Here is a 72,089-nt window from a genome sequence, read left to right as displayed (position 1 = left end):
AGAGAGGCGGCCAAATGAAGAATTGGCTTTGGGGGTGACCAGTGAAATATACCTGCTGAAGTGCGTGCTGCTATGGTAACCAGTAAGCTGAGATAAGGCGGGGCTTTACCTAACAAAGACTTATAGATGACCTGGAGCCAGTGGGTTTGGCAACGAATATGAAGCGAGGGTCAGCCAACGAGAGCATACAGGTCGCAGTGGTGGGTAGTATATGGGGCTTTGGTGACAACGGATGGTACTGTGATAGACTGCATCCAATTTGCTGAGTAGAGTGTTGGAGGCTATTTTGTAAATGACATTGCCGAAGTCAAGGACCGGTAGGTGACAGAGGAATTCTAAATTCCTATGTATTTTGCAGCCAAAACCAAATTCGCACTCGTTTCAAGTTCATTAATGAGGTGTAAGTTCATTATTTATGCATGAAGTAGATCGAGACCAGTCTTAAAAGCCAGGTAAACAGCGTTTAATTCAAGTGAGTACTGACCCAAAATACAAAGAACATTACATTTTAAAGAGAGAACATAAAACGACATCATCAGTTTCACACACTCTCTCCCATCCCCACAATATATCAGTGTCTACAGGTCTGGAAATCTTTTTCTACTCCCCTCATAAAACTACATTCCAAACTGTCTAAAAGATATACTTTTCTCCACTAATGGAACACAACCCAAACATTCTTATCTGTCTGAAAAGCTTATATCATCTCTCCCCCTTAAACCCGCAAGGTACAGACAATTAATTTGTTTTTACTTACATTTTCAGTACCAGCTTAACCAAGAGCCCATACATTTCATATCATAACATAATAGTATCAGAATAAATGGTTTTAATCAAAAATGTATACATAATTAATAATTTCAACTATAATTTCCTCTAACAATCCTCCCTTTGATCAAATATTATACATTCAAATCTACAAAATAAAAATATTAACCTGCTCATACTAACCTTATTATAAAGGTTTATCAGATTATCATATGAATAGACACATAACCAACATTATTATAAATGTTTATCCGACTCTTCACCCATCATTAATCAAATCTAACCTTAACTCCAACTGTTTTTTTTAAACCTACATCAGAATCATAACTCTTCTTCTTTGGATTTTCGTCATAATCTTTATTAAAAAACAGTCTAATATTGAAACAAATGACAATCTAATTCCCCTTTATCTCAACACTAGTCTCATCAAACATAAATTCCCCACAAATGACAGATCCAGATTCGTCCACTTCCTCTGTAGACATGCCTTCAGTCCTCCACGGGTCAGAACCTGGAATCGGCCCATAACGCACCATCTGTAGTGTCATTGATCTCTCCAGAGTCCTGGAAACAAGGCCTCGCACACAGGGAATTAGATAACAACCGCATAAAATTAAAACAGCCATACAGGTGAATGTTGCCCATAACACAGTGATTATAACATTTTTCCATTTTCCAAACGTACTATCAAACCAATTAGTCAGGGATGTATCCACCCCAGAGTTTCTGCCAACCCGTGAGCCAGGGTGGTCAAACCAGCTGAGGCTTCGGGCACTGATTCGTCCGGAGCTGAGTCACTTGGGATGTAAGACATGGTACTAATTATCACGCCTACTTCCCCCTTTTATCTAATGCAATTCTATTCTGTCAGGTCTTCCAGCTGGTTGCTTCAGTCTGTTCTACAAAACCTTTAATAACACCTCTGGTATACCTGCTAAAGCGCTGTTGATTATCATAAATATACTTAATCCCGTCCGCATTCTTGTGAGAGTAGAGCCCCGGAAATGCTTAACTCTAATCCTGCTAGGATCTGATTTCTTGCTTTGACTCATCTGGCACCTCCCCTGGAATCCCAATGTTATCAATGTATACCTTGTCATCAATTGACCCAGATGGAGTGCTTCTCTTTTCCCGTTTCGATAACTTCATGTCCTTTTGTCTGAATGAGTGTAAAAGACATCCAATGCACATGACCCCACACAACCACTAGATGTCAGCACTGGCCCATCTTCCTCTCAAATCCAACAGGGTCTTTTTAGTTGAAACATTCTCTGTTCTATTACAAGTACTAACTTTTCCCACATATTTTCATGAGTACTATACCGGGCCAAACCGTAATAATCTCCTCTGGATACTGTAAAGGGAGGAAGTCTTGATTTAAAGGGAACCTGGGGATATAAATAGTGCAAATCAATACAACTGTCATTATCTGGCATTCCTGCTTTCATGAACAGCTTTACCATACATGCAATTCCCTTTGGGGAATTAAATCCGTATAGTGGGAAAGGGATAGTTTTTAACTGGGGTTTTGCATTTGTACAGGCATAACATTCTTCTTTTGCCACTGATCTGGCCGTATATTGAATCCATTCCAACCATAAGTTGGACTCCCCAAACCCAGTCTCTACCTCTATAACTTCTTTAAGGTCTTTGGTCTGAATTATTCGTACTGGTCCTTTACCCTGGATGATTACACTAGGAATAGCCGTTGTGTTAGAGGGATTGGTTGAACTTCAGCCAATCATATTTTCCTTATCGACTCTAACTTCTGCCACCTGGAACGGTACCATAGTATCAGTTGAAAACTGGTCGAAGCCCACATACCATAACCCGAGGTCCTGAGTATTGACCGCCTTAATGTTAATTCGCACCTCTATACAATACTTCCTCTGCTCGGGAACACAGTCCAAAACACCAAGCCTTACTACACTCCACCTGGTCCCAAATTGGGTGTATGGGTTTACGTAGCCATCCCTTTCAGTGTGAGCTATGACCTGGCTCCACGAATTACACTGTGATTTACACAAACACTTCCCATAGAGTCCCATGGTTCTAGACTGCCAAGGAGTGAATGACCCCAATTGGTCTACACAAAATTCTACTGAGAGATCCTTGCCCAATTCCACCCTCACTTCCTTACTGTTTTGTTTCAGTGACCTTTTGAGAAGCTTTGGTAACATCCCATTTCCCTCATCTAGCACATGAGTCAAGTTATCCTCTTTGGCATTCTCCGGGGGATCATGGTGAATCAGGAATATGGCCCCCACAATAAAACAGCTCTGGATGGTCAGCGCACACGTGAAGCCACACCCTCTCCCCGAGAACATATCAACAGCCAGAGGCCAAGCCATCACTTCACTTCTATGAACGCTCACAGCAGGGGAAAGGTCGGGTATAGGGAATCTTCAGAAGGAGTTTGACCCCCGTTCCATATGGGTCACGGTTCCTCTCCTACTCCTGTGATTGTTCGACAGTGTTATTGAGCCTTACCCTCTTACAATGTGTGATATGCACCCAGGTAGCACTTTCGGCTAATCTCACAGCGAAGGCAGTCACCAGTAGTACTTGGAATGGTCCCTCTCACCGAGGCTGCTTCCAGTTATTTTCTTTAGTGATTGGACCCAGACCCAGTCTCCTGGTTGAATCTCGTGTGCCACCTCCTTCTGTAGTTCTCCTGCTAGGCATAAAACTTTTGACATACGGTTTGGTTAATAAACAATTTCTCATTTGTTCTGTTTATTAGCTAAAAAAAATGTTTTATTAGTTAATTATCCCGTAGGTCACATCCTATCCGAGAACACTATTTACCCATCCCCCCTTTGTTACCTGGCTCTGCCCAGGTAACAACCTTACCTACTCTAAATAATGACTTAGGTAAGATTAGTATATTATCCTTCTCTTCTGACATTATCATGTATGAGCGCCCCTTTCATTTTCCACATGTCCAATCTATCTTAATCCTAACAATAATCCTAAATCATCACAGATGTCCTATATTCCTGTTAAATGTAATACTATTGAAAACTTATAATAATCAATCAAGGTCTAGTAAATGCTAACCATATTAAAAATCCTTCCTACACTACCTTGGGGACCTTCAGTATTCTATCTGACAATAACATGGATTTAATATGTGTTGCAAAGTGTGGAATAAAACTTTGGTCATGGAAAACAGAGTAAAGCAGAACAAAGCATTATTATAACCCATCTGGTCCTCTCAGCTACTCCTATCCTGCACCAGGTGGGCACCATGCCACCCTTCACGACAGGGAGAACAAACATACATGGGTCATCCTCAGTCAGTCTCATCCTCCCCTGAAAGCATGCTTCAGTATCAGCATCTCCAACTGGAGCATCAAGCAAAGGCATCATGCCTGAAGCCTTCACCACATCTGTAACAGACTTCTTAAAACACGGTATGATGCAAGCAGCACAACACATCAATAACAAAAATACAATAATTAGGGTCAGAAATCCAGTAACCACCATACCAGTGTACTTACCTAACCAGGCTCCCAACCAAGAGAACAGTCCAGACTCCTCCACCCCCACCATGGTCCTCATCTCAGCAGATAGTGCATCAAGCCCATTAAGGGCCTTAGATATACTACCATCTGGACTGGTGTTATTAGGAATATACATGCAACATTGTTCACCGAACATCTTGCAGACGCCCCCCTGACTGGCAAGAAGCATATCCAAAGCAAGTCTATTCTGTATAAGACAGCCACAAATTGTCCCTACCATCAAAACCAGTCTCGGTGCCTAATTGATCAATAGCTGAATAGTCTAACATTAATTACCTGAATGGGATTTTTAACACAGTGGTGGCAGGTTCGGTCCAGGGGTGGTAGAGGAGTGTGTCTGGCCCTGGTTCGTCTGGGACCTCTGGTTTTGGCAGTACCTTAATAGAAAACACACCCATCAGGTCGATGAATACAGCTGCACAGTATTGTCTCTTATCGATGGCGGTTATTATGGTATCGTTTAGGACATTGAGCGTGGCTGAGGTGCACCCATATGACCCGTTCAGAAACCAGATTGCATAGCGGAGAATGTACGGTGGGATTCGAAATGGTCGGTGATCTGTTTAACTTGGCTTTCGAAGACCTTAGAAAGACAGGGTAGGATAGATATAGGTCTGTAGCAGTTTGGGTCTAGAGTGTCACCCCCTTTGAAGAGGGGGATGACCGCGGCAGCTTTCCAATCTTTGGGGATCTCAGACGATACGAAAGAGAGGTTGAACAGGCTAGTAATAGGGGTTGCAACAATTTCTGCTGATAATTTTAGATTGAGGGTCCAGATTGTCTATCCCTGCTGATTTGTAGGGGTCCAAATTTTTCCGCTCTTTAAGAACATCAGCTATCTGGATTTGGGTGAAGGAGAAATGGGGGAGGCTTGGGCAAGTTGCTGCAGGGGGTAAAGGGCTGTTGACCAGGGTAGGGGTGGCCAGGTAGAAAGCATGGCCAGCCGTAGAAAAATGCTTATTGAATGAAATTCTCAATTATTGTGGATGTATCTGTGGTGACTGTGTTTCCTAGCCTCAGTGCAGTGGGCAGCTGGGAGGAGGTGCTCTTGTTCTCCATGGACTTTAGTGTCCCAGAGCTGTTTGGAGTTTGCAAATTTCTGTTAGGAAAGCGAATGCTAGATATTTCAAACTGCCTGTGTATATTGGTTCCTAACTCAAACTCAAAAGTTGCATATCGCGGGGGCTATTCGATGCTAATGCTGTACGCCACAGGATGTTTTTTGTGTTGGTCAAGGGCAGTCAGGTCTGGAGTGAACCAAGGACTATGGTTCTACATTTTTTGAATGGGGCATGCTTTTTTAAGATTGTGAGGAAAGCACTTTTAAAGAATAACCAGGCATCTTCTACTGACGGAATGAGGTCAATATCCTTGTAAATGACTATTGTAGCTGGAAATGGCAGATTTTGTTAATGGAATATCTATGTAGGCGTACAGAGGCCCATTATCAGCAACCATCACTTCTGTCTTCCAATGGCAAGTTGTGTTAGCTAATCCAAGTTTATAATTTTAAAAGGCTAAACTGTGGTGCTGATTTAAGGGGTACGGGACTATAAAAAGTTTGGGAACAACTGCTCTAATGCAGTCTTATTAGAGGGCAATGAGAATACGACTTGTCACAATCCCATGCCAGCGTATGTTTTGTATCAGTTATCCGAGATACATTTTAAACTCTACAGAAAATGCCTTTGCTGACCTTGATAGATAATCAACATATGTCTCTGTATTATATATTTTTCAATCTTGTCTCTGTTATTGGTTTTGGAAACGTGTTTAATAGGACTGCTAACAGCGATAGGAAAGCAACACATAGAGGCCTGTAACTTGTGAATAATGTTCTCCATTGTTCTTCTGAAAGCTGGTATGTGTACTGTTAGCCTTGTAGCCTTGTTGTCTCATGTGGTACATGTTAAACTCTACAAAAAGTGCCTTTGCTGACCTTGATAATCATGACAATATACGTTGTAAATAATCTTGTCTTTGTTGTTTCTTATTTTTAATTAGGTAGTAGGCCTTTACTGTGTACTGCAACCCTTGATAGATAAGAAACACATATCGGCCTCCAACTTGTAAATCATTTTCTCAATTTCTGTTCAGAATGTATGATTATACTGTGTCCTAATAGCCTGGTTAATATTCGTTACATTTACATTTTGTTTCGATTTTTTTTTCTTTAAATAGCTTTTGTGTTTCGTTGTTGTTGCTTGTGTATTGATTTCAGGACCATGGATAGTAGGCTACCAGGTCATTTAGGGCTGTGATGCTGGATATGTGTGAAACTACACACATTTGTTTGGTAGAGACCCTTCCAACTACAAAACAATATGTATCCCATGTAAAGTTGATTACAGTGTATTGCAATGGGGACTATGGAAGGGGTGGAGAATGAGGTGTTGTGTGTGTATATACGACGCAGTCCCCCTCCAAAACTAACCATATTTGGTTAGTATTGACCCTACTCAGTATTTCCCATCCATCTTTAGCTGAGACAGGTAAAAAGTTCTCTAAAATCCATTAAGTATGCCATGTATTGCATTGTAGTGTATGGAGTGGGTGTAGTAAGGAGTCACCGGTACTCTGTATTAAACCCATTGCCCAGCACAAGAGACCCATTTAAGTTTCGCAGACTATTGAGTAATTCCAATAATATATATTTGTATTTTATTAAAATGGTGGGATTGGTAGAGACGAGGCAACAAAGAGTCATCTCCAAGTCCTGATTGGCTCAGTCTGACTGGCTGTTAAAAATTGGCTCAATCCGACTGGGGATAAAAACCAGAGGAGGAACAGGGAGTGATTGGAGGCCAGCCAAAGCTTGCGGCGGAATCTTGCACACACACAGTGCAGGTGGCAATGAACACAGAGACTTCAGGAACCATGGTGAGCCACCAAATCATTGTCTGATGAAAGCCAAGGTCTGACGGGAGCCAGGATGACCGGTGAGTCTCGAAGAAGGTGCCCATTCCCAGGACAAACATCCGCTTAGCCGCCCCCCCCCGGAAACGAGTGAATAACAGGGCCCATCTTGCCTGCCTGGAGTTGAGGAGCTTGGCGGTACGGCGATATTTCAGGTTCTTATGGTCTGTCCACACCAATAATGGATGTTCCGCCATTCTAACCAGTGCCTCCACTCCTCCATTACCATCTTAATAACTGCGAGTAATTCTCGATTTCCCACATCATAGTTCCTCTCAGTGGGGTTAAGACGATGGGAAAGGAAGGCACAGGGATGCAGCTTCTGGTCCTGGGCATAACTCTAGGACAGGACAACCCCCACTCTGATGTTCCAGACGTCCGATCTCCACCACGAACTGACGGGACTGGAGGGGATGGCTTAAGATGGGAGCTGTAGTGAATCGCTGCTTGAGGTCGAACACCCGGTCACCTGCTGAATACTATATGAATGGAACCTTGGGAGAGGTGTGTGTGCAGAGAGGGGGAAGCAAGGGTGCTGTAACCCCGGATGAAATGAGCAAACCCCAGGATACGTTGCAGCTGCACTCTGGATGTGAGTTGAAGCCAATCCACCACCGCTCTCACCTTCTCAGGGTCCTTCTGAATATTCCCTGCAATGATGACATATCCTAGGAAGGAGATGGTGGAGCGATGGAACTCACATTTCTGCCTTCATGAAAATCTGGTTCTCCAGGGGACGCTGGAGGACACTGTAATAAATGAGGACATTGTCGAGATAGACAAACACAAATCGGTTCAACATGTCATGGAGCACATCATTGACCAGGGCCTGGAACACTGCGGAATGTTGGTCAGTCCGAACGGCATCACCAGGTACTCGTAGTGCCCGCTAGCTGTGTTAAAGGCTGTCTTCCACTAATCTCCTTCCCGTATCCAAAACAGATGGTAGGCTTTCCGAAGTACCGCCCCCTGGAGAGGCTTGAAAGCCAAGGAGGGGAGTGGTTGTGGGTAACGTTTTTTATTTTTTATTTTTTAAATATTTTTTTTTGCAATTAAGAACATTCAAAACAAAAGTGAAAAGATATTAGACAACGATAGGATAAAGTGACAGTAACAGACGAACGTAACAAAAATAAATTAGAGTTTTATAAACAAACAAAAATATATATATTTAAAAAATATATAATAATAACGAGACATTGGATCACCTGCCGTAGGCTACATAATATACATTACGTGTGAAACATTATGTGAGGATTATATATAGATTCAATCAATGAGATGTGGGGGGAGATTCTCCATATAGTCAATAAAAGGTTGCCAAATTCTGAAAAATGTCTTTAACTTATTCCTCAAGCAGTAAGTGATTTTCTCCAAAGGGATACAACTATTAACTTCCGAAAGCCACATTGCAACTGCCAGGGAGGAATCCAATTTCCATTTCAAGGCAATACATTTCTTGGCAATCGCTAGCAATATTTCTGTTAGCTTTATAGTATAGCTTTGCCTAAGATTGGTGTTAGTAAAGTTACCCAATAGACAGACCTCCGCGTCTTAAGGGAATGCAACCCTGTGAATTGAGGATATGGTATCGCATACCCCCTGCCAGAAACCGTGTAGTTTTGAACACTGCCAAGTGGAATGGAGGAATGTTCCTTCATCTGAGCCACATCTAAAACATAGGGAGGAGATATCTGGGTTGAACCCGTGCAGTCTAGATGGGGTGATATAGAGCTGATGGAGGACATTAAACTGGATCAGTCTGTACCTGGTTCAATGTGGATGTAACCCCATCCCTGCATAGATCCTCATCAAGATAAATACCCAGATCTCTCTCCCATCTAAGTCGGGGTTTATCTAGCCCAGGCAGTGTTAGTCCTGACATAATAAGAGCATTGTAAACACGGGAAATGGTCTTGAACAGTGGTTGGTCTGCGTGGCAGAGTTGTTCAATAGGTGACATCTTAGGTAGGTTCCATTGTCCTTGAGAGTCACCCTAAGTTTCGTAGTTGTAGGTAGCTAAAGAAGTTCCTGTTAGGCAAGTGGTATTTCTGCTTCAGCTGATCAAAAGACATAAGAACTCCCTCCTCGTAACAATGATCCAGAAGAGTGATCCCCTTATCAGACCATGGTCTAAAGTTACTATTCTGGAAAAACATAGGGATCAATCTATTGTTCCATAAAGGGGTTTTAGGGGAAAGGAATCCCCCTCAGCCGAACAGCTCATGCAGTTTGCACCATGCCAGGACAGAATGTATGATTAAAGAGTTGTCTGTGATGGTTTTTATAGATTTTCTGTCCCATTTGTAAAAACAAATCTGCCCCAGTGTCATCATTTACCTCAAGCTTTTCAATGTTCAACCATGAGGGAGAGGGACCATTGTCAAACCTCTGAGCCAGAAACCTAGACTGTGCAGCAGCCCATTAGTACATTCTAAAATTGGGGAGGTTTAAGCCCCCTTGACTGTAATCAAGGGTCAGTTTATCCAGGCCAACCCTAGGGGTTTTGCCGTGCCAGATAAACCGTCTGGTCAGCTTGTCGAGAGAGGAATAAAATGCTGCGGGAACAGGGATAGGGAGAGATTGAAACAGATATAGAAACCTGGGCAGGACATTCATTTTAATTACATTGATTCTACCCAGTAGAGTGAGAGGTAAGTCCATCCATTTACAAAGGTCAACCTCCACCTTTTGCAACAAACTGGCCAGATTGAGTTTATAGAGGTTGTTCAGATTACCATCCACCATTATGCCCAAATATGTGAAGCCCATAGGCGACCATCTAAAAGGAAACTTGTGCTTGATGGTATGATGGTCAAAGACAGACAACGGTAAGATTTCGCTTTTATCAAGATTGACCTTATATCCAGAGAAAGAACTATAACACTGTAGTAGGATCTGCAAGTGAGAGAGGGAGTGTTCTGGGTTTGTTAGGAATAAGATAAGGTCGTCCGCAAAGAGTGATAATTTATGGGTATGGGGGCCCACCTCAAAGCCATGTATGTCAGGGCACGTTCTAATAGCCTCAGCCAACGGTTCGATGGCGAGGGCAAAGAGGTGGGGGCTAATTGGGCAACCTTGTCTGTTCCCCCTATAAAGAGGGAAAGAGGAGGAAGTAATCCCATTGGTAGGAATCCTAGCTTTAGGAGATTTGTAGAGTGATTTCATCAAATTTACAAACACGGTACCTAAACCGAACTTTTCCAAGACGCGAAAGAGGTATGGCCATTCAACCCTATCAAAGGCCTTTTCAGCGTCGAGGGAGACTGCGACACCAGGTATTTTGTTTTTGTTAGCAAGGTGAATTATATCAAAGAACCTTCTGAGATTATTGGAGGACAATCTATTAATTATGAAGCCAGTCTGATCTGGGTTGACCAACAGGGGAAGACATGACTCAGTCTCTTAGATAGCATCTTGGTGACCAGTTTACAATCTGTGTTAAGGAGAGAGATTGGTCTATAGGAGGCGCACTTTAGCGGGTTTTTCCCTTTCTTGTGGATTACAATAATCACTGTTTGAGAGAATGACTCTGGAAAGCAGTTGTCTTCTCTGGCTTTTTTAAGTACCTCCATAAGGTAGGGGACCAACAGCTCCCTAAATTCTTTATAGAACTCTGGAGGGAAGCCATCCTCCCCTGGAGATTTATTAGAAGGTAAGGATTTAATGGCCTCCAACAATTCAGGGACTGAGAAGTGTTCACTCAGGCGCTCGCTGTCCTCCCCTGACAGGCATGGGAGGTTGAGAGAGGAGAGAAAGGAGTCTATCTCTGATAGATCATCGCTTGATTGGGAAGTGTAGAGGTCTTCATAGTATTTCTTAAAAGTATTATTAATTTCAGTAGGGTTGAAAGATATCTCTTTAGTGAGAGTTTCTATGGCATTAATTGTCCTCTTACTTTCCTCTGCTTTCAGTTGCCATGCCAATACTTTGTGAGCTTTCTCTCCAAGCTCATAATAACGCTGTTTTGATTTAGTGATGACCCTCTCAGCTTGATATGTGTTCAGAATATTATATTTAAGTTTTTTATTTACCAAAAGCCTGTATAGATCTTTAGTCGGGCCTCTTTGGTAGGTTTTCTCTAGCTCGGAGATTTCAGATTCAAGAGCACTCAGTTCCGCACCGTGTTTTGTCTTCAGCCCTTTAGTATAGGAAATCATCTGTCCCCTCAGGTAGGCCTTCAATGTGTCCCAAAGAATGAAGCTGTCAGGAGCAGAGGGTTTGTTTGTCAAAGTAAAAATATTGATCTGCTCTTTGATGAATGCACAAAATTCAGGTTGCTTTAGAAGTGTAGAATTTAGTCTCCATCTATATGCTCCATTTACCTTGGTAGGAATGGAGATTGATAATACCAGAGGAGAATGGTCACTAAGCAATCTGGGGAGATACTCGACATCTAACACTCTATGAAACAGTTGTGTCGAAATTAAAAAGTTATCTATGCGTGTGTGTGTCTTGTGTGGGTGTGAATAAAAAGAGTAGTCCCTATCCTGTGGGTGCAACTGTCTCCAGATGTCTAGTAAATTGAGATCTTTCATGAATGACATGGTGAGCTTGCCGGCTTTGGTAAGAAGTGAGGGTTTATCAGAAGACCTATCAAGAACTGTATCTAAGCAAAAATTAAAATCTCCTCCAACCAGTAGCCATCCTGGTGGTGCTTGAGCAACCTGAAGGAAGACATTCTGAATAAACATATGGTCATCGAAGTTAGGAGCATAAATATTCAATAGGGTCCAAGACTCTGAAAACATATGCCCCTGCACCAAAACAAACCTGCCAGAGGGATCAGAGATGGTGTTGTTGACGCAGAAGGGGATGTGTCTACTTATCAAAATTGCAGTTCCTCTTGCTTTGGAGTTAAAAGAGGATGCAAAAACTTGTCCTACCCATTCCCTCTTCAATTTATTGTGTTCACTGGCTGTAAGATGTGTTTCTTGTAAAAACACAATGTCAGCCTTTAATTTCTTAAGGTATGTATAGACTCTTTTCCTTTTAATCGGGCTGTTAAGACCTTTTACGTTGAATGTGACATATTTTAGTGGATTAAGCATAGGTTGGGTTTCAAATATGTAACTGAATAGAAATCTATCATATGCAGATAATTAGGAAATGTTTCAACTTTGGTTTGAGCACAAAAGTGACCTGTGTGTCTCTTAGGAAGTAAACAATAAACAGAAAAAAGGAAAAATAAATAAAATACATCCCACCCCGATTGTCAGACTAGAACAACAGTCCCAACAATCAAACATGAATACACTTGTAGAGATACGTTGCTTACTAGCTAAACCTTGGCGTAAACTAAAACCTCGAGCTCTCAAAATTGAAAACAAACGTTGTGAATAGATATTTATGGCTGAATATTTACTGCCCACGGTAAGGGCTGCTTGAGTCTCTTTACGAAAGATTAACATAAATGAGGGGGAAAGCAGTGGGCCTAAACCCACTTATTGCTTCGCCCAGTAGATATGGACTAAACCAAAATATACTCTCCTGTAAATGTAATAGAACTCACCCCGGGAAGATACGGTTAGTTGAAAATGTACAAATCAATTAAAGTGACCGGGAGATACCAGCAGTTCAATCCGGATAAGAGAAAACAAACAAACTGCATTTTATCCCCCAGAGAGACCGTCCGGGCTCAGACTCAGACGTTGCTCAGTTCTTTGAGAAAAGTGTGCACTTCTCCTGGTGTGTTGAAGAGATGGCTTCGGCCTTTGTACTGAACTTTCATCCGCGCAGGGTGGATGAGGTAGCCGTGATGTTCTTCTCCTTCAGTGCTTTGGCGGCAGGTCTGAACTGCTTGCGGCGTCTGGCGAGGTCCGCGCTCATATCCGGGAAAAGGCTGGCCCTCTTCCCATCGATGGCGATGTCCCCTTTGGCTCTTGCGAGTTACAGTATCTTCTCTCTGTCTTGGAAACGGAGAAACCTGATCAGGACGGCTCATGGGGGCTCATCTGGCCGGGGTTTCAGCGCTGATGTTCTGTGGGCACGTTCGATTTCCAGCGGCTTGGTGAAGGTGGTTATGCCTAGGACCTCCGGGATCCATTGAGTGAAGAAATGGACCGGGTCACGGCCCTCGCTGTCCTCTTTCAATCCCACCACACGGATATTACTACGTCTACTCTGGTTCTCCATCTGATCTACTTTGGTTTTGAGGTAGGCCTTGTCCTTTTGCAGTTGTGTCAAGACCTGGTCATGTCTAGCGATGGTATCTTCAACTGTGCTAATGCGCAGCTCTGCCTCAGCCGTTCTCAAAAGGAGATCCTTCATGGAGGATTTCAGGTCGTCAATGGAAGAATGGAGTTCAGACGATTTCTTATCGATTTTCAGAGAAAGACCTCTGTTACCATCCTGAAGTTCCCGGAGGAGAGTAGCCAGCAATGTCGGCAGGCTCGCAAGAGGCTGCTGAGAGCAACAGTCTGGAACTGTCGTCTGAGTTATGAGGGCTAATGCTAATCTTGCTAGCTGTAGCGTTATCGTTATCTTGGGAATCAACAACGTTTTGGTCGTCCTTCTTGCCTCTCGGTCGGGGGTCCATGGCTCTTTGGGAAGGTAAGTACTTGACAATTTATCAGCCGATGTTAGAATATTGTTTCAACGTTGTTATTTAGGTAAAAATAGAATAACTTTGAAGAGCTCGGTTTGTCAACGTCTGCTCAGCTCCGCGGCATCACGTGTCTCGGGGTAATGTTTTTTTAACTATAATGTCACTAAGGCCCCGTTAGTCGACCTTCTCCACAAAGAGGAACCCTGCGCCAGCGAGGGAGGCAGATGGATGCATAATCCCTGCGGAAAGAGTCCTCAATGTGCACCTACATCGCTTTGGTCTCTGGACCCGACAGGGAATAAAGTCGCCCTCGAGGCAGTGCGGTGCCCGAATGAAGGTTGATTGCGCAATCGTAGGGCCGACACGGACGAAGAGCTGTAGCGTGGACAGAGTTGAAAATATCTCGTAAGTCCTGGTATTCTGCGGGAATTGTGGAGAGATCCGAGGCTGCACCGACTTCAGACAATGTACATGGCAAAACGGACTCCAACCCATGACGGAACACACAGCCCAGTCAATTACGGGACTGTGCCTCTGGAGCCATGAAAACCCCAAAAGCATGGTTACATTAGCCTCGCTGTGGTTGCCTGAGACTCGCAGGTTGGTAGGAATCATATTGTGGGTGACGCTGTCAATAGAGCGCCCATCCAGCGCTCTGATGTCCATCGGGATGGAAAGGGGTTGAACGGAGATACCTAGCTCCGACACCAGGGTAGTGTCCATAAAGCTCTCGTCGGCCCCAGAGTTAATGAGCACCCAGATTGATTTGGACTGGTCTCCCCACAACAGGGTAGCATAGAGAGGGTTACAATTAGTGAGAGATTGGAACCTCCCCATACAGCTCACCAGTGTACTCGTACCTACTGATGAGCTTGGTCTTTTAATGGGCAAGTAGATAAGAAATGTCCCATAGCTCCACAGTACAGACAGCTCTTGGTGTTCAGTCTGCGTAAGTGCTCAGCAGGAGACAATCTAGCCACGCACAGTTGCATGGGCTCCAGAGGAGGCGAGTCAACAGCCCTCTGTAATCCAGGATTCTTTGGAGGTGAGGTGGAATTAGAGTGCGACAGGGAAACAGACCCCTTCTCCCTCCTGTGTTTCCGTAGCAGTCCGTCGATCCGGATGGTCAAAGCTATGAGGGAGTCGAGGTCCATGGGCAGCTCCCAGGCTGCGAGCACTTCTTTAATCACCTCTGATAATCCATGAAGGAAAGTGTCGGAACAGGGATTCCGGGTTGACATAGTCGGAGCAGCTTACGCGCACCCTGTCTCCCTGACTTCGGAGAATCAAACACTTTTTGTACCACCTCCAGACTGAGGCAAACGGTGGACTGTTGCTCCCACACAACCGCCAGTTCGTAATATCACGGCTCAGGCTAAGATGCAGATGCAGACACAGGAGGCAGACAGTACGAGTTTATTACAGTACATGGGGCAAGCCACCGGTAGGTCAAGGCAGGCAAAGAGTTGTAATCCGAGTCAGGCAGGTACAGGACGGCAGGCAGGGTCAGGACAGGCAGAAACTGGGAAGACTATAAAGGGCAAAAACTAGAGCACAGGAACACGCTGGTAGGACTTGACAGGACAAGACGAACTGGCAACAGACGAACAGAAAGCATGGGTATAAATACACATGAGGTAATGGGAGACACCTGGTGGGTGTTGGATACAATTACAAGATGGGTGAAACAGATGTGTGTGACAAGCCTACACAATCACTTTCAATATACCAGTATTTGTGTAAACTTTCAAAAGAATTGCTGGTATAAAAAATATAATACAACAAATTATCCATGTATTTTTTTCAAAGGTGGTTGCAATGCAGTGAAACTTTTGTACTGCACTAACTAGTGTGTTATTCCCAAAGTTTAGCATGTCTTTCCATGGCAACTGCCCATTGTGAACTAACAATTGTGCAATGTGCATAGATACAGAAGTCTACTTTAAAATGATTTTCTATGTTGAATGTCTTGCTTGTGTTCTTGTTTGTCATGTGAGTTATCTTCATTTATGTCTCACTAATGTCCATATGGCTCATCTCAGCCATGACTTTTGGAAGGGATATGTGAAATAACCTGCACGGGCTCTTTCTGTCCTCTAAACATCAGTACACGAAGTGAATGCAAGTCTGTGATACTGTAGTGTACTGGAGTTGACCTAATTTCACAACGCTGAGTAAAAGAATGATAATGTGATCCATTGACTTCACCAGCAGGCTGTTGTACGTTTGTCGTCTCTAACACTTTCCCTATATCTAGGCGAATGATGGTGGATCAGCATCATTTCATGGGGACTGGATCAAAACAGAGAGAGGACCTTGTGTCTGACCCTGAGCAGACCTCTTTGAATTCTTCAAGGTAGTAGCCCCCCCCGCTGAATGTTTGAAAGAAATTGTGGAGACAGTGTAGAGGCAAAATGAGTGTTCCTTCAGAGGTCATGTATTTGCTGAGTTGCACCTGTTGCCATGTAACTGCATTGCAGTTACTGGCACAATACACATGCCAGCTATTGTAGAGTACTAAATCACTGCCTACTGTTTTATGTTTTTGTAGTTTGTAGCCTTCTATGACAGCCAACACCCAACATCACAGCCACGGCTTAACTTGCTTTGTATTTTACCCACCATAAGCTGGAGATTGTTATTGGTTGTTTTTCTTCTGCCACTAATTGGATAACTGGCTAATGAGCGCAACACTATGGTTTTATGTGTTTTTGCAGATGTTCCACCCGCGAAGGTGATCAGCAGTGTTCGTCAGTACGTGGAGGCAGGGGCTGGTGTCATGGCATTGCATCCCACCGTCACAGCCTTGCGAGAACACTCTCAACCTTGGTGAAAAAGAGAGCACTGAATTTGTATAACACGTGATAGGTACAAAAAAATACTGCGGGCGAGTGATGATTGAATGGATTACGTCATGTTAATTTAGGCCTAACAACTGTCAGAAGCAGGTGATTACCTCTGGGTATTGCCTCTGTCTCAGGGCAGGTTTTTACATCTCTCAGGTATAGGCGCAAGCACACCTGTAAATGTCACCTCCACCAATCACAACAAAAGCCACAGGGCAGAGAATTATGAAGTCATCGACGATAACGTCCGGTCCATTGATCACGGTGAGACACTCCTTATATTCCAAACACTAGATTGTATCTCTTGGCTGAGCGTTCTGTTCAATCAGAAACCACTAACGAGGACTTTCCTGGGGCAAAACAAAACATCACTTGAGTAAAAATCGTTGTGTATATTTTCGTAGAGGGCTGTAGCACCAAATGGAATGATAATGACGTAGGACCCTACAGTTCCAACAATCCCACCAGCAGCCATGAGTATCCAGCTTAAACAGCAGGCCGGGTTCCCACCTCAGGGCCCCGAAGGAACGCCATGTCAGAGGTCTTTAACAGGGAAAAGGGGAAATACACTGGGTGGATTTGTTGATACTAATGTACCCGAAGCATGTTTTTCACAGCATGCCTTTTAACTGTCTAGGGTGCAAAATGACTCAGAATCCATCTTCAAAATGTAGGCCTAGTTAATGTTTGGTTTGCATTTAGCTAAAGTTAATGTATTTTATTTTTCTCTGATAGATCTCTCTTTCTGAAAAAGGACAAACTCCAGCATCTTCTCCTGAAACTGGACACCATGAAGGGCCCCCCGGGGCAAGACCCTAGATGGCAATACAGCCGTGGGTACTTACAATACAAATGTCTAATGTCTTGCAGTACTAATGTCTGTTCCACCCCTAAAGCTCTAAAAAAGGGACACTGGGGATCAAATTAATGAAGTTGCACTGTATTATCTCCCTTCCTTTTCATTATATTGCACCAAACACTCCTACTCTACTCCTGATTCACGGTATTTGCAGCACCAGTACAGTTTATTTTGGCATTAAATATAGGCAGCTTCCTTAAATAATACATCTCTAAAGGCAACAGTGCTTCCAAAGAGAGAGTTCTACAGTATATACATGTCATACAGACATAATCACTGAAAATGAATCCCAAATAAAAGCAGTCCAGAGTGATGTGAGAGATGTGTGTTCTCCCTCTCTAAGGAGTCTAGACAGGATGACAGGGCTCATGCAATTCCTGGGGACAGACAGAGAGGCAGCAGGTGAGAGGACAGCCAACAACCACATGGAGGACGGGTAAGCAAGCACACAGCAGCTCGCAACCCCTTGCAAACCATGTAGACTCAGGCATTGTTTGGTTGTGCACATTGAGTATTACATTTATTGATTGATTATTAATAAGGTATTAGAGATTTTTTGTTTCACAGACCTGTGCATATGTTACCCCATCACAGAGAGAGCATGACCCCAGAGGATGGCGACACCTGTGACCATTCCCTGCACAGGTAGTGGCACACCTTTCTTGCCACACTTTGTCCATTATCCATGTTTAAATTGAGCTTCTTGTTGAAGTTTATTTTGTATTTTGGCGCGGAATCTTCCAGTCCATCAGCTTCTCCTTCAGCCTGGCTACTTCCTTCATCATAGAGCTGCTCAGCTTCATCACACAGTATGTCATCAAGGTAAAGTTGCTCTCCAAGGGATAATGATGTACATGGGTATATTCAGATTAATAACTAGAATTCAGTTATTAAAAAATATATTATATTAGTCTACATTACCCATATTCTGGTTGCATTTAATTCACCTGTCTTTACCTGTGTGCACACAGGTGTTGATAGTGGGACTAGTCGTAGTGCTAGGGGAACAGGTGATCACACCTCTGTTCGGGGCACGGCTTAGCCACGCACTCCAGCCCATGGCCAGGTGTCTCGTCAACGTCTCATGGGCTGTCAGGGACATTCTCTACCCCCTATTGGCTATTGTTAGGGAAGTCTTTCTGCACGTAGAGCTACTCGTCCAATCGTTCAGTTGATGTCAACATGGCTGCTGCTGAGCCTCTTGGCAGACAGGACATGTGATTCAGGAAGCCCAAGGGCAATTACAAGCCAGAAATCTAAAATAACCTCATTTTTCCCAGTGATTGAAAGTATGTTTTTATGTTTAGCACGAGTGTGGTAGTTTTTAGCAAGTGATTATTAGCTACAATTATACATTAATACAAATGTCATAATTATATAGACAGCCAATATCATTATATCATAGCTGCACATAGAACACAACCCATTCCTTCTGGTTATTCACGAGAACACAATTTTGAAACAGTTACTGAAATCACAAAATGTGTTTACACATCATTCAAGTGGGGTTGAACCATTGTTTTTAGAAACAACACTAATGTCTTGTGTGGCCCTCTACAGAATGAAACTTCAGTTTACACTCTATAGCAAACACTAGTGACGCCACATAATCACTGTACACCATAGTTACAGTGTTGGGGAATAGTGAACTACATGTAGTTTAACGAGTAATTTAATGACATGTTCCAGTACCTTGGTGGTAGTTGAACAACATTTTAATCTTGGTAGTGTTTTCAGTAATGAATGACCTTTTTTGCCGTGTAGCAGTGTAGCTAACTACTGGAACTACACACTACTTTGTTGCAGTAAGAAAAGATGGAGGTGGAGGCGAGAATTCCTTCTTTTTTTGGCATCAGACCTGTCTAATTCTCACTCGAAACACAGTTTGTGTGCCTAATTCTCACTACACATTGTTTAACATCTGACTCCAGAGTGATGTGTTCTTGCAATATGTAGTCTGTGACCTTTCAGATTTAGATATAATTTTTAAGTAGTTTGGATGTAGTGAACTACTTTTTCGAATTCACTTTAGCTAAGTAACTATATTTTGTAGCTTAACTTATTGTAGCTTAACTTCATCCAGTGTGAAGTAATTGATGGCTTGGGTGAACTATATTTTCAGAGTTGATTCCCCAACACTGCAGTTACATTGCGTGTGCTTAAATGTTGACTTTAATTACTGAAGTACTAGTCCTTCAACACTGCAAATGAAAGCAATACAGAATGGCTTCATTCGCATTAAGGCTGGTCCCACAGAGTTTTTCAGAAAACATGTTTTTGTTCTCGGATTTACATACGTCCATTTACTCAATCAAGACCTGAAAAGTGGTTGAGCTCATTTAGGCCCAACTGTCACCATCGTCGTAGTGAGGAGACCCAAAGCGCAGCGTGGTGTGAATACATTCTTTTAATGTAGATGAAAGAACACGACGAATACTAAACAAACTAACAAAATAATAAGACGAACGTGACCGCTATTAATACTGTGTGCAAACATGCATCAGAGACAACGACAAACACCTGCCACTGATTGAGAACCATATCAGGCCAAAACACATAGAAACAGACTAACTAGACATGCAACATAGAATGCCCACTCATATCACACCCTGACGAAACAAACAACTCAAATAATGGTCAGAGTGTGACACCAACATAATTATATGGAATTGGAGAGAAAAAAACATTTATATACATTTTTGTCTGTGTATAGAGTTTGTTTGGCTCCATAATGTCCGTTTTTTATTTTTTTTAAATAAGTGGTTAGAGTTATTTTGTATCTTCAATGTGAGTCTGAAGCCCAGAGTGTGAGTCTGAATGGTGCATATGTGGGTTACTCGGTCATCTGTTTGCTTGATCACTGGTTTGTTGCGCTGCATTTCCCCCCTCGACGTCCTGATACTGGAGTAACGGGACCTGGTCGTTCTCCGAGGCTGTGTCATAATCGTCTGAAAGACACATCAGAGTGCATAGCCTAATATTGATTTTTCTGCCTCAGACTACTCTTCAGAAGTGCTTTTGTGCCTGTCTTTGGGTTCTCTGATTTGGTGTGTTTTCATCCTGTGGCTCTGAGGCTTTTCTGTGTTTGTTTGGTCCTCGGAGGCCTCACTTACCTCTGCCGTCTCACTAGAAGCACCCAAAACATCTCTCGGCTTATCCGTCCTTTCCCCCTCGGACTTTCTCTTCTCTTTTGTGCCAACAGCGCGTTCCCACTGCTTCTCCCATTCCCTCTCCTCCTCTTTCTCCATATCCCTCTGCTTATTCCTCTCCTCCTCTTTCTCCATATCCCTCTGCTTATTCCTCTCCTCCTCTTTCTCCATATCCCTCTGCTTATTCCTCTCCTCCTCTTTCTCCATATCCCTCTGCTTATTCCTCTCCTCCTCTTTCTCCATATCCCTCTGCTTATTCCTCTCCTTCTCGTCTTTTGTCACAGCCCCTGTGCTGATGGTGTTGTCACCTTTCCTGCTGTTGGAGATGAGGGCGGGAGTGAGGTCTTTAACCAAGGGCTCTGGCATCACCAGTATAGGCAGCATGTCGCCTGTTATGGTACCGGAGCCGCAGTCTGGATGGCTGCTGTGGCAGCGTGGCGGCGGCGGGATCAGCGACTGTTTCCTGGTGTAGACCCCATGTCTCCCAAAGAGGCTTCCGGAACCTCCCGAGGCCTCGTAGTCTATGCTGAACCCTTCGTTCTGGTAGGAGACCTCCTCGACCAAGGGGATCATGGGCCGGCCCGAGTTCACCTGTCAATCACGGAAAGAAGGGGCAAATAGAGGGTTGCTTTGAGTTGAAATGGTTGTTTTGTGACTTACGTTCCAACTGATGCAGTGTTGTCCTTGTCCGTTCAAAATTCTCATTGGTGTTGTTCAGAATTTCAGAAGTACATTGGACAATTATGGACAAGCAGTGTTTCAAATTCAGCACATTTTGACAGTGTTTGACAATGTCTGAAAAGCAGAGGCTGCGTGACCAGATCAAACCGCCCCTCCACACCCATACACCATCCCCCAGGATGCCTCTTCCCCACAGTTAAACAACATTCTATCCATGTGTTACTTTACGCACACATTTCTGAACAGCTGAAATAAAAATCCAGCAGCTTATATATTTTGTAGGCTAATTTAAGACGACATGATTGACGTGCATCTATAGATAACGCAGTAGCACAAACATGAGCAGTGCGCAAACAATACTTTTTTGCAATATCCTTATACTAAATGTGGTGTGAAACCAAATGCATTTAGTCTACATGTCAAAATAATGTAGCCTATCCCTGTCTACACATTGCATTGGGGCAAAACTGAATTTTAACCTTAAATAACATACAACCGTTATTTCGTCTTTCAATCATCATGCAACACCAAACGATATGATAGACCACACATCATTGACATTCGCCAAAGTAGCCCGTTTCACCTCTGGCCAGCCGAACTAGCACATACGCAGAAGGTACGGTTGGTGAGAGAATCTGGTCACGCAGCCACTCCGTTTTCGAAATATTCAAAGCACAATACATTAGCATACTAAATCCATAGAGATAGATACTAGATCTATTCTATGACTGAATCTATGATATTCCCCTTACACACGGGGTTGGGTACTGACCATAAATCGTCTTCAGTCTACGATGCAAAACATAAGCAGGTCAGTATTTCACCTCATCACCAAACTCAAAATAATTACATATGCAATACTATTACATACAGTGGGCTCCAAAAGTATTTGGACAGTGATAGTTTCTATTGTTTTGGCTCTGTGCTACCATGATTACGGATAATCCTGACTGAATCATGAGTAATGATGAGTGAGCAAGGTACAGAGGCATAAATATCACACCCACCAAAAAAATGCTAACCTCCCCTGTTATTGTATTAGCATGTCTTGGGGGTATGATATTTGTGCGTATTAACTTTCTCACCCATCATTATTCACGATTCATTCAGGATAATCCATAATAATCATGGTAGCATCCACATTTAATGTTTAGAAACATTAATTTATCATTTTCAATAAAAGTGACTATTGGGCACAAAAAAAAAATCTAAAACACAACCAAAACAAAGTCACTCTGAGGAACTGTACCGTCTGTGCTAGTTCTGTAATCATTGTGTCCTATGAATATGGGACCACTTCACTTTAATACTCATAAGTGAATTTGTCCCAATAGTTTGGTCCCCTAAAATGGTGCAAAATGAAAGCTGACAGTCTACAATTTAACCTCCTAATGTCATTTGAAATCCAAAGTGCTGGAGTACAGAGCCAAAACAACAAAAATGTCACTGTCCCAATACTTTTGGAGCTGTACATGTAACTATTATGTTACATGTGTTACTTTTACATATCACCAATGTGTAACATTTACATACAAAAAAACAAAGCAGAACCGCAACACAGGTGCCATACTTTCATTTGCATAATTATGCAATGGAAGTGCATCACATGTACGCATCTAACATTACACCATCTCACTGTCACAACCACATCACTCTAGTGCCTACGTCAAAAGCAATGCATGCATAAAAACTCACCATATGGAAACACCTTAAACTCTACATAAACAACATTAGTGAAAAGAGACGTCAGGAGCGTAGAGGGAGAGAGTGAGGAGGAGGGGAAGGAAGGAAGGAAATACGGTCTGATATGTTGTTTTAACTTGTAGTGCGGACCACTGGTTTAGGAGTCAGAGCTCAAAGGTTGTGGTTGATATGGCGTTACATACATGTTTAATATGTTTAATATATATATATATATATATATATATATATATATATGACCACTCTGTAATTTAGATTAGATAGTAGGTAGGTTTCCATCCAATTGGCGACAGATTTTCATACGAATATTCTAAAACCCGCATAAAGAAAATATGTGCATTTTCCCCACCAGTGTTGTTTCCACCAAATTGACTTTTTGCGGATAAAAATCCGATATAATTTTGTCACTAAAACGGTTGCGTTAAATAGCAAATGTGCCCACTGCGGTATTTGCACGTGCACTCTAGCAAACAGCTCGCAGATACAGTGCAGGTAGGCTGGTCTACATGATGAGATTATTATGGATGTTTTTATAAGTCAAATGGCAGTCAAGCATCGATCATCATGTCACCAGAATCAGACCCTTGATATTTATTGGAAAGGAGCATCAAGATCACCATGCACTTTCACCACCCTGTGAAGTTCATCATTTATTTCATCAGTAGCCTAATAAACCCCCGCCCGAGTCATGGTGGGAGGATCGCGTGACTCCAAGTTTACTTGAATATGATGGTTATTATATCAATATTTGCGCGTAAAGGCGTTTCCACCGCCATTTTTATATAATATATGCCATTTAGCAGACGCTTTTATCCAAAGCGACTTACAGTCAAGTGTGCATACATTCTACGTATGGGTGGTCCCGGGGATCGAACCCACTACCCTGGCGTTACAAGCGCCATGCTCTACCAACTGAGCTACAGTTGGTAATTAATTTTACTGACACAACAAAATCCCACTTTATCTAGCGTGTTTTGTCGAAAGTTGGAAAGTTTGGAAACACATTTTCTGTTTACTTCAGGCCTGTCGTGACATTTCTTATCTGACATGTACTTTACTTGCATAAAAAGGTTGGATGGAAACCTGCTTAATGACACATTTAGTTTAGGCCCATGAAACCTGCTTAATGACACATTTAGTTTAGGCCCATGAAACCTGCTTAATGACACATTTAGTTTAGGCCCATGAAACCTGCTTAATGACACATTTAGTTTAGGCCCATGAAACCTGCTTAATGACACATTTAGTTTAGGCCCATGAAACCTGCTTAATGACACATTTAGTTTAGGCCCATGAAACCTGCTTAATGACACATTTAGTTTAGGCCCATGAAACCTGCTTAATGACACATTTAGTTTAGGCCCATGAAACCTGCTTAATGACACATTTAGTTTAGGCCCATGAAACCTGCTTAATGACACATTTAGTTTAGGCCCATGAAACCTGCTTAATGACACATTTAGTTTAGGCCCATGAAACCTGCTTAATGACACATTTAGTTTAGGCCCATGAAACCTGCTTAATGACACATTTAGTTTAGGCCCATGAAACCTGCTTAATGACACATTTAGTTTAGGCCCATGAAACCTGCTTAATGACACATTTAGTTTAGGCCCATGAAACCTGCTTAATGACACATTTAGTTTAGGCCCATGAAACCTGCTTAATGACACATTTAGTTTAGGCCCATGAAACCTGCTTAATGACACATTTAGTTTAGGCCCATGAAACCTGCTTAATGACACATTTAGTTTAGGCCCATGAAACCTGCTTAATGACACATTTAGTTTAGGCCCATGAAACCTGCTTAATGACACATTTAGTTTAGGCCCATGAAACCTGCTTAATGACACATTTAGTTTAGGCCCATGAAACCTGCTTAATGACACATTTAGTTTAGGCCCATGAAACCTGCTTAATGACACATTTAGTTTAGGCCCATATAAGCATACTATCCTTAGTTGCTTGATTGTGTTCGATTGTAATAGTCAGTGGGTTTACATGTTTTTGCATGTTTATACTGTATGTATCCTTGCCATTCCTTATCATTCATTAATTCAGTCGCCACTGGCCAGAAAATGGTCATTCAATATACATTTTTCACTTGTGTGCGTGCTTTACTTGCCCCTGTGTGTGTGTGTATACAGTAGTGTGCGTGTTATGTGTGCATGGAGCAGCCCTTACCACTTTGAGGTGTTTCCCCAGGGCGACAGCCCCTCGTCCGGCTGGTTTTTGTCTCTGTCTCCTCCTCCTCCTCTTGGCCCATCGGATCAGCAGGAACAGGGTGGTCACTAACAGCAGCAGCATCCCACCCATGATACCGCCAGCTATCCTCACATCCATGTCTCTGAAAGGTGACCAAGGGACTATGGAGGGATAGGAGAGGCGGGTTAGCTTATGAAGTCCAGCAGCTCACACAACTGGTCCATTTTCACTTCTCAACGGCTCATGCTCATAGCCCTGCAGAGTCTTACTCATTCATCCAGATGTTGTGCCTGAAGCCCAGTTGAAGAGAACGTTTGTCTGTTTTGTAAGCAGTCTCTGTCTACAGTTCTTTGAATGAGGAGAAAATACATTCTGGGAAGTTCGAACAGCCAGTTGCCTGGTTTAACTCATCACATTGTGTCCATGTTGTCAGGAGTAGCGTGATTGACAGTGCATAGAAGGGGAGAGAGGGGCGTGTCCATGTTGTCAGGAGTAGCATGATTGACAGTGTATGGAAGGGGAGAGAGGGGAGTGAACTGAGAGAAACCTAAGTGGATCTTCCAGCAAGACAATAACTTCAACCACATGTAGCCGATGTGAAATGGCTAGCTAGTTAGCGGTGGTGGGCGCTAGTGGCGTTTCAATCAGTGACGTCACTTGCTCTGAGACCTTGAAGTAGTGGACATGTACTTTACTTGCATAAAAAGGTTGGATGGAAACCTGCTTAATGACACAATTAGCTTAGATTAGGCCGTATAAGCATACTATCCTTGGTTGCTTGATTGTGTTCGATTGTAATAGTCAGTGGGTTTACATGTTTTTGCATGTTTATACTGTATGTATCCTTGCCATTCCTTATCATTCATTAATTCAGTCGCCACTGGCCAGAAAATGGTCATTCAATATACATTTTTCACTTGTGTGCGTGCTTTACTTGCCCCTGTGTGTGTGTATATAGTAGTGTGTGTGTTAAGCCTCGGCTTTTGTGGAGCGATGGGTAACGATGCTTCGAGGGTGACTGTTGACGTGTGCAGAGCGTCCCTGCTTCGCGCCCAGGTCGGGGCGAGGGGACGGACGTAAAGTCTATACTGTTACACACACATTAAAATCGACAAAGAAATGGTTTATCGGCCACAAAATCAACATTTTGCGATGGCCATCTTAGTCTCCGGATTTAAAAAGCACATTGGAAACCTGTGGTTTGAATTGAAGAGGGCCGTCCATAAACGCATACCAAGAATATAAAGGATCTGGAATGATTCTGTATGGAGAAATGGTCTAAGATCCCTCCCAATGTGTTCTCCAACTCATAAAACAATTTAGTAAAAGGCTCAGTTCCGTTATCCTCACAAGGTTAGGTATTGAAAACAGGGTGTCAATCATTTTGAGCCCTACCTTAAAAAATATATATTCTATTACTTAGAATATATATATTAAACAAAATATATATTCTCTGAGCAATTTTCTTAGTATTGTAATGAAACAGCAGGGATCATGTCTCGAATCCTCGACCTTGGAGACCGAGGTCTGGGGCGCTGGCGCTTATAAACCCAGGGTCGTTACACTATCAAATCATTTTTACAAAAAGTTGGGAGCATGCAAATATAATGTAGCTCTGTTTTTCAATGATATATTTTATACAGTCATTTTTGCTCATCTTTGACATCAAAGGGTGTCAGTCATTTCGGACGCTTTAAAGAAATCAGACGGTGGGGAAAGAACAAGTACGCCCGTCATTTGCGCACATTCCAAGAATCTGATTTTACAAAGTGGATGGATTGTCAAATCCATCATGATTTTTGTTTTCTAATAGGCCCACAATGTGGTTACTAAAACCCGATGTAGATACAGTATGGCTGTTTTCGCTGCATAATATTTAGAAATAGTCAATTTAGGGGTTAGAGAAGAGTTCTGTTAACTGCTGTTTGTAACATAGCTAACGTTAGCCATATAGAAATTGGTGGTGCTACTTGAAGCTGTGTTTAAGTGTAGGTTGGTGACAATGACATGAACATGTGTTGGAGTTGACATCCATACAAGCATTACACTCTGATTTTACCACAAAATAGGGTAAAATGCCATAGCCTAAATGTAGGCTAATTTTGATGGGGGGGTAATGAGGAGATTCTGAATTTTTCCCCCTTGGGGTACGTGTGAGTGGCGTTGCCATGGCATTTCCATTGTTTTGGTCGAGTTCACTTTATTTCCTGCATCTATAGGCTACACTGTAAGAAAATGGAATTGTTCTTTGTTGACTTTCAGAAAGCATAGTGGATTAACCAGTGTTGTTCTGCTCCCTATTGTAAGGATTTAGGATTAATGCATTTTAAACCCTCTACCATATTAGTTAAGATTGAATTGTTTGAACAACAGCTGCTTTGTCTTTGTCTGTCTGTGTGTGTGTGTGTGTGTGTGTGTGTGTGTGTGTGTGTGTGTGTGTGTGTGTGTGTGTGTGTGACAAAAACTGAGTAACATGGTGTGACTTGCATGTTGCAAAGCGGTGTACTGTTTGCTACATTTGCCTTGCCTGTCTGTGTGTGTGACAATATTGAGCACATGGTGTGACTTGCTGCATGTTACAAAGTTGTGGTTAATCAGGTACAGAGAGGGGAGGCTCATCACAAGGTTTAACTGAGATGGGAAAATACTGGACAACACAATAGCAGGAACTGACCAACTGTTACAACTAGGGTGTGATACCAGAACAGTGAGAATCTATACATCGACAGAGGGTGAACTCCAAGAAGCGCCAAGAGGCGGGGACTAGTCTGAGCGCCTGCGATAGGCTGAGCAAGTCTAAAACCATGCTCAGCCTCTACTGTGATAGACATAGTTCCAACCCGTCTGTTGGCCTATCACAGTATAAGAACAGCTGTTTACGTACAACCTGTCAGTTCTCTGTTTGCCCTGCGAGGTGGGACAGAGAGCCCGTATATACGAAAAATGCATTTACCATTTATTGCTTGAATTTAATTAAAGATAATTAACGACAGATTCTGACTTTTATTCTTCCTGATACCGGATTCGAAAGACGCAGCCTCTAACACTCTGTTGTGTGTGTGCACAGTACTGTCATTTTGACTTTCACTAACCGTCAAGCGCTGATACTGTGTGTGTGTGTGTGATCTCTCTTTGCACGTGGGTTTCCTGTACCCCCCCCCCCCATTCATCAGTAATGCTCAGTACTTACTTGGCTGGCTTCTTTGTAGCAGTTCTATGTCGACTGAGGCTTTAGCAACTTCACCCGATTCCTCATCCATAGCGACCACCTATAGGATAAATAATGATATTACAGAGAACTGTACTGCCCTACCAAACTGCTCATTTGGTCTAAAATGAGTTTATGCAGTTACTGATAACATGACCCCCATTTTCTCCAAAACACAACACCATACAGGCAGGATACTTGTCCACATGATTAAGCATGTATTTAATGTAGCAAAAATAACATTGAGTTACTGTGAAACCAACGTAAATAAAAGCAATATTTCTCAGTTCCACACTATGAGCAGTTACTGCCTTTTAGCTTGATAGGGCAGTGTAGATTCGGAGCCAAAAAAAATGATTCTGTGTATTTCTAACCCTAAGTGAAGCTAATTTTAATGTGAGTTACCTACAGTTGTATTACTACTGGACCACTTATTGGCCTAACCTAGCTATACAATTAGCCAGGAATGACTAGTAAAACCAACTGTCCCTGTTTAACAAACTCATCTGGGTTTTTACACTGAAACAAATATATAAATGCAACATTTAAAGTGTTGGTCCCGTGTTTCATGTGCTGAAATAAAAGATCCCAGAAATGTTCCATACCCACAAAGTTTATTTCTCTCAAATGTTGTGCACAAATTTGTTTATATCCCTCTTAGTGAGCATTTCTCCTTTGCCATCCACAGGACAGGTCTGGCATATCAAGAAGCTGATTAAACAGCACGATTAATACACAGGTGCACTTTGTGCAGGGCAATAAAAGGCCACTCTAAAATGTGCAGTTTTGTAACACAATGCCACCGATGTTTTGAGGGAGTGTGAATTGGCATGCTGACTGCAGGGAAGTCCACCAAAGCGGTTGCCAGATAATTGAATGTTCATTTCTTGAGTACAAGCCCTCTTCGTCCTCGTTTTTAGAGAATTTGTGTATGGTGTTGTGTGGGTGAGTGGTGTGCTGATGGCAACGTTGTGAACAGAGTGCCCTATGGTGGCAGTTGGGTTATGGCATGGGAAGGCATAAACTATGGACAACGAACACAATTACATTTTATTGGTGGCAATTTGAATGCAAAGAGATCATGACAAAATCCTGAGGCCCATTGTCGTGCCATTCATCTGCCGGTATCACCTCATGTTTCAGTATGTTAATGCTCGGCCACATGTTGTAGGGATCTGTACACAATTCCTGGAAGCTGAACATGTCCCAGTTCGTCCGAGGCCTGCAAACTCACCAGACATGTCACCCGTTGAGCATGTTTGGAATGCTCTGGATCCACGTGTACGACAGTGTGTATCGTACACAAAGAAGCTACAAAGAAGCCAGCCAATTCCTGCCAATATCCAGCAACTTTGGCATAGCCATTGAAGAGTGGGACAACATTCCACAGGCCCCAATCAACAGCCTGATCATCTTTATGCAAAGGAGATGTGTCACACTGCATGAGGCAAATGGTGGTAACACCAGATACTGACAGGTTTTCTGATCCATTTTTAAAGGTATCTGTGGCCAACAGATGCATAGCTGTATTCCCAGTCATGTGAAGTCAATAGATTAGGCCCTAATGTATTTATTTCAATTGACTGATTTCATCATATGAATTGTAACTTAATAAACGTAGAAATTGTGTCATGTTGCCGTTTTTATATTTTTTGTTCAGTATATATTTGACTGATTATGACCTTACCTCTAGGATGAGCCTGTCAAAGGATCGTAGGCGGTCGGTCTTAGCGATGATAACCCCTTCCTCTGTGATGTGGTAAAGTCCAGTGGTGGCTCGTGTGGGCTGGAGAGAATAATGCATTTTTGGATTCACCCCCTGCAAATGGAGGGAAGGTGAAGCAAGACAGGATGTACCAAGATGGGATGGAAAAAAAACATTTGTTTATTATCCTTTTAAACAAACTAAATTTAGTCAGACACACACATTATCCCATCGCTTACATCTACAAAGTCCTGGTCTATGGCTTGGATGAAAAGCACCTCGTTCCCATAGGTGGAGACTAGCGTGGCAGGGCTGGAGCTCTCGATGATGAAGCCCTTGTACGTGGTTCTGTTAAAGAGGGGAGGGAACCGGTTCTCTGCTAGCACCCGGACCAGCGCTGTCGCCACACTGTACTTCTTTGGGTCATTCAGCTGAGATGCCTGTAGATGATTTGATGGTGTTTTCAATGTCAAACAGTCCAGGGAGATCCTTTTTCAGATCTATTCGGTTAACAAATTAGATTTTAAAAGGCTCTTAGTATTGGACTTAACTTTGTCTTTTGTGGCTTTTTGATAAGGCATGCTATTGATACTAGTGCTTTTATCAGATTTTCTTACCATGATGCGCAGTCGGAATATAGGTGTCATATGTCTGTTTTCCACGCGTTTTGTCATTGTGATCTCTGCTGTTTGGTTGTCAATCTCAAACCTGTTTTTGTCAGCACCTGAGGCACATGTGTTACAGGTAAATACACGGGATGCCACACAGAATGACCATATACATTTGAAGTCGGACATTTACATACACTTAGGTAGGAGTCATTAAACTCATTTTTCAACCATCCACAATTTTTTTGTTAGCAAACTATAGTTTTGGCAAGTCGGTTAGGACATCTAATTTGTGCATGACACAAGAATTCTTCCAACAATTTGTTCACAGGCAGATTATTTAACTTTACAATTCACTGTATCACAATTCCAGTGGGTTAGAAGTTTACATACACTAAGTTGACTGTGCATTTAAACAGCTTGACAAATTTCCAGAAAATGTCATGGCTTTAGAAGCTTCTGATAAGCTAATTGACATCATTTGAGTCAATTGGAGGTGTACCTGTGGATGTATTTCAAGGCCTACCTTCAAACTCATTGCCTCTTTGCTTGACATCATGGGAAAATCAAAAGAAATCAGCCAAGACCATGCAGCCATCATAATGACCATTGTTGTGTTTGGAGGAAAAAGGGTGAGTCTTGCAAGCCGAAGAACACCATCCCAACCGTGATGCACGGGGGGTTATATATTGAAGCAACATCTCAAGACATCAGTCAGGAAGTTAAAGCTTGGTCGCAAATGAGTCTTTCAAATTGACAATGACCCCAAGCATACTTCCAAAGTTGTGGCCTAATGGCTTGACGACAACAAAGTCAAGGTATTGGAGTGGCCATCACAAAGCCCTGACCTCAATCCTATAGAAATTTAGTGGGCAGAACTGAAAAAGCGTGTGTGAGCGAGGAGGCCTACAAACCAAAATAAAGTGGTGATCCTAACTGACCTAAGACAGGGAATTTTTACTTGGATTAAATGTCAGGAATTGTGAAAAACTGAGTTTAAATGTATTTGGCTAAGGTGTATGTAAACCTCTGTCAAGTGTAAGGCTGCAATGCAATCCTTTCAAAATAGAAATATTAGAGCAGTCTACTGGCCTCTCAATAGGCCTTGAAATTGCCTATTGGCAATGGATTAAGCAGACACTATTGGGTAGGCCCACACCTGAGAGAATGGAGTAGAGCAAAGGCGTATCAAGGCTTCTGTCTCCGTCTTCGGCATGAATTGGACCAGGAGAGAAATTCAGTAACATGTCCTGAAACCAGAGAATTACTGCATCTTAGAATCCACATGGATTGTGTCATGTTTTGTCTTGTTCCCTATCTTTTCCCCTGATTAGAGTCCCTATTTCTCCCCTTGTTTTCCGTTTCTGCCCTGTCGGATCCTTGTATATTGTTCACCGTGCTGTGTCTTTGTATCGCCCTGTCGTGTCGTGTTTCCCTCAGATGCTGCGTGGTGAGCAGGTGTCTGAGTCTGCTACGGTCAAGTGCCTTCCCGAGGCAACCTGCAGTTTATGATCGAGTCTCCAGTCTGTTCTCGTCATTACGAGTGGAATTGTTCTTTATGCTTTCTTTACCGCTCCGAATTGTCTAGGAGTATTGAATATTTACTTTACTGGATTAAAGACTCTGTTTTCGCCAAGTCGCTTTTGGGTCCTCATTCACCTGCATAACAGAAGGATCCGACCAAAGAATGGACCCAGCGACTACAGACGCTCGTAACACTGCCGTCGAGATCCAAGGAGCCATGCTCGGCAGACACGAGCAGGAATTGTCTGCTGCTCGCCATGCCGTGGAGAACCTGGCCGCTCAGGTTTCCGACCTCTCTGGACAGTTCCAGAGTCTTCGTCTCGTGCCACCTGTTACTTCCTGGTCTGCCGAGCCTCCGGAACCTAGGGTTAATAACCCACCTTGCTACTCCGGGCAGCCCACGGAGTGCCGCTCCTTTCTCACCCAGTGTGATATTGTGTTCTCTCTCCAACCCAACACATACTCTAGAGAGAGAGCTCGGGTTGCTTACGTCATTTCACTCCTTACTGGCCGGGCTCGAGAGTGGGGCACAGCTATCTGGGAGGCAAGAGCTGATTGCTCTAACAATTACCAGAACTTTAAAGAGGAGATGATTCAGGTTTTTGACCGTTCAGTTTTTGGTAGGGAGGCTTCTAGGGCCCTGGCTTCACTATGCCAAGGTGATCGATCCATAACGGATTACTCTATTGAGTTTCGCACTCTTGCTGCCTCTAGTGACTGGAACGAGCCGGCGCTGCTCGCTCGTTTTCTGGAGGGACTCCACGCAGTGGTTAAAGATGAGATTCTCTCCCGGGAGGTTCCTTCCAGTGTGGACTCTTTGATTGCTCTCGCCATCCGCATAGAACAACGGGTAGATCTTCGTCACCAGGCTCGTGGAAGAGAGCTCGCGTCAACGGTGTTTCCCTGCTCCGCATCGCAACCATCTCCCTCCTCTGGCTCAGAGACTGAGCCCATGCAGCTGGGAGGTATTCGCATCTCGACTAAAGAGAGGGAACGGAGGATCACCAACCGCCTGTGCCTCTATTGCGGACTTGCTGGACATTTTGTCAATTCATGTCCAGTAAAAGCCAGAGCTCATCAGTAAGCGGAGGGCTACTGGTGAGCGCTACTACTCAGGTCTCTCCATCTAGATCCTGTACTACTTTGTCGGTCCATCTACGCTGGACCGGTTCGGGTGCTACTTGCAGTGCCTTGATAGACTCTGGGGCTGAGGGTTGTTTCATGGACGAAGCATGGGCTCGGAAACATGACATTCCTTTCAGAGAGTTAGACAAGCCTACGCCCATGTTCGCCTTAGATGGTAGTCATCTTCCCAGTATCAGATTTGAGACACTACCTTTAACCCTCACAGTATCTGGTAACCACAGTGAGACTATTTCTTTTTTGATTTTTCGTTCACCTTTTACACCTGTTGTTTTGGGTCATCCCTGGCTAGTATGTCATAATCCTTCTATTAATTGGTCTAGTAATTCTATCCTATCCTGGAACGTTTCTTGTCATGTGAAGTGTTTAATGTCTGCCATCCCTCCCGTTTCTTCTGTCCCCACTTCTCAGGAGGAACCTGGCGATTTGACAGGAGTGCCGGAGGAATATCATGATCTGCGCACGGTCTTCAGTCGGTCCCGAGCCAACTCCCTTCCTCCTCACCGGTCATATGATTGTAGTATTGATCTCCTTCTGGGGACCACTCCTCCTCGAGGTAGACTATACTCTCTGTCGGCTCCCGAACGTAAGGCTCTCGAGGATTATTTGTCTGTGTCTCTTGACGCCGGTACCATAGTGCCTTCTTCCTCTCCGGCCGGGGCGGGTTTTTTTTGTTAAGAAAAGGACGGTACTCTGCGCCCCTGCGTGGATTATCAAGGGCTGAATGACATAACGGTTAAGAATCGTTATCCGCTTCCCCTTATGTCATCAGCCTTCGAGATTCTGCAGGGAGCCAGGTGCTTTACTAAGTTGGACCTTCGTAACGCTTACCATCTCGTGCGCATCAGAGAGGGGACGAGTGGAAAACGGCGTTTAACACTCCGTTAGGGCATTTTGAGTACCGGGTTCTGCCGTTTGGTCTCGCCAATGCTCCAGCTGTTTTTCAGGCATTAGTTAATGATGTTCTGAGAGACATGCTGAACATCTTTGTTTTTGTCTACCTTGACGATATCCTGATTTTTTCACCGTCACTCGAGATTCATGTTCAGCACGTTCGACGTGTTCTCCAGCGCCTTTTAGAGAATTGTCTCTACGTGAAGGCTGAGAAGTGCTCTTTTCATGTCTCCTCCGTTACTTTTCTCGGTTCCGTTATTTCCGCTGAAGGCATTCAGATGGATTCCGCTAAGGTCCAAGCTGTCAGTGATTGGCCCGTTCCAAGGTCACGTGTCGAGTTGCAGCGCTTTCTAGGTTTCGCTAATTTCTATCGGCGTTTCATTCGTAATTTCGGTCAAGTTGCTGCCCCTCTCACAGCTCTTACTTCTGTCAAGACGTGTTTTAAGTGGTCCGGTTCCGCCCAGGGAGCTTTTGATCTTCTAAAAGAACGTTTTACGTCCGCTCCTATCCTCGTTACTCCTGACGTCACTAGACAATTCATTGTCGAGGTTGACGCTTCAGAGGTAGGCGTGGGAGCCATTCTATCCCAGCGCTTCCAGTCTGACGATAAGGTTCATCCTTGCGCTTATTTTTCTCATCGCCTGTCGCCATCTGAACGCAACTATGATGTGGGTAACCGCGAACTGCTCGCCATCCGCTTAGCCCTAGGCGAATGGCGACAGTGGTTGGAGGGGGCGACCGTTCCTTTTGTCGTTTGGACAGACCATAAGAACCTTGAGTACATCCGTTCTGCCAAACGACTTAATGCTCGTCAAGCTCGTTGGGGGTTGTTTTTCGCTCGTTTCGAGTTTGTGATTTCTTACCGTCCGGGTAGCAAGAACACCAAGCCTGATGCCTTATCCCGTCTTTTTAGTTCTTCTGTGGCTTCTACTGATCCCGAGGGGATTCTTCCTTATGGGCGTGTTGTCGGGTTGACAGTCTGGGAATTGAAAGACAGGTTAAGCAAGCACTCACGCACACTGCGTCGCCGCGCGCTTGTCCTAGTAACCTTCTTTTCGTTCCTGTTTCCACTCGTCTGGCTGTTCTTCAGTGGGCTCACTGTGCCAAGTTAGCTGGTCATCCCGGTGTTCGAGGCACTCTTGCTTCTATTCGCCAGCGCTTTTGGTGGCCGACTCAGGAGCGTGACACGCGCCGTTTCGTGGCTGCTTGTTCGGACTGTGCGCAGACTAAGTCAGGTAACTCTCCTCCTGCCGGTCGTCTCAGACCGCTCCCCATTCCTTCTCGACCATGGTCTCACATCGCCCTAGACTTCATTACCGGTCTGCCTTTGTCTGCGGGGAAGACTGTGATTCTTACGGTTGTCGATAGGTTCTCTAAGGCGGCACATTTCATTCCCCTCGCTAAACTTCCTTCCGCTAAGGAGACGGCACAAATCATCATCGAGAATGTGTTCAGAATTCATGGCCTCCCGTTAGACGCCGTTTCAGACAGAGGTCCGCAATTCACGTCACAGTTTTGGAGGGAGTTCTGTCGTTTGATTGGTGCGTCCGTCAGTCTCTCTTCCGGGTTTCATCCCCAGTCTAACGGTCAAGCAGAGAGGGCCAATCAGACGATTGGTCGCATACTACGCAGCCTTTCTTTCAGAAACCCTGCGTCTTGGGCAGAACAGCTCCCCTGGGCAGAATACGCTCACAACTCGCTTCCTTCGTCTGCTACCGGGTTATCTCCGTTTCAGAGTAGTCTGGGTTACCAGCCTCCTCTGTTCTCATCCCAGCTTGCCGAGTCCAGCGTTCCCTCCGCTCAAGCGTTTGTCCAACGTTGTGAGCGCACCTGGAGGAGGGTGAGGTCTGCACTTTGCCGTTACAGGGCACAGACTGTGAGAGCCGCCAATAAACGTAGGATTAAGAGTCCTAGGTATTGTTGCGGCCAGAGAGTGTGGCTTTCCACTCGCAACCTTCCTCTTACGACAGCTTCTCGTAAGTTGACTCCGCGGTTCATTGGTCCGTTCCGTGTCTCCCAGGTCGTCAATCCTGTCGCTGTGCGACTGCTTCTTCCGCGACATCTTCGTCGCGTCCATCCTGTCTTCCATGTCTCCTGTGTCAAGCCCTTTCTTCGCACCCCGTTCGTCTTCCCTCCCCCCTCCCGTCCTTGTCGAGAGCGCACCTATTTACAAGGTACGTAGGATCATGGACATGCGTTCTCGGGGACGGGGTCACCAATACTTAGTGGATTGGGAGGGTTACGGTCCTGAGGAGAGGAGTTGGGTTCCGTCTCGGGAAGTGCTGGACCGTTCACTGATTGATGATTTCCTCCGTTGCCGCCAGGATTCCTCCTCGAGTGCGCCAGGAGGCGCTCGGTGAGTGGGGGGGTACTGTCATGTTTTGTCTTATATTGTCTTGTCATTTTGCTTTTCCTTCTGTTCGTTTTCCCCCTGCTGGTCTTTTTAGGTTCGTTCCCCTTTTTCTCTCTTCCTCTCTCTCTCTCTTCTCTCTATCGTTCCGTTCCTGCTCCCAGCTGTTCCTATTCCCCTAATCAATCATTTAGTCTTCCCACACCTGTTCCCTATCTTTTCCCCTGATTAGAGTCCCTATTTCTCCCCTTGTTTTCCGTTTCTGCCCTGTCGGATCCTTGTATATTGTTCACCGTGCTGTGTCTTTGTATCGCCCTGTCGTGTCGTGTTTCCCTCAGATGCTGCGTGGTGAGCAGGTGTCTGAGTCTGCTACGGTCAAGTGCCTTCCCGAGGCAACCTGCAGTTTATGATCGAGTCTCCAGTCTGTTCTCGTCATTACGAGTGGAATTGTTCTTTATGCTTTCTTTACCGCTCCGAATTGTCTAGGAGTATTGAATATTTACTTTACTGGATTAAAGACTCTGTTTTCGCCAAGTCGCTTTTGGGTCCTCATTCACCTGCATAACAGATTGTTTAATCAATCAATTGTTAAATCTTGACTCCTGCCAGTTCGCCCTCGCAAAAGAGATTTATAACTTCAAGTGTCTTTCCTGGTTAATATATTAAGGTTTATTGAAAAAAAGAATCAATATTGCATGCAATATGCAAATCCATATAATTTGAATTCTACAATGAATGTACTAAGCAGTAGTCATCACCTGGTCCTTTTCTGTGATGTTGACCACGTAGATGGGGTTGGTGCAGACAACCGTGTGGTCGTGGTCCTGGGAGATGGGTGTGCACGGTAGGAACTGAGGGTAATGGTCGTCCCCGTCCTCCACGTTCACAATCAGTGAGGCGGAAGTGTTGTACCACTCCTTGGTGTTGGTTTCCTGGAGACAGAAATGTATTTTATCTAAGCTTCAGTAATGATACCCAATATAATGGAAAACTCTTCAACCTAGCAAGACAGAGCAAACCCTTACTGGAAAAACATGATTTCACGTGAAAATCACAACTGTCACAGCCTAATCTGTTCACCTGTCTTGTGCTTGTCTCCAACCCCCACCAGGTGTCTTCTATTTTTTTTTTCAATTATCCCCTGTGTATTTACACCTGTTTTCTGTTTATCTGTTGCCAGTTTGTCTTGTTTTGACAGGTCTTATCAGCGTGTTGCACGTTTCTCCCGTTCTCAAGTTTTTCTTTTATAGGTCTTCCCGGTTCTGCCTGTCCTGACCCTGAGCCTGCCTGAATCTGCCTTGGATTATGAACCTCTGCCTGCCCTCGACCTGCCCTTTGCCTACCCCTTTGTTATAATAAATATTCCGAGAATCAAGCTGAGTCATGTTGCACACAGCACTTTTAACATGGTGTTTTCAATTTACATATTTGACACACTTTGACAAACATTGCTGCATTGTGGATGTTTATTTATACAGTAATTATCATTCAACATGTCCTTCTCTTGGATTTTTACTCACAACCCCCTTGGTTCACAGCATTCTTCCTGCTACGTCACAATATTTGCGTCAGTAACCGATTTAGACCGAATTGCTACACATTGGACTTCAAATTAAATCCCAACCTTGTTAAAAATACAGCCAAGAAAAGCGATTATATTTATCTTAGTGATTCAGGAGTAACGTAAAAACAGAATAATATACCCCCACCAACATTGGACAACTATACAGAAGACCCTCAAATTGCTAGAATAAGTAAATTAAATCAAATATGTGAGAATAGTCAGAATAACTGAAGTTTTTCTAAAACACATTTTCACATGTTGAATTGTCAATCTTTGTAAGAACTTGTGACAATCAAGAGCTGCGCTGTTAAAACCTCTTCAGGATCTGACCCTTTTTTTCAATTTTCACCAAAAATGACATACCCAAATCTAACTGCCTGTAGCTCAGGACCTGAAGTAAGGATATGCATATTATTGATACCATTTGAAAGGAAACACTTTGAAGTTTGTGTAAATGTGAACTTAATGTAGGATAATATAACACATTAGATCTGGTAAAAGATAATACAATTTTTTTTAACCATCTTTGAAATGCAAGAGAACAGCCATAATGTATTATTACAGCACAGGTGCAACTTATTTTGGCCACTAGATGGTAGCAGTGTATGTACAGCAAAACATGCAGGGGACCATGACTGCTTAAATGTAATTAATGTAAATGATGTCTTTCAAAGTAAAATGTTCTAAATTACATTTCACACCTGGGTTTTCATATGTGCCCATAATGTTTCATCTCCATGTTGTCACATTTATTTCACATTAATTTCACATGAGATCATGTTCTTCCATGTGCTCACATGTTGTCACGTAGTTTTATGTCATGTTGCTTCACATGTTGTACATATTAACTTCACATTAAATCACATTTGATCACACGAGTTCACTGGAAATTCATGTGGATTTTGGTCAGGAGAGCGGTATTCAGCCCAGCCACGTCCTTCCTCAGCATTTGAGATTTTAGGTGAGAGAATGATGCTGCCTGCAAGATGCATTGTAACTATTTATGATCTGTTTCTCGGCACAAAGTGTTTGACGATGGCTTTACTCATAAATAGTTGAGTAGATTATAATGCTATTACACGGCTAGTCAGGCAGTGGCATAGTAATAGATGACATATCTTCAGATTATAATTATATGACTAGGCAGGGCGGGGCACAGTAATAGCCTCTGGCTTTCGTAATTATTGGCCTCTGGCCTCAATGTGTTCTGGTTGATTAATGAAAAAGGGGATTAGTAGCAGACATGAGTTCAAATGGTATGTGTTTTCTTTCAAATACGTCAGCTGTGCTTGATTGAGCATGTCTGACTCAGTGAGCCCATTGAAATAGTCCAAGAAGTTGAACCCCGTCCATCTGGGACCTCAAGACAGGCTCAATCAGAACGCTCAAAATATTTGAAAGAAAACAAATACTATTTGACTCCAGGTCTGATAAGTAGCGGGTCTTACCACAGCGTAGATGACTAGCTGCAGCTTGGTTTTGGTCTCATAGTCCAAAGGCTTGTCCAGGATTACTTTACCACTGTTGGGCAGGTCTATCCTGAAGTAGCTGGCATCAGGCTGGGATGAGAGAGAACACGGAAATGAATGTTCATTAAATTAGTGCACAGATGGTCTACTGAGCGATTGACACAGAGGTGTAATCAGCAAGGTTAGGAGATATAGGAGCATTTTAAAATATAATTCATTTGAGTAGATGTTGGGTTGTCGCTATAAGTGGATATATTGGGTCATTGTTTGAAATGAACAGGAACGTGACAACCGGATTCAGCACTGTGGTGAGTTCAAACTCATGGTACCATACCGAGGCTCTGTCGATGATGTAGGCGACGGTGTCTCCATCAGCATCGATGGCCTTGACAGTGAAGACGACAGAGTTGACTGCAGTGAGCTGAGGATGGATGAAATACAGAAGACCTGTCATTATGCATGTGAAACACAAGATTATCTATATTATCAAAGGGTGATGTATCTTTACCTCACTTATGTAACGCGGTTGTATAGTCTTCTCAAGGAACCTTGGTTTGTTATCGTTTTCGTTCAGGATCTCAACCATGACCCTGTATTCACTCTAGAGGAAGAAAACAGTAGTTTCAGAACTTCCGTTTAGACATTTCCTCAACTTTTGAGGCAGTTCACATTCTAATTCCCCAGGTTGTGAATAACATGCTGTAGGCCTGGTTGAGATGGCTTACTTGTATGATGTCGTCTTCATAACATGTTAATGCTGCCATCAAAACAGATCCGTGGCGCTTGGAGAGAAAAAGCTATTCATTATGGTTAAGTATGAACCGTCAAAGATATGAATGTGTCCTATTCAATCAAACCTGGTTTTCTGGCATAAGACTTAAAACAAGAGGACAGAAACAGCGTGATGCCTTATTACCTCTCGATCCAGGACTCTTAAAATGGATGAGTTGAGCCTGATGGTTCTCCCTTCTAGGTAGAACCAATTGGCGTTCTCTCCTGTGAGGCACAAGCGGATGCTATTGACTCCTGTAGGGTCCCCGACGATGCTGAGGTTCGCAATGAACTCTCCTACGGGTCGGTTCTCGCTCACCGTCGCAAAGATGTCTGACCCACCCAGGCAGAGGCTGGCTGTCAATCAACAGACACAGATTTGGGGTCAATGGCTTTCAATTTCAACGACAATTTCAATGACATTTCAATGACTTATGCACATGTGCGTTTCAGCCATAAGTAGCATTACAGTTTTGGTTTAAGCGGTTCAGTATTAAAACCATGTTGAGGCGGCTGAAGAAGCGAGACTGCTATTCCCCACAGTGAGGGTTTGATTGAACTCTGGCCTACCTTTGATGACATGGTAAGACATGTTTATTGCCAGCTGGCAGAGGAACAGCCCCCATGGGTTCAGCATCTTCCTCTGGCCTCCTGAGCCTCCAGTCTCTCAGCCACAACTGCAACCCACAGAAACCAGCAGCAACACAAAATGGCAGTGTTACATTTGGTCCCTCTTTGGTCACTCTAATCTAGCAGACAGGATGTTTCGGTTACTGTACTACCAACTGACTTTTGTCTTCCCTAAGTACCCCTGAAGTACCCCGTTGTGCATTTTACCAGTAGGACTAGGGTCTCATGAGTCTTCTCAAGTACCCCCTGTGGATAGGCCAAGTACCCCCAGGGGTCCGATTCCCCCTTGTTGGGAACCACTGCTACTAACTATTTGGTCCCTCTTTGGTCACTCCTAACAGCATTCTGCCAAGGCAGTTAAGGTAACCTGCCCGGTAACATGACTTTCACTGCAGCCTCTCTCGTTAAACCCCACCTCAGTGTCCACTAAGTGCCCTCGGTGCCTGAAAGCTTTTTTGGGCTCCTCATATAATTCACTTTTAAATCCTATATAGTTTCCTTTCTCTGACGTTTATTAGGCCTATGTATTATACCAAAACAAGGCAATTTGTGTCATTTACCATAATTCATTATGACTAATGTTGAGTAATGAACCACTCCCTTCGGTAAATCCTTTCATGATTGTTTTGTTTTATGTTGTTGATCACATTAAACGACTGTGGTTTGATTAGCCCGTGGCCAGTGCTAGTCAATTGTTAGCCTGGGTACCAGTCTGTTTAGCTATTCCACTCCTTGCCATGCTAAACATGTTTGGAGTTGACAAGAGAGCATAAAGTGGAAAACCACACTACAGGCTGATCCAACTTTGATGTAATGTCCTTAAAACAAGTCAAAATGAGGTTCAGTAGTGTGTGGCCTCCACGTGCCTGTATGACCTCTCTACAACGCCTGGGCATGCTCCTGATGAGATGGCGGATGGTCTCTTGAGGGATCTCCTCCCAGACCTGGACTAAAGCATCCGCCAACTCCTGGAAAGTCTGTGGTGCAGCGTGGCCTTGGTGGATGGAGCGAGACATGATGTCCCAGATGTGCTCAATTGGATTCAGGTCTGGGGAACGGGCGGGCCAGTCCATAGCATCAATGCCTTCCTCTTGCAGGAACTGCTGACACACTCCAGCCACATGAGGTCTAGCATTGTCTTGCATTAGGAGGAACCCAGGGCCAACCGCACCAGCATATGGTCTCACAAGGGGTCTGAGGATCTCATCTCGGTACCTAATGGCAGTCAGGCTACCTCTGGCGAGCACATGGAGGGTTGTGCGCCCCCCCCCCCAAAGAAATGCCACCCCACACCATGACTGACCCACCGCCAAACCGGTCATGCTGGAGGATGTTGCAGGCAGCAGAACGTTCTCCACGGCGTCTCCAGACTGTCACGTCTGTCACATGTGCTCAGTGTGAACCAGCTTTCATCTGTGAAGAGCACAGGGCGCCAGTGGCGAATTTGTCAATCTTGGTGTTCACTGGCAAATGAAAAATGTCCTGCACTGTGTTGGGCTGTAAGCACAACCCCCACCTGTGGACGTCAGGCCCTCATACCACCCTCATGGAGTCTGTTTCTGACCGTTTGAGCAGACACATGCACATTTGTGGCCTGCTGCAGGTCATTTTGCAGGGCTCTGGCAGTGCTCCTCCTGCTCCTCCTTGCACAAAGGTGGAGGTAGCGGTCCTGCTGCTGGGTTGTTGCCCTCCTACGGCCTCCTCCACATCTCCTGATGTACTGGCCTGTCTCCTGGTAGCGCCTCCATGCTCTGGACACTACGCTGACAGACACAGCAAACCTTCTTGCCACAGCTCGCATTGATGTGCCATCCTGGATGAGCTGCACTACCTGAGCCACTTGTGTGGGTTGTAGACTCCGTCTCATGCGACCACTAGAGTGAAAGCAACGCCAGCATTCAAAAGTGACCAAAACATCAGCCAGGAAGTATAGGAACTTAGAAGTGGTCACCACCTGCAGTACCACTCCTTTATCGAGGGTGTCTTGCTAATTGCCTATAATTTCCACCTGTTGTCTATTCTATTTGCACAACAGCATGTGCAATTTATTCTCAATCAGTGTTGCTTCCTAAGTGGACAGTTTGATTTCACAGAAGTGTGATTGACATTGTGTTGTTTAAGTGTTCCCTTTATTTTTTTGAGCAGTGTATTTGACTGTTTACTGTTTAAATGACTGTGTTTACATGCCACCTGTGGCTTGAGTGTACACATGCACACGCTGCTCAGTGTAGTTATAAGGTTCCGTGTGAGAATTAGTCTGTCTGACTCGCGTGTTTGGAAGGTCTCGTCTGACCTCCCTGACCTAACAGCACAAGAGGATCATGAGGTGAAGTACAGGTACCTCACGCTGGTCGCCCAAAGTTTCCTTTACTTATACTATGCTTGCTTAGTAACAGAGATACAAAATGTACAGTTTTTTTCTCTCACTTTTTCAGTTGAAATTTCATGGAAGACCATGGTTACTTGGTGTTCAGTACAAATAGTTTGGTTTAGTAAAAATAGTACCTTATGAGGAATGTGATAACTTTTACAGACGTAGCATTTAAGATTATAACTGCTGATTTGATGCGCTTAAAATATAATTGTCTTGTGCCAAATTGGAATAACGATGGCACCATGGATATGTTGGACAAAATATTAAGAATGTTGAGTTGCTTCCCAGAGTTAAGTTGGCTGGATGTCCTTTGGGTGGTGGAACGTTCTTGATACACACGGGAAATTGTTGAGCATGAAAAACCCAGCAGCATTGCAGTTCTTGACACAAACCGGTGTGCCTGGCACCTACTACCATACCCTGTTCAAAGGCACTTAAATATTTTCTTTCTTGCCAATTGACCCTTCCCGAATGGCACACATACACAATCCATGACTCAATTGTCTCAAGGCATAAATAGTATTCTTTAACCTGTCTCCTCCCCTTCATCTACACTGATTTGAAGTGGATTTAGCAAGTGACATCAATAAGGGATCCTAGCTTTCAACCGGTCCCTGTCTGAGTCTGTAATACCAACATGTTTCAAGCAGACCACCACAGTTCCTGTGCCCAAGAACACTAAGGTATCCTGCCTAAATGACTACCGACCCATAGCACTCACGTCTGTAGCCATGAAATGCTTTGAAAAGCTGGTCATGGCTCACATCAACACCATTATCTCAGAAACCCTAGACCCACTCTAATTTGCATACCGCACAAAAAGATCCACAGATGATGCAATCTCTTGCACTCCACACTGCCCTTTCAAACCTGGACAAAAGGAACACCAATGTGAGAATGCTATTCATTGACCAGAGCTCAGCGTTCAACACCATAGTCCCCTCAAATCTCATCACTAAGCTAAGGACCCTGGGACTAAACACCTCTGCAGCTGGATCCTGGACTTCCTGACGGGCTGCCCCCAGGTGGTAAGGGTAGGTAACAACACATCCGCAACGCTGATCCTCAACACGGGGGACCCTCAGGGGTGCGTGCTCAGTCCCCTCCTGTACTCCCTGTTCATTCATGACTGCACGCCCAGGCACGACTCCAAAAACCATCATTAAGTTTGCTGATGACATAACAGTGGTAGGCCTGATCACCGACAACCATGAGACAGCCTATAGGGAGGAGATCAGAGACCTGACCGTGTGGTGCAAGGACAACAACCTCTCCCTCAACGTGATCAAGACAAAGGAGATGATTGTGGACCACAGGAAGAGGAGGACCGAGCATGCCCCCATTCTCGTCGACGGGGCTGCAGTGGAGCAGGTTGAGAGCTTCAAGTTCCTTGGTGTCCACATCACCAACAAACTAACATGGTCCAAGCACACCAAGACAGTCGTGAAGAGGGCACGACAAAACCTATTCCCCCTCAGGAGACTGAAGATATTTGTCATGGATCCTCAGATCCTCAAAAGGATTTACAGCTGCACCATCGAGAGCATCCTGGCGGGTTGCATCACTGCCTGGTATGGCAACTGCTCAGCCTCCGACTGCAAGGCACTACAGAAGGTAGTGCGTATGGCCCAGTACATCACAGGGGCCAAGCTTCCAGCCATCCAGGACCTCTATACCAGGCGGTGTCAGAGGAAGGCCCTAAAAATTGCCAAAGACTCCAGCCACCCTAGTCATAGACTGTTCTGTCTGCTACCTCATGGCAAACGGTACCGGAGCGCCAAGTCTAGGTCCAAGAGGCTTCTAAACAGCTTCTACCCCCAAGCCATAAGACCCCTGAACAGCTAATTGAATGGATACCCAGACTATTTGCATTGCCCCCCCCCTCTACACACCACTGCTGCTACTCTTTGTTATTATCTATGCATAGTCATGTACATATTATGTACATATTACCTCAATTACCTGGACACCAGTGCCCCAGTACATTGACTCTGTACCGGTACCCCCTGTATATACCCCACTATTGTTATTTACTTCTCCTCTAATTATGTTATTTTTATCTCTTACTTTTTTTGAAGGTATTTTCTTAAAACTGCATTGTTGGTTAAGGGCTTTTAAGTAAGCATTTCACTGCTGTATAATAAATAATACAATTGGATTTGATTCACCTGGTAAGTCTAGGTCATGGAAAGAGCAGGGTTTTAATGTTTTGTACACTCCATGCATAATATTGATTGGGTTCATGGCTCTCCCCCAGAAAAACAAATCAAAACCACTAATTTAGTGTGGCTTGTAAACAGTTTTTTTCAGCTACAAGGAAAACAACATTTTAACGTTCTTAGAACAGTTATTTTTAGTCTTGCACATTAGAACATCTATTAAAAAGAGTAGAGACTGACTAAACAGCTGGTAAGGCTGTGGATAATGCAGTGTGTGTCTACTGGTTATTAGAAGTGGAGTCAGTCTGTCTCTGGATTAATACCGTCTTTAATTCGATTGAAATACCTTCACAACAGGAAGTAGGTCTTTGTCACACGGGCAGATAACAGGGGATTAAATATTGAATCTAGTTCCATATCCTATCCAGCCCGATTTGACACACTTGCCCCTGCCAGATGCAGATGTAAGTGTGTGTTTGTGTTTCCCCCTTATGTGTTTGTGTCACCCACATGTCTCCCATGTGTGTGTGTGTGTGTGTGTGTGTGTGTATGTGTGTGTGACTGGGTCAGTCTGGTTCACTATAATGAGCCTCACCCGGCCTGCTTTTGTCTGTTGCTGGGAATTGAGGTTCTAGTTGAATAGGCCTGCGTTGCCCAGTTTGTTTCTTTCGGAAAAGCTATCTGAACTCCTCCCTTGCCCTGCGCGTATCACAATTAACTAAACTCATTCAAGTGCTTTTGATAATAACTGAACAAAGCAATTACTGAGCCATTAGGCCTCGCTTCGAGCATTCCCTAAACTTAACGCTATCCTTAACCCTATGCTTAACACTATCCCTAACCCTTTCCTTAACCCCTAAACCCTAGGCCTCGCTAACGTTAGCCTTCTACTGTACCTAACGTTAGCGTTAGCCACAACAAATTGGAATTGGTAACATTGCATATTCGTAACATATCATACGAATTGTAATTCGTAGCATATCGATGAAGGACAATCTCAATTGAATACCCAGGTTGAGTCATAGCAATAACAAAATGTTAATCCATTATGATATTTTTGGTCACACACACACCAGATATTAATTCAGTTCATATTATGTTCCCTAGTCTAAGTATTGTTTGTAAGTATCACCACTTAGTAAGGAGGCAATGGAGGTCGGACCCCTTTAATGTACATGTAACTCAAGGTGATGTGATGTCACACACACACACACACACACACATTTTTTTCTACACTTACTAACTTACACTAATATGCATATAGGCTCACATCATACTCACTTTCGTCCAGTAGCTGAATGGTCGAAGCCTGAGCCGCAGCTCTCACGCTCGCGGTACCCCTCGCCTATTCTCTCTGTTCCAGCCCCTCGGTTTCCGCCACATATTTCCCCCTGTGGCAGAACTTTCTCCCAGGGTCAAACGATCAAGAGCAGTGACGACAGCACTAAACACTTCAGTCCCGCTTCTCCTACCACCACCGGTTGAGCCCTGTTTCCCCAAGCATGGGAGCGTGGCAGAGAGAGAGAGAGAGAGGGAGAGAGAGAAAGAGGGAGGTGTATGTGTTGGGAAAGAGCATTAAGAGCTCCTGCGTAGAGCACAGACTGGGGCTTAGCTGGCATTCGGGGCTCCCGAGTGGCGCAGCGGTCTAAGGCACTGCATCTCAGTGCTAGAGGCGTCACTACAGACACCCTGGTTCGAATGCAGGCTGTATCACAACTGGCTGTGATTTGTTGTCCCATAGGGCGGTGCACAATAGACCTAGCGTCCTCCGGGTTTGGCTGGTGTAGGCCGTCATTGTAAATAATAATTTGTCCTTAATTGACTAGTTAAATTACATATATATATATATATATATATATATATATATATATATATATATATATATATATATATATTTGTAACAATCCAGGACAGGAATAGCCATCCAGCACAGCAGCTGAGAGAGACCGAGAACAACGCTGGCTGTGCTGCTAATGCTAATGACACTAAACCAGCCTAGGGGTGCGAGTAGAGATCTCCCACCAAGCCCCCGTATCACTCTCACTAGTCACTATGATCCCCCTGCTGGGTAGTGTCTGACGGATCACTCGTTGTGCTGAAGGATCCTCAGGACACCCCATTAGTGTTGTGAATCCATGCAGGGAGAGGGGCCTTGGTTTCCCTTCCAACTACAGAGGCTCTGTTAATGGCAACACAATGCAACACCCCCAGTTAGGATTAAACCGACAAAACGAGTATACATTTTGGTGTCGGAATAAAATTATTAATCATATGAGGAAACAAAGAAGGATTATACAGTGAAGTGGTTATCGCGGCATGTTTTCAATCAACCCCGTACAGTATTGTATAGTTTACCTTGGTAGTGTTTACCTTGGTATTGATATCTATTCTGCTGTTAATTTAAACGATAGTACAGTTACAATCACTTCTCATCAGTTCACAGTACAGCAGCCCTTTTCTGAAGCCAGATGCCTCCCTCTTTGTCTCCGTGTTCTTTTAGAGGCCTTAGGGTAACTCGTACCGCGCAACTCCTTAATCACTTTTGACAAGGTTTTAAACCTCTTGTCACACTCTCTCTCCTCTCTCTCTCTCTCTCTCTCTCTCTCTCTCTCTCTCTCCTCTCTCTCCCTTAGTCCCTCTCCCTCAGTCCCTCTCTTGCTTCCTCCCTCTCTCCTCTTCACAAATGTGCTTTCCCCATCTCTATAAGCACCTATAGGTATTGGCAGCAGTTGCCTGTGTAGTGCTGCACATTGTCTCCTGCACTAACATTGAATTCTACTTTACCGGTGTATCAGCAGGGCTCCTGCCTTGTTGCAGCAAGTTAATAGGCTTAGGGTCTCTTACTGCAGTGCTGATTAGCAGCTATTGTGGATTAGACACGTCTCTATCAGCAGAAGTGCATGGGTAAAATCACAGGGGAAGGCAATCCAGAAAGGAAAGGCATATTACAACCTACAGTGGGGAGAACAAGTATTTGATACACTGCCGATTTCGCAGGTTTTCCTACTTACAAAGCATGTAGAGGTCTGTAATTTTTTTTATCATAGGTACACTTCAACTGTGAGAGATGGAAACTAAAACAAAAATCCAGAAAATCACATTGTATGATTTTTAAGTAATTAATTTGCATTTTATTGCATGACATAAGTATGTGATACATCAGAAAAGAAGAACTTAATATTTGGTACAGAAACCTTTGTTTGCAATTACAGAGATCATACGTTTCCTGTAGTTCTTGACCAGGTTTGCACACACTGCAGCAGGGATTTTGGCCCACTCCTCCATACAGACCTTCTCCAGATCCTTCAGGTTTCGGGGCTGTCGCTGGTCAATACGTACTTTCAGCTCCCTCCAAAGATTTTCTATTGGGTTCAGGTCTGGAGACTGGCTAGGCCACTCCAGGACCTTGAGATGCTTCTTACGGAGCCACTCCTTAGTTGCCCTGGCTGTGTGTTTTGGGTCGTTGTCATGCTGGAAGACCCAGCCACGACCCATCTTCAATGCTCTTACTGAGGGAAGGAGGTTGTTGGCCAAGATCTCGCGATACCTGGCCCCATCCATCCTCCCCTCAATACGGTGCAGTCATCCTGTCCCCTTTGCAGAAAAGCATCCCCAAAGAATGATGTTTCCACCTCCATGCTTCACGGTTGGGATGGTGTTCTTGGGGTTGTACTCATCCTTCTTCTTCCCCCAAAAACAGCGAGAGGATTTTAGACCAAAAAGCTCTATTTTTGGCTCATCAGACCACATGACCTTCTCCCACTCCTCCTCTGGATCATCCATATGGTCATTGGCAAACATAAGTCGGGCCTGGACATGTGCTGGCTTGAGCAGGGGGACCTTGAGTGCGCTGCAGGATCTTAATCCATGACGGCATAGTTTGTTACTAATGGTTTTCTTTGAGACTGTGGTCCCAGCTCTCTTCAGGTCATTGACCAGGTCCTGCCATGTAGTTCTGGGCTGATCCCTCACCTTTCTCATGATCATTGATGCCCCACGAGGTGAGATCTTGCATGGAGCCCCAGACCGAGGCTGATTGACCGTCATCTTGAGCTTCTTCCATTTTCTAATAATTGCGCCAACAGTTGTTCCCTTCTCACCAAGCTGCTTGCCTGTTGTCCAGTAGCCCATCCCAGCCTTGTGCAGGTCTACAATTTTATCCCTGATGTCCTTACACAGCTCTCTGGTCTTGGCCATTGTGGAGAGGTTGGAGTCTGTTTGATTGAGTGTGTGGACAGGTGTCTTTTATACAGGTAATGAGTTCAAACAGGTGCAGTTAATACAGGTAATGAGTGGAGAACAGGAGGGGTTCTTAAAGAAAAACTAACAGGTCTGTGAGAGATGGAATTCTTACTGGTTGGTAGGTGATCAAATACTTATGTCATGCAATAAAATGCAAATGAATTACTATGTGATTTTCGGGATTTTTGTTTTAGATTCCGTCTCTCACAGTTGAAGTGTACCTATGATAAAAATTACAGACCTCTACATGCTTTGTAAGAGGGAAAACCTGTAAAATCGGTAGTGTATCAAATACTTGTTCTCCCCACTGTATGTGTTGTGATAATTGTGTTGTTTGCTTTATAACCTGTTAGTTCGTATACTTTACACCGTGACATATAGGTCCAAGGCCGAGACAATAAGAAGACAAAGTGGCAGCATAAATTCAACCACACATTTGTTTCATTACAAAACCAGGAGAACAACATCTATCTGGTGAAGCTCACAAAACATGTAACAAACAGCTTGTGACCTATAGCATAGTCACGCAAGGTAATGTTTTTGACATTTTCGGACTGCTAAACAACTATTGATTTACAAGTATTGATTTAGAGCCATTGATTTACCACAAGTCGCAAAGAAAACAGAAGCTGCCTCCACTGTTCCAGTACCATTTCAACTTCAACATTCCAACATAATATAATAGCCTACAATGCATTTGGAAAGTATTCAGACCCCTTGACTTTTTCCACATTTTGTTACGTTACAGCCTTATTCAAACAAATATTTTTCCTCATCAATCTACCCACAATACACCATAATGACAAAGCAAAAACTGGATTTTTGAAATGTTTGCACATTTATTAAAAAACAAACAACTGAAATAACACATTTACATAAGTATTCAGACCCTTTACTCAGTACTTTGTTGAAGCACCTTTGGCAGCGTTTACACCCTCGAGTCTTCTTGGTTATGACGCTACACGCTTGGCACACCTGTATTTGGGGAGTTTCTCCCATTCTTCTCTACAGGTCCTCTCAAGCTCTGTCAGCTTGTATGGGGAGCGTCGCTGCACTGCTATTTTCAGGTCTCTCCGGAGATGTTCAATCGGGTTCAGGTCCGGGCCCTGGCTGGGCCCCTCAAGGACATTCAAGGACTTCAAGGACTTGTTCCGAAGCCACTCCTGCGTTGTCTTGGATGTGGGCTTAGGGTCGTTGTCCTGTTGGAAAGTGAACCTTCACCCCAGTCTGAGATCTTGAGTGCTTTGGAGCAGGTTTTCATCAAGGTATCTCTGTACTTTTCTCCGTTCATCTTTCCCTTGATCCTGACTAGTCTCCCAGTCCCTGCCACAGTATGATGCTGCTATCACCATGCTTCACCGTAGGGAGAGTGACAGGTTTCCTCCAGACGTGACGCTTGGCTTTCAGGCCAAAGAGTTCAATCTTGTTTCATCAGACCAGAGTATCTTGTTTCTCATGGTCTGAGAGTCCTTTAAGTGCCTTTTGGCAAACTCCAAGCGGGCTGTCATGTGCCTTTTACCGAGGAGTGGCTTCCGCCTGGCCACTCTACCATAAAGGCCTGAATGGTGGAGTTCTGCAGGGAAAGTTCTCCCATCTCCACAGAGGAACTCTGGAGCTCTGTCAGAGAGACCATCGGGCTGTAACGTAACAAAATGTGGGAAAAGTCAACGGGTCTGAATAATTTCCGAATGCACTGTATGATTAGTCCAATACAGTGACATACCAAAAATGATTTAATCCAATCAACGTAAGATAAATATGATGGCGGTATTGATTTCTGTGTGTGTGTGTGTGTGTGTGTATGTACAGTGGGGCAAAAAAGTATTTAGTCAGCCACCAATTGTGCAAGTTCTTCCACGTAAAAAGATGAGAGAGGCCTGTAATTTTCATCATAGATACACTTCAACTATGACCGACAAAATGAGAAAACAAAATCCAGAAAATCACATTGTAGGATTTTTAATGAATTTATTTGCAAATTATGGTGGAAAATAAGTATTTGGTCAATAACAAAAGTTTATCTCAATACTTTGTTATATACCCTTTGTTGGCAATGACAGAGGTTGGTGGCTGACTAAGGTTACAAGTTCAAACCCCCGAGCTGACAAGGTACACATCTGTCGTTCTGCCCCTGAACAGGCAGTTAACCCACTGTTCCTAGGCCGTCATTGAAAATAACTGACTTGCCTAGTTAAATAAAGGAATGTGTGCAAGTAGAAAAACATGTTGACTCACCCTACTTGTAGAGAAATGCCAATGCCATCCTCCTCTTTCATGTTGCCTAAACGGTCTATGACTCTGTTATACAGTACATGCTTTTAGTTGTTGTTGTCGTTGGCTACCTGGCTAAAATACTTGCACTCTAGCCTAACTTCCTTTCATGAGCAACGACCATGCTAGACCAGCTAGTTAACCTTAGTATACTACATCTAGCTACATGTTGAACTTCCATCCTCTCAGGCCATGGGGCACAATGTATGAATTTATGGTTGGATCAGAATCGCTGTTATAATCAATGGCCAGTATGGAGATTTAAGTCTAAGTCTCTATCTCCAACCATGGCTAATTTAGGAAAGAACGATTTTAGCTAGCTAGCCACCGGAGGACAACAACACAATGAAATGAAACAATTCAAGATTATTTCCGTCAATAATGATCTTTGGCTTTGTGATGTGAATTGTTGCCCTTTGGCACTTATTCTTGGTGCCCCGGGAGCATTCACAGCTGAGCTCACTCAATTTAGCTCAATGCTGATGGGCTAATATTTTATTTTGTTTTTATCAACGGAGGCCAAATTTATGAAACACAGAGAGACTAAAGGTAAATAATTTTGTATGTCTTTTTTTGGGGGGGGGGGGGGGGGGTCATTTTTGGGGAAGCCTGGCTTCCCTTGGCATCCTTGAATAAGCTCCACTGGTCTACATCCATAATTTGTGAACATATTGTGAGGTGGACCATACGTGGCAAATACATTGGATTTGTAATCGACTAACTGTTGTTTTGAAGGTGACATTTCAAATACAGGATTATGTCATCATGGTACCCAAATTTAAACATAGACAAACCTTGTATATAATATGTTGAATTGGTACCTTTTAAAATAACGTTAGATCGTTAAAAAATAGAGTCTGGGCAGCACCTCCTACTGGAGAATTGATCTATCTACAGCTATCTCTTTGGTCTCCCATTCCAGGGTTTTAACCAAGCCCAGCTATGATATTTGTCACTGACTATTACCAATGTGTTATCGTGAGAATGAGAGATCTCTACTTTAAAAACGAAAATGATTCACTGTTGATATCGAATTCATTCCAAAGGGTAGGTTTAGCAGAGCAAATGAAATGTGACCATACGTTATCACTCAAATCATCAATGATGCTATTTAGGCCTACATAACAGCCATTGTATCAATTCAGAATTCAACTAGAAATAGACAATCAATAAGCCTAGGGTTTCAACCTCAGGTTTATTTAAAATGTAATGCTATTGAATTGTGTTTGGTTGTCAACGCAACCGGATATCAACATTTTAAGGAAGACTATGTCAGTGGCACAGAAGGAACTGTCTTTAATTCCAATTTACTAATTAATAATTGCTATATTCGATTCGCGTCTCCATCTCAACCACCAATCTAAGGGCCCTTCGCCTAAAATGACATACCCAAATCTAACTGCCTGTAGCTCAGAACCAGAAGCAAGGATATGCATATTCATGATACCATTTGAAAGGAAACACTTTGAAGTTTGTGGAAATGTGAAATTAATGTAGGAGAATATAACACATTAGATCTGGTAAAAGATAATACAAAGAAAAAAATATAAATACAGTGCCTTGCGAAAGTATTCGGCCCCTTGAACTTTGCGACCTTTTGCCACATTCCAGGCTTCAAACATAAAGATATAAAACTGTATTTTTTTGTGAAGAATCAACAACAAGTGGGACACAATCATGAAGTGGAACGACATTTATTGAATATTTCAAACTTTTTTAACAAATCAAAAACTGAAAAATTGGACGTGCAAAATTATTCAGCCCCTTTACTTTCAGTGCAGCAAACTCTCTCCAGAAGTTCAGTGAGGATCTCTGAATGATCCAATGTTGACCTAAATGACTAATGATGATAAATACAATCCACCTGTGTGTAATCAAGTCTCCGTATAAATGCACCTGCACTGTGATAGTCTCAGAGGTCCGTTAAAAGCGCAGAGAGCATCATGAAGAACAAGGAACACACCAGACAGGTCCGAGATACTGTTGTGAAGAAGTTTAAAGATTTCCCAAGCTTTAAACATCCCAAGGAGCACTGTGCAAGCGATAATATTGAAATGGAAGGAGTATCAGACCACTGCAAATCTACCAAGACCTGGCCGCCCCTCTAAACTTTAAGCTCATACAAGGAGAAGACTGATCAGAGATGCAGCCAAGAGGCCCATGATCACTCTGGATGAACTGCAGAGATTTACAGCTGAGGTGGGAGACTCTGTCCATAGGACAACAATCAGTCGTATATTGCACAAATCTGGCCACAAAGTGGCAAGAAGAAAGCCATTTCTTTTAAAGATATCCATAAAAAGTGTCATTTAAGGTTTGCCACAAGCCACCTGGGAGACACACCAAACATGTGGAAGAAGGTGCTCTGGTCAGATGAAACCAAAATGTAACTTTTTGGCAACAATGCAATACGTTATGTTTGGCGTAAAAGCAACACAGCTCATCACCCTGAACACACCATCCCCACTGTCAAACATGGTGGTGGCAGCATCATGGTTTGGGCCTGCTTTTCTTCAGCAGGGACAGGGAAGATGGTTAAAATTGATGGGAAGATGGATGGAGCCAAATATAGGACTATTCTGGAAGAAAACCTGATGGAGTCTGCAAAAGACCTGAGACTGGGACGGAGATTTGTCTTCCAACAAGACAATGATCCAAAACATAAAGCTAAATCTACAATGGAATGGTTCAAAAATAAACATATCCAGGTGTTAGAATGGCCAAGTCAAAGTCCAGATGCTCTCCATCCAACCTCACTTAGCTCAAGCTGTTTTGCAAGGAGGAATGGGAATAAATGTCAGTCTCTCGATGTGCAAAACTGATAGAGACATACCCCAAGCGACTTACAGCTGTAATCGCAGCAAAAGGTGGCGCTACAAAGTATTAACTTAAGGGGCTGAATAATTTTGCACGCCCAATTTTTCAGTTTTTGATTTGTTAAAAAAGTTTGAAATATCCAATAAATGTCGTTCCACTTCATGATTGTGTCCCACTTGTTGTTGATTCTTCACAAAAAAATACATTTTTATATCTTTATGTTTGAAGCCTGAAATGTCGCAAAGTTCAAGGGGGCCGAATACTTTCGCAAGGCACTGTATAAATAAATAAAAATAAAAATACATATCCCGTAGAGGTTAAAGAATAGGATTTAATCAAAGCAAACTTTAAATGCACTTTCAATAAAGTTTAATTTCATTTCCTATTCTTTAACCTGTATTTTTTGTTGAGATGGAAATGTGAATCCAAAATATCAATTATTAATTTGTAGACAAATTGCAATTAAAGCCAGACTAAGTCAGTGGCACAGATGGAATTATCTCAAGCAGAAGATAAATATCCTTTAAATGTTGATATTTGGTTGCATTGTCAAGGTAAAAATCTGTCGTTCTGCCCCTGAACAAGGCAGTTAACCCACTGTTCCTAGGCCAGCATTGTAAATAAGAATTTGTTCTTAACTGACTTTTAAATAAAGGTTCAATGAAAATAATTCAGTAAATAGCCTAAAGGTACGGCTATTACAAACTAATGTAACGTTCAACCTTAAAATGAGTAACACATCCATTTTGAGGTTACCGTAAATGTAAATGTCTTCTTATGTAATTATATGAAGTGTGCATGCATAGGTCGTCACACTAACTTTTAATGTAATCTCAACTGATATCCAGATTGGTTGGTTCTGCTATTAGATGAAGCATACTAATAGCATTAATCTGTTGTGTAAATAAACAAAATATCTGACATTTTACTACCATTTCAACTTTTTTGTGCTTTTAAATGGTTGAAACTAAACCGACAAATCGGACATTGTTTTTCCATTGGAATGTGGTTGTGCTTTTAGATGGTTGAAAGTGCAGCGATGACACATTGAAAACTTTTGGTTGTCTTTTTGAGTGGGTGAAGGTCGCTTGTAATCTCATTGATCAACGTCTCAATCTAATATTAACCAATTATCCATGTTGAAATGACTTGGTGTGCCCAGTGGGTGGTCACCTTATGGGCCTCCCACACTTACAAGGTTAAATGAACATGATTAGACATTGGCTTTTACACAGGATCAATGTGTTCAGCTGGAAGAGAGGATCCCATTAGCTGTTGTAAAAGCAGCAGATACTCTTCCTGGGGTCCATCCACCTCTGGCCTGCTCGCCTCCCTACCACTGAGGAAGTACAGCTCCCGCTCAGCCCAGTCAAAACTGTTCGCTGCTCTGGCCCCCCAATGGTGGAACAAACTCCCTCACGACGCCAGGACAGCGGAGTCAATCACCACCTTCCGGAGACACCTGAAACCCCACCTCTTTAAGGAATACCTAGGATAGGATAAGTAATCCTTCTCACCCCCCCGACCTTTAAGATTTAGATGCACTATTGTAAAGTGACTGTTCCACTGGATGTCTTAAGGTGAATGCACCAATTTGTAAGTCGCTCTGGATAAGAGCGTCTGCTAAATGACTTAAATGTAATGTAAATGTGTTCAGTGATAGGTCTTTCTCAGCCACTGAGGGCATCTTGTGACTCGATTGCAATATATTCCATAATACCCATTTCGGGGCTACTTTTGGGAAATTCAGCATGTGCCCGTTGAGCAATGTTATTATCACTTTCAAATCATATTTACGCCCTTTGAAGTATTTATATAACCACACAACAAAGATGGTATTATTGTTTTACAAAGTTAACAGCTTCATTCTTTGCGAAATAGCATAGGACACGTGTTACCATGCAATAAGGAAATAGGCTTTGAAGATTCTGACCTTGGTGCTCGCTCATGTTAAACTACTTTTAAAGGGTTGATTTTACGAGTTTGTCCTAAATAAGCTGCTTTTGTTTGTTTGTCTCTTTGAACATATATACACTGAACAAAAATATAAACGCAACATGTAAAGTGTTGGTCCCATGTTTCATGAGCTAAAATAAAAGATTCCAGAATTTTTCCATGTGGATTAAAGCATAGTTCTCTCAAATGTTGTGCACAAATTTGTTTACATCCCTGTTCGTGAACATTTCTCCTTTGCCAAGATAACCTAACCACTTAACAGATCTGATTAAACAGCATTATCATTACACAGGTGCACCTGGTGCTGGGGACAATGAAATGCCACTCTAAAATACAATTTTGTCACACAATACAATGCCACAGATGTCTCAAGTTTTGAGGGGGCTTGCAACTGTCATGCTGACTTAAGGAATGTCCACCAGAGCTGTTACCAGAGAATTTAATGTTCATTTCTCTACCGTAAGCCGTCTCCAACATCATTTTAGAGAATTTGTCAGTACGTCATAACCACAGACCACGTGAAACCATCGAGCCCAGGACATCCAGCTATTTCACCTGTGTGATCGTCTCAGACTAGCCACCCGGCCAGATGAGGAAACTAAGAAGTATTTTGATCTGTAATGAAGTCCTTTTGTGGAGAAAAACTCATTCTGATTGGCTGGGCCTCACCTCAGTGGGTGAGCCTATGCACTCCCAGGCCCACCCATGGCTGCACTACTGCCCAGTCTTGTGAAATCCATAGATTAGGGCCTAATTTACAGTGGCAAGAAAAAGTATGTGAACCCTTTGGAATTACCTGGATTTCTGCATAAATTTGATCTGATCTTCATCTGAGTCACAACAATAGACACATATAGTGTGCTTAAACTAATAACACACAAGTAATTGACTTAAATGTAAATGTAAATGTTGTATTTTTCTTGTCTGTATTGAATACATCATTTAAACATTAGAGGGTTGGGAAAAGTACTTCTCCAAAAGCTAATTGAAGTTAGGATTCAGCTCACCTGGAGTCCGATCAGTGAGACGATATTGGAGATGTTGGTTAGAGCTGCCTTATCCTCTAAAAAAACCTCACAAAATTTGAGTTTGCTATTCACAAGAAACATTGCCTGATGTGAACAATGCCTCAAAGAAAATAGATCTCGGAAGACCTAAGATTAAGATTTGTTGACTTGCATAAATCTGGAAAGGGTCTCTAAAAGCCTTTATGTTTATCAGTCCAAGGTAAGACAAATGTCTATAAATGGAGAAAGTGCAGCACTGTTGCTACTCTCCCTAGGAGTGGCCATCCTGCAAAGATGACTGCAAGAGCACAGCGCAGAATACTCAATGAGGTTAAGAGGAATTCTAGAGTGTCAGTTTAAGATTTACAGAAATCTCTGGAACATGCTAACATCCATGTTGACGAGTCTACGATACGTTAAACACTAAACAAGAATGGTGTTCATGGGAGGACACTACAGTAGAAGCCACTGCTTCCATAAAACATTTTGCAGCACGTCTGAATCTGAAAGTGCACCTGGATGTTCCACAGCGCTACTGGCAAAATATTCTGTGGACGGATGAAAGTACAGTTGAGTTGTTTGGAAGGAACACACAATACTATGTGTGGAGAAAAAAAAGGCACAGCACACCAACATCAAAACCTCATCCAAACTGTAAAGTATGGTGGAGGGAGCATCATGGTTTGGGGAGGCCTCAGGGCCTGGACAGCTTGCTATCATCGACTGAAAAGTGGTTTATCAAGACATTTTGCAGGAGAATGTTAGGCTCTCTGTCCCCCATTTGAAGCTCAACAGAAGTTGGGTGATGCAAAACAGGACAACGACCCAAAATGTAGAACTAAATTAACAACAGAATGGCTTCAACGGAAGAAAATACCCCTTCTGGAGTGACCCAGTCAGAGTCCTGACCTCAACCCGATTGACATGCTGTGGCATGAACTCGAGAGCAGTTCACACCAGACGTCCCAAGAATATTGCTGAACTGAAACAGTTTTGTAAAGAGGAATGGTCCAAAATCCTCCTGACCGTTGTGCAGGTCTGATCCGCAACCACAGAAAACATTTAGTTGAGGTTATTGCTGCCAAAGGAAGGTCAACCAGTTATTAAATCCAAGGGTTCACATAGTTTTCCCTCCCTGCACTGTGAATGTTTACACGGTGTGTTCAATAAAGACATGAAAACGTATAATTGTTTGTGTGTTTTAAGTTTTAAGCAGACTGTGTTTGTCTATTGTTGTGACCTAGATGAAAATCAGGTCAAATTTGATGACCAATTAATGAGAAGGGTTCACATACCTTTTCTTGACACTGTATTTATTTTTAATTGACTGATTTCCTTCCAAGAACTGTAACTCAGTAAAATCGTTGAAATTGTTGCATGTTGAGTTTATATTTTTGTTGGGACGTCTCAGTAAGCCCCATTGCACTCTTTAAAAGGTGCAGTTCCTGTTTTTGACCTGAGGGTGGCAGTGTTGTGGAGGTTGTGAATGTATCCGCCCTCTGTGGGAGCTGTCAATGTCAACTTTGTCAGAAGCATTTTGTGGAAGGCCCTGCAAATTGTTTTTGTTATCAGCATCTTTAGCAGTTGTCTGAAGTAAGTGGCAGTCTATAGCCTCTGCATGCCCCACTATGCAAACAACATAAAAGGAAGAGAAAGGTGATGCTTGGCTGTGGTGACACCACCATTGCTCTAGTGTACTCCCGTGTCAACCTCCATCTTCCCACATACAGTAAAGCTCCAAATATTCACAAGACCAACCACCATCTGCCCACGCCAAAGACCAACTGACATCCCATGATGGATCGCCTTAGGCAGGCAGTTTTGTTCTTCTCGCAGGCTCTCATTTAGATCCTTCGGTCCGTAGGCTAAAACCAAACCTTTCTCAACCCCGAACAAAAGGCCTTGTGACTCTGGCTGCGTGGCAACGATAAACCCCTCTGCAGTGGAGTCCTGGTGATGTTGCTCTGCGACCTTGCTAATCGAGAGGCAGCAGACTGGCTAGCCGCAAGGCTGGATACGCTCAGATTAAACAGAACATTGTCTCTCTCCCTGTAGCCAAGGCAGGGTCTTACTGGGATAAGGGCAAGAGCAAGGCCTGCCTTTTGCCTTTGCTCAAGTTCATGTGCATGAAATTAAAGGAAAGCCTTGAGGGGTATCCATGTAGAAATAGGGAATAGAAAAAATGTATGATGTTTTGTTGTGGTGTATGTTTTTGATTGATTGATGTGTGAATACAGAATATACATTGTGTAACGTGTAATGACGATGACATGCACATGTTTGTGTCCTGATCATGTCGTTTAAAGCCTCATATATCTGAGCTCCCACAGACTCCACGGTTTATTTTCGCTTATGCAATTTGAATAATACAGAGAGTGAGTCTCCTTTTATTTTCACTCCTGAAGCTTGGAAGAATGTAGTTGAAAGGCCTCAACACAAGTTGAAACTGAATATTTTGTATAGAAAGTATAGTATCGAGCCTCCCGGGTGGCGCTGTGGTCTAAAGGCAGTGCTAGCTGTGCCACCAGAGATTCCAGGTTTGAGCCCAGGCTCTGTCGAGGCCGGCCGCGACCGGGAGGCCCGTGGGGTGGCGCACAATTGGCCCAGTGTCTACCGGGTTAGGGAGGGTTTGGCCGGCAGGGATATCCTTGTCTCATCGCGCACTAGCGACACCTGTGGCGGGCTGGGCGCAGTGCATGCTGACCAGGTCGCCAGGTGTTCAGTGTTTCCTCCGACACATTGGTGTGGCTGGCTTCCCGGGTTGGATGTGCATTGTGTCAAGAAGCAGTGTGGCTAGGTTGGATTGTGTTTCAGAGGACGCATGGCTCTCGACCTTCGCCCCTCCCGAGTCAGACAGACGGTAACTACCAATTGGGGGGAAAAAAGGGGTAAAAAAAAATGAAAGAATAGTATCATCCTTTCGTCTGAATATTTCAAGTTTTATTAGTCGTATAAACGGGATTCACATGGTATACAACCATCCGACGAAATGCTTACTTGCAGGTTCCTTCTCGACAAACAATAATACAAGACAAGAAAACAGACATAAAGGTAAATGGCTCAGTAGAATAGAATAATATAATTTAGCATAAGTATAATACAGGAAGGCAGAATTTATAGTTCAATATTTACACGTGTTTTTGGGAAGAGGAATTGGGGAGCAAGTGTTTAAATTGTGCAGTTTTTAGCAATCAATACAAATCTGGTAGCAGCAGTTATGATGTATGTGGCGCATGAATGTTATATAGACTGACTATGCAAAACTTTAAGACCACCTGCACTTTCCAGTTGAGACATGTATTATGTATGTGTGCTATTCAGAGGGTGAATGTGCAGAACAAAAGATGTAAGTGCCTTTAAAACGGGTACGGTAGTAGGTGCCGATTTGTGGAACTGCAATGCTGCAGGGTTTTTCACGCACAACAGTTTCCCCGTGTGTATCAAGAATGGTCCACCACCCAAAGGACATCCAGCCAACTTGACACAACTGTAGGAAGCATTGGAGTCAACATGGGCCAGCTTCCCTGTGTGATGCTTTCGGAGTGTCAGTGCAGTTGGTCAGTCCAATTCAATTGTTCAGCAGACCAATGGTTTGTAGATAGAAACTGTCTCTGAGCCTGTTGGTATCGGAGCATGAGGTCTGATACCATCTTCCCGACGGTAAGGGAGTGAGCAGCTCGTGGCTAGGGTGTTTGGGGTCAATGGTGATGCTGTGGGCATTCCCCAGGCACCGTTTTGAGTAGATGTCCTTGATGGGTGGGGGCACGGTCCCAGGGATGTACTGGGCCATCTTCACCACCCGCTGGAGGGCCTTGCGATCATTGACAGAGCAATTCCCGTACCAGGCCGTGATGCAACCGGTCGGGACGCTCTCGATGGTGCAGCGGTAGTATTTGGAGGAGAGGACCTGGGATGGCATGCCAAATTTCTTCAGCCGCCTTAGGAAGTAGAGACCACCCTGTTGGTGGTGTTGTTGGTCCAAGTCAAGTCCTCTGTGATGTGGATGCAGATCCTGTTTTGTCTCTCTCTCTCTCTCATCTCCCTCCCTCCCTCCCTTTGTGTGCCCATTTCTCTATCACTCTGTCAGTCTGTATGTCCGTCTCACTCTCTCTCTAGAAAACTATCTATATCCCACCTTTGCACTCTTTACTTACTCGTTCTCTATCTCGTTTTCCCTCCTCCTGTTTAAAGGCCAATTTCTCCACTTCACCTGATTCTATGCTTGGTGACCGTTCTGCCATTGTTCTCATCCATTGACCTTTCTCAGGCTCGGGGCTAGATGTCACGACAATTAAACAGAGCTTCTGGGCCAGCAGTAGTCTGGAATATGTTAATGAATCTCTAGTCTCCTGATGTAGCTTCCCTGAAGTTATCACAAGAGTCTGACATAAAACGCCAAGTTATTGTCCAAGCTGCATTTATTGTGGTCTGATTTTGTGTTCCCTTCCGCTGAGTTGGCCACTAGTGTGGAGGTGTAAATTACCTCACGTTATCATGCATTAACACCTTCTGTTGGGAATGAAGGGGAGTTATTTTGTGAATAGAACAGGAGAGGTGTTGAAGAACATGCGATTGATGTCATGTACATTCTGAGAGCGTCTATTTTAGATGCTAATGAAACACACAGATCTGTTTCACACAGAATATATCTTTAGTGGTGTGTTTGTGGTATGTGTGTGAGAGAGAGAGAGAGAGAGAGAGAGAGAGAGAGAGAAAAATGTGATGTGTGTGTCCTCACCTAGTGTGCTCCTTTCCTGATTTCAAAATGTTCTGAAAGTTTTGTCGCTTACTTATCTCTCTCTCACACTCCCCCCTCTTTCCATTTATTTCCCTCCCTCTCTCTCTCTTTTCTCCCCTGCTTTATCCTCTGACACTTTGTGTCTGTCAGATTAGCACCTTTAGTTTCTCAGCAGACAGGTGGGGAACATCATTAGCGCTCCACAAATAGTCTCGGCACACTCGTCAGTGGGAGAGAGGTGTCACTTTAAAAAACACAACGTCATACATTGGAGTCATGCGATAGCTACGTCGTACACGGCTACACGAGGCCCAGGCGGAACATTTCTCTCAGAGAGTTTGCGAGAGAGATAGAGGGAGAGAAACGAGTCTGTAAACTAGGCTCACCTCTGCATTGGGATCCTTTTTAAATGATAATTAATGGCCTGTTTTTGTTTTCAAACCATTCATTTTACTATCTCTCAAGAGTAGTGATTGGTGAATGATATATTGTTGTATAGCACTCATAGGGTGATGTTTCTTGTACAATCAATCATCGGAATGAAAGCTGCCGTCACGGCTCAACTTGATGAAACGCAGTGCAACGGTCTGAAGGGAAATCAGTCTTCATACACTGTAATTTGGAATCCGAGTGGAGGCCGCATTTTTTTACAGCGCTCCTCAGATCAGACTCTTATTTTACAAATAGCTTTGATTCAAACCAGGGGCGCAACTTTGGTTTTAGAAGTGAGGGACACACACATATATATATATATATATATATATATATATATATATATATATATATATATATATATATATACACACTGCTCAAACCACTTAAACAACACAATGTAACTCCAAGTCAATCACACTTCTGTGAAACCAAACTGTCCACTTAGGAAGCAACACTGATTGACAATAAATTTCACATGCTGTTGTGCAAATGGAATAGACAACAGGTGGAAATTATAGGCAATTAGCAAGACACCCCCAATAAAGGAGTGGTTCTGTAGGTGGTGACCACAGACCACTTCTCAGTTCCTATGCTTCCTGGTTGATGTTTTGGTCACTTTTGAATGCTGGCGGTGCTTTCACTCTAGTGGTAGCATGAGACGGAGTCTACAACCCTCACAAGTGGCTCAGGTAGTGCAGCTCATCCAGGAACTGGCAAGAAGGTTTGCTGTGTCTGTCAGCGTAGTGTCCGGAGCATGGAGGCGCTACCAGGAGACAGGCCAGTACATCAGGAGACGTGGAGGAGGCCGTAGGAGGGCAACAACCCAGCAGCAGGACCGCTACCTCCGCCTTTGTGCCAGGAGGAGCAGGAGGAGCACTGCCAGAGCCCTGCAAAATGACCTCCAGCAGGCCACAAATGTGCATGTGTCTGCTCAAACGGTCAGAAACAGACTCCATGAGGGTGGTATGAGGGTATGAGGGCCCGACGCACAGCCCTCCATGTGCTCGCCAGAGGTAGCCTGACTGCCATTAGGTACCGAGATGAGATCCTCAGACCCCTTGTGAGACCATATGCTGGTGTGGTTGGCCCTGGGTTCCTCCTAATGCAAGACAATGCTAGACCTCATGTGGCTGGAGTGTGTCAGCAGTTCCTGCAAGAGGAAGGCATTGATGCTATGGACTGGCCCGCCCGTTCCCCAGACCTGAATCCAATTGAGCACATCTGGGACATCATGTCTCGCTCCATCCACCAATGGCACGTTGCACCACAGACTGTCCAGGAGTTGGTGGATGCTTTAGTCCAGGTCTGGGAGGAAATCCCTCAGGAGACTATCCGCCACCTCATCAGGAGCATGCCCAGGCGTTGTAGGGAGGTCATACAGGCACGTGGAGGCCACACACACTACTGAGCCGCATTTTGACTTGTTTTAAGGACATTACATCAAAGTTGGATCAGCCTGTAGTGTGGTTTTCCACTTTAATTTTGAGTGTGACTCCAAATCCAGACCTCCATGGGTTGATAAATTTGATTTCCATTGATAATTTTTCTGTGATTTTGTTGTCAGCACATTCAACTATGTTCAAGTAGCAGACACATCAACTGTCAGAGGAGACTGTGAATCAGGCCTTTATGGTCAAATTGCTGCAAAGCAACTACTACTAAAGGACATCAATAATAAGAAGAGACTTGTTTGGGCCAAGAAACACGAGCAATGGACATTAGATCGGTGGAAATCTGTCCTTTGGTCTGATCAGTTCAAATTTGAGATTTTTGGTTCCAACCGCCGTGTCTTTGTGAGACACAGAGTAGGTGAATGGATGATCTCCGCATGTGTGGTTCCCACCGTGAAGGATCGAGGAGGAGGTGTGATGGTGTGGGGGTGCTTTGTTGGTGACAATGTCCGTGATTTATTTCGAATTCAAGGCACACTTAACCAGCATTCTGCAGCGATACGCCATCCCACTTTGTGGGACTATCATTTGTTTTTCATCAGGACAATGACCCAAAACACACCTCCAGGCTGTTTAAGGACTATTTGACCAGGGAGAGTGATGAAGTGCTGCTTCAGATGAAGAGAAACCCTTGAATGAGTCGATGTGTCCAAACTTTTGACTTGTACTATATATATTTTTTATCCAGTCAGATAAACACTCCAAACGGCCTTCCCGACCGCTCAAAGGCTTCCGCATGGTCCTAAAGCACACCGTTGCCCTGTTTTGTATCACATTCCAATGATAACACTGGGATGGACAAAATGTCATTACGTCTGCGTGTCAGCTCAGCCAACTGTTGCGCCAGGGTGGATCAATCTTTAATTATTTTACCTCAGGGGTTGAATAATAACTTGAGATATTATGCATTTATAACTCAAACGTTCCAATTAATCATGTATTGATGTCAGTGTAGGATTAGCTGGAATATTGGAGTTACACACGTTGTTCAGAAGATATCATTTGGCCTTGAAACCACATTTAACCTTTGGGCTCCTGAGTGGCGCAGAGGTCTAAGGCACTGCATCTCAGTGCTAGAGACGTCACTACAGACCCTGGTTTGATCCCAGGCTGTGTCACAACCAGCTGTGATTGGGAGTCCCATCAGGGCGGCTCACAATTGGCCCAGCATCGTCCGGGTAAGGGTTTGGACGGGGTAGGCCATCATTGTATATAAGAATTTGTTCTTCACTGACTTGCCTAGTTAAATAAAGGTTTAAAATGTTAATAAATTAATTCAAGAAGCGTATGTTTCTCTGCCTATTTTGTGTTTAACTTTAACAAAGACTATTGAATAATTTTGTTTGCGTGTGGACCGAATCCCTTAGTAGTTCTGATCTGCTTGCTCAACGTCAGACTCACACATAAGACTGTATGTTTTTTTGAGGTAGTATACAGACATTCAGTGTATCACTAAAAGTGCCACTTTGTTCAAGGGTGTTTGGGGTGTATGTTTTCTCTGTCTAGCGATGAAATACTTTGCCTGTAAGCCTCTACTGTTTCATGCATGCATTCTGTTTACCTGGCCTTCATCTTCTTTAAGTGAACTTCGGAAGGGTTTGATAGCAATGTTCTTACTTTCAGGGAAAAATGCGCTCTTATGGGGTCCGCTGGGTTGTTATTGCAGAGTCAGAAGAATAGAAGTTCTGCAGTATACTTTTCAAGTTTGATACTTTTTTCATGAATATGTGCCATTGCTACTGTAACGGATGTGAAACGGCTAGCTTAGTTAGCGGTGGTGCGCGCTAAATAGCGTTTTAATCGGTGATGTCACTTACTCTGAGACCTTGAAGTAGTAGTTCCCCTTGCTCTGCAAGGGCTGCAGCTTTTGTGGAGCGATGGGTAACGATGCTTCGTGGGTGACTGTTATTGAGGTGTGCAGAGGGTCCCTGGTTCGTGCCCGGGTATGGCGAGGGGACGGTCTAAAGTTATACTGTTACACTACTACACTCCCCTCAGTGTCTATTTGGACAATTGACGCTAAAATGTTTCAATTTGGCTCTATACTTTAACATTTTGGGATTTGAAATAAAATGTTTAATATGAGGCGACAGTACAGAATGTCACCTTTTATTTAAGGGTATTTTCATACATATCTGTTTTACCTTTTTAGAAATGAAAGCACTTTATGCATTTACTCCTCCCATTGGAAGACGTGATAAGTATTTGGACAAATTCACTCATATAATAGTGCATTAAAGTAGTCAAAAGTGTAGAATTTTGGCCCCACATTAATTGTACACATGATTACATCAGGCAATCAGGCAAAATGTTTCATTTCAAAACTTTCAGAACTACCGTTTAACAAAGTGTGCGCTTGGGCCGGAAAAGGGAGACACAAGGGATTAACAAGATATCTCGGTGAGGGGAAAATACAGTCAGTCTTGCATTAATTATGGAGCTGCAGGGATGAGAGGAGCTGTGGCCAAACCAAAGGTCACATCAGTGTCTCTGCATGATAATTTGCTCTCCTAGATCTGGGGTAGACCCGTAACATATATTTTACTCTCTGACAGAAAAGGTATGGTCAAGAATCTCCCGTGTTCTGGGTTTCCTCTATAACCCTATTCATTCGGTTTTTGGTGGTTGTTGCTGCTGTTCTTCTTTATGGCAATGAATCTGAGAGGGATGTGTGGTCTACTGTGTGCTTATTAAGGGTTTTTTACTAACCTCTCTGCCCTCAACACATTGTGTTGAAGGAAGGCCCGTAAGGCTCAAGGCATTAATGATTCAGCTGGTTCCTCAAATGAAACCGATATTTCCACACCACAGCTACCTGTGTCTGGATCATTTCATACCAGTTATTTTCAGTCGTTGACGTGTAAGTTCAAAGAGGTTGATAGGATTTTTGTCATCTTACACGGCAATTGTTGAGAGGGTTCAGTTGTCTCTCAACCTAATTTGACATAAAATTGTATTACTATAACTTTTTAATCACAGCACCTCTTTTCCATAGAGGATTGCAGTGCCTGACAGATATACTGTAACCTAGCAACAAACTCAAGTTTCCCCCAACTTGCCAGTGTCTGCCTGCAGTTGTGGCTTCAAAAACCAAGCTGATAACAACTCCAGGGCGCCTTTCTCTTCCCTAAGTCATAGTACTCCACATATTTTCAGGGCTTCTTCTTGAAGGCCCCAGGCTCGACACTCAAGGGCCCTGTCTGATAGGTAAAAACTGCGTCCTTACATGATCCTGTCCTTACAATTTTCTGTTTTATGACGTTTTGATGGACAATAAAGCATATGAAATTGAATCTCAAGTATTCATAGATACGATGTGTTGATTGGTGAGAGAAAGGCGTGTGTGAGATAATGCTCGGCCTATGTTTATTAATGACGAGTTCCTAGGGACACTGAGTGATTGTCGGTGAGTTACAGTACGGTAGACTATGATCAGTTGCATAACGATCCCCCGGCAGTGGGGTTGTGTTCTGCTCGATACGTCACTAAGCCGTTGTTTGTCCATTCATTCTATAGGGAGTTTGTTAAATGATGCCGATGTAATCACTGACTGACTGTAGCTCCCAGTGGACCAACGCCATGGCGCCAACAAGGGTTGTGATGTTGATGATGCTGTGCCTTCGACAGTGGTGATCGACTTGCATAGTCTGATTAAATGTACATGTGTAGCTTGATTAGGGGGAAAATAATGATTTAATCATGTACAACTTGATCTCTGGAAAAGACACGATTTAACTATGAAATAGGTGTGGTTTGTTCAACCGAAGATTGAGAAAAACAGGAGTAGGGAGGGAGTTAAGATAGAGGGGTGCTTGACAGAGCATATGACTCACCCAATTTGCTCCTCACAGACTCTAAGAGGGTTTAGGCAACGCTCCACCATCCTCACAGATGTATTTCAGGAGGAGTAGAGTGTGAATGAAAGAGCGAGAAATACATTGGATTGTCTTTCTAACAAAGCCAGGGATGAGGAGGAGCATGAATCAATGGGAAAACAGCTGCCTACCTCTCCCTCTTTAACCCACTCAGCAGTTCTTAGTTTAACAGTGTGAAAGCAGTGGTCACAAAAGCCTCACTGTGTTAACAGACCTTGTAGTGAGAACATAGTGTCCTGTCCTTTAGCCTTGGCCACAGTCCAGCCAGGACAGGCACGGAGATGGCTATTAAATGCCCTGCTATGAAACCTGAACGTAAAGCATTACTATCACATTTCAGGTAAGACCCAAATGCAGACTGTGTTGAAATAACATTGTTTATTACAGCAACAGGGGCAGGCAAACGACAGGTCTAGGCAGGCTGGGGTCGATAACCCAGAGCAGTGGGGCAAAGGTACAAGACGGCAGGCAGGCTCAGGGTCAGGTCAAGCAGAGGTCAGTAACCCAGAGTAGTGGGACAAAGTTACAGGACGGCAAGCAGGTTCAGGGTCAGGGCGGGCAGAAAAGGTCACAACCTCGAAAAACAAGAAAACAAGAACAATAGCGAGACAGAAACAGAGGGGAAACCACTGGTAGCTTGACGAAACAAAACGAACTTGCCACAGACAAACAGAGAACACAGGTATAAGTGCCCAGGGGATAATGGGGAAGATGGGCGACACCTGGAGGGGGGTGGAAACAAGCACAAAGACAGGTAAAACAGATCAGGGCGTGACAGTTCCAATGTAAAGCATTTTACCCCATATAGCTGGGACATCTCGTAAATTGCTTCTATTGCTGTGGATTGCTTCAAAAGTCCTTCGAGCATACTTTTCTTTGATAATACTCAAAGTAGTTGAACTGGTTGCAACATCTGCTTCACAGTGACAGACTGGCAAGCCACTTTGTTACAAGTTTGAAAAGAGTTAGCAGACACTCAAGAGTCCAATGTTAATGTACCCAGGTCTTAAATCAGCCTTCCTTGACTTAACTATGAAAATCATTCACCTACACGTTTCAGAATAGCATGTGCAATTACCTCTCAATTAAATGAAAGTAAAAAGTTGTACGGTACGTGTCTCACAACATCTAGGTTTATTTCCAGGAACAGATTGCTTTTGCTTCGCATTTTAACTAATGACAATAACCAGTTGTGGGCTCATCTATTTCACCGTCCATTCATGCATTCCTGTTCATTTAAGTGTGGACGAATGCCAATGCTTTAAGTACCAGCTGTGAGTAGAGAGAATACTTAATTAAAAAAACGTTAATTGCTGAATACTGTGATCGTTTTTCAAGTTTAAAAAAGAAATGACCTTTTTAACTTGAAGATGGGAGACAGGAAGACAGACACAGAACGACGGACAGATGGACGGACATACAGAAACCGGACAGACAGACAGACAGACAGGACATTGAGCTTTTGAGAAAATCCATACACACTGTTTGTTATTACTTTTCCTTCCTTTTTCACATTCCTCCACAACCAAACACGGCCTACTCTTCCTGTCGACCCCCCCCCCTTCTCCTCCTCCATTTATCACATATCAGCCCAGTTTGTTTGACATATAAATCGATACAGTTTTGAATTCTTGTATCCTTGTACTTTGATTCCATTTTCCCTTTCGATCTTTGTACATTGAACATCCAATCGCACGAAGTTACAAAATGTATACTGTAGGCTGAATTATTTCTATCATTAGATGCTGAGGGCCGAGGTTTTGATTTATAACAGGCATGTGAGGCATCCCGACTCACCCGGTTTATATCTTCTCTGTATGTGTGCAACCATTCCGGACTTCAATCGGCTGGGCTTCACTCCCTCTGACTGCCTAACTGTACATGCTTGGCCCTGTTGACTTTGGTTCCCTTCTCCTGTTGTGCGCTGACAGCAGCATACTGTATATCATTTTACTGATGGTCTATTTGGGTTTGACATAGAGAGTGAGAATAAGGGAATATTGAGAGTGAGAATAAGAGAATATGTGAAAAACCTCTTTGGAAAGAAATTCACTTTCAAAATGTTCCTCCATATTGAATATATGGTGTTGGATAATAGAACATGACTTTTTTTATGTGAATGAAATGGATGGATCTAAGTAAAGTGAAAATGGACGACAACAAAGACTTGGTGATGTATTCAAGTTTTGGACTATTTGAAGAGGGCCACGGGTCTTGAAAGGAAAAGAGACTGAAAGGTAGGGCTCTCCGAAACGCAGTGTTAATAGGCATAAAGAGGGATGGGAGAGAAGCAGATTAAACATGTCGGAATAGATTTTCTCACCTATTTTCTCTGTTCAATACCCTGTCTTATTTAGTCAGTGACAAAGACCCCAGATGGAAGAGATTCTCTCTGTAATGTACCAAGCATTAAAAATGAACATAATAGGATTCCTTGCTTGATTTGATACAGTATTTATCAATGCCGTCGTCAAAGGATAAATACTGTACTTTAAATCTGTCAGTTTTTAAAATGGCCAACAGCCGAAACACATTGGTTCTACTTTTAACAATAAAGACGCCTTTTTATTGAATTCAATTGTTCTCCAAGAGTTGCTGAATCTCCTCTGTACCTCAGTTTTCTCCTCTATTCATGCACCTTGGTTGGATAGCGAGGTAGCGCCAGTAATCCCTTCCATTTATGAGTATTTTTGTGTGATAACACTCTAACAAACCTCTGGTGTCCGACAGACTTGTGGGCCATTTTCCCTCAGACTGCCTTTGCCTTTAGGGTCGGCTGAGGAGTATTGGTGTCTGTGAGGGGTCTTTGGCTTGGTTAGCTAACTACCTCTCTGTGCGCTGTGAGTCGGGAAGCAAGTTCAGGGAGTGAATAATTTAATCAATAAATGAAAATATAATACAAAACAAGAAACATGAACAACGCACAGACTTGAAACTGAAACAGAAACAATGACGCCTTGGAAAGGAACCAAAGGGAGTGACATATATAGGGCAGATAATCAAGGTGGTGATGGAGTCCAGGTGAGTGTCATTATGTGCTGATGCACGTAACAATGGTGACAGGTTTGCGCCATAACGAGCGGCCTGGTGATCTAGAGGGAGCACATGTGACACTCTCTCAAAGAGTGCAGTGTAGAAAGTCAGAACATCTGCTGTCTCAGCCACTGTCTGTCACCAAGGGGGTACCCCAAGGCTCAATCCTAGGCCCCACTCTCTTCTCAATTTACATCAACAATATAGCTCAGGCAGTAGGACACTCTCTTATCCATTTATATGCAGATGATACAGTCTTATACTCAGCTGGCCCCTCTCCGGATTTTGTGTTAAACACACTACAACAAAGCTTTTCTTAGTGTCCAACAATCTTTCCCTGCCCTTAACTACTTGCTCCCAAGTGGCACAGCGTGAAAGGCACTGCATTAAATTGCAAGAGGTGTCATTTCAGTCACTGGTTCGAATCCAGGCTGAATCACATCATCCGGTTTTGGCTTGATAAGCCGTCATTGTAAATAAGAATTTGTTCTTAACTGACTTGCCTAATTAAATAAAATAGAAAAAATAACAAACCTAGCTTGTTCTGAACACCTCCAAAACAAAGATCATGTAGTTTGGTAAGAAGAATGCCCTTCTCCCCACATGTGTGATCACTACCTCTGAGGGTTTAGAGCTTGAGGTAGTCACAAGTACTTGGGAGTATGG

General features: G+C 43.5%; 1 protein-coding gene across 5 annotated transcripts; it reads right to left on the bottom strand.

Annotated features, from left to right (window-relative positions):
- Positions 1 to 19,852: 19,852 nt before the first annotated feature.
- On the bottom strand, positions 19,853 to 47,160 carry LOC123994693 (cadherin-related family member 5-like). Of its 5 annotated transcripts, XM_046297600.1 has the most exons (17): positions 46,880 to 47,160; positions 41,006 to 41,112; positions 40,581 to 40,792; positions 40,390 to 40,461; positions 40,173 to 40,265; positions 39,999 to 40,085; positions 39,644 to 39,754; positions 37,390 to 37,563; positions 31,880 to 31,970; positions 30,730 to 30,836; positions 30,352 to 30,552; positions 30,095 to 30,226; positions 28,390 to 28,468; positions 25,179 to 25,360; positions 22,989 to 23,009; positions 22,066 to 22,082; positions 21,065 to 21,203 (listed from the first exon to the last, which is right to left on the bottom strand). In XM_046297600.1, the coding sequence occupies exons 2-17, from the start codon at positions 41,070 to 41,072 to the stop codon at positions 21,200 to 21,202; spliced, it is 1,650 nt and encodes a 549-aa protein (XP_046153556.1). In that variant the 5' UTR covers positions 41,073 to 41,112; positions 46,880 to 47,160; the 3' UTR covers positions 21,065 to 21,199. The 5 variants fall into 5 exon arrangements, with proteins under 5 accessions (XP_046153553.1, XP_046153554.1, XP_046153555.1 ...); XM_046297597.1 differs by lacking the exon at positions 22,066 to 22,082 and having other exon boundaries at positions 19,853 to 21,203; positions 46,880 to 47,156; XM_046297598.1 differs by lacking the exon at positions 22,066 to 22,082 and having other exon boundaries at positions 19,853 to 21,203; positions 40,390 to 40,446; positions 46,880 to 47,154.
- Between the last annotated feature and the right edge of the window lie 24,929 nt (positions 47,161 to 72,089).

The sequence above is a fragment of the Oncorhynchus gorbuscha genome, linkage group LG14 (assembly GCF_021184085.1).
Source record: "Oncorhynchus gorbuscha isolate QuinsamMale2020 ecotype Even-year linkage group LG14, OgorEven_v1.0, whole genome shotgun sequence".
Lineage (NCBI taxonomy): Eukaryota > Metazoa > Chordata > Actinopteri > Salmoniformes > Salmonidae > Oncorhynchus > Oncorhynchus gorbuscha.
The sequence above is the reverse complement of the archived record's forward strand: the minus strand, read 5'-3'. Positions and strand labels throughout refer to the sequence as shown.

Excerpts from the sequence above, each read along its gene's own strand:
- LOC123994693 (XM_046297597.1), bottom strand. The coding sequence starts at position 41,072 with ATGCTGAACCCATGGGGGCTGTTCCTCTGCCAGCTGGCAATAAACATG. Across the intron at positions 37,564-39,643 it reads AGCTAGTCATCTACGCTGTG|GAAACCAACACCAAGGAGTG; the intron begins GTAAGACCCGCT and ends TTCTGTCTCCAG. Across the intron at positions 23,010-25,178 it reads TGGGGAAACACCTCAAAGTG|AGTTTAAGGTGTTTCCATAT; the intron begins GTAAGGGCTGCT and ends TTGTTTATGTAG.